We start from the raw sequence: 60,948 nt of genomic DNA, 5'->3' as shown, positions 1-60,948 counted from the left end.
AATATACTTATTGTGATGCCAGAGAACAAACAGTTGGAGATGTGCCATGTGCATGTTTATTGTTAAGAGGGCTGTTAAATGAATGAATGACACAATAACAGGCGTCCACGAGCTGAACGCACTCACACACACACAGGAACAGAGTGTCAGACAACACGCAGCCTCTCTCTGCCTCTGAGCGCTCTGCAGGACTGAAAATCGATAAGCCACGAGTGACAGGAAGACATGAAGAACCGCTGAGGGCTAGGAAGAAGGAAAGAGGGAATGAAAAGGACTGAGGGAAGGAAACAAGAGAACGAAGCAACTGAGGTACATTTTCTGCTACTTCTAACCCTGCTTCTGTGTACTAAATACTTTATTAAGACCTACTGGGATTTGTGCATATTAATGTTTTGCATTCAGTTCAGGGCACAAACTCTTGTTTGAATCTTTAATTTCTGATTTTATTTTATAGAATGTAAGAGGCTGCTGATTGGAAATTTTTTTAAAAATCAGTTAATAAAGAAGATAAAATGCTTTCTTTTCTTCTCTTCTTTAAGCTGGGCTAATCCTCTGTGGCAGCAATAAAATCATAAATACATTTTTTAAATTTCAATTAAATACAGTAAAAGTAAAAATAATAAAAGAAAGGGACCCCAAATTAAATTAAAAATAAGTTTAAAAAAATACATAAATAAAATATGATTAAAAAGCCTTGTAAAAAAAGTGAATACAACACAATAAAATGTCTGTAAAGTGAAATATGATAGAATAAATAAATCATTTTTTTAAAATTTATTTATCTTTTTTACATTTTCTAGCAATAGTTTCGAGCGTTTACATAAGAGGACTTGTAATAAAAAGGGAAATTATTTGGCTTCATCACCTCATTGAACAAAATTTCAGCAATTTTTAACCAACACAGTTTATTCCCTCCATGTGTCTTCATTTCTGGTGTCTTTATTTTTGCATCTTGTAAGTGGTCAGTGGTGTTTTCTCTCTGTTTCCCCTTTAATCCAGCAGGCAGAGCTCAAAATTGCAACATAGGATTTGCAATGCAAACTCTTTTTGTTCAGTGTGTGTCCTTTAAATTTCTTCTAAAATCAATTTTGGAAGTTTTAACCAGTCCTCAAAGCTTTCTTTTATACTAGTAGAAAATACCAGAAGTCTTTTGACAGGCTGAGTTTGGGTAAGTATAATAATGCACAATGAGTGACATTTACTCATAAAACATTTAATTTAATCCTAAGGGATGCTTTACCCTTTAATTCACATGGTGCTCCTAATTTTGCTTATATAACACATCTAATAATAAACTTAAGAAAAAACAAATTCACGTCTCTAAACTTATCCTAAAGTCCGAAGTTTGCTTTTATTTTGATAGCAACTGCCGGAAGTTTTCGCTTATTTTTAGGATGGGTTATTTTGGAAACAGTGTTGCCAGAACTTTCTATTGTGTTAATAATGTCCAATCAGTAACATTCATCCCTTCAGAAAACTATTTTTACACTGAGAGGTCTGAGGGTTAATTTTGCGATGCATAAATCAAGCCTTATTGACAGATTGCCGGATTTTATTTAGTAAAAACCGGAAACGCTGTGCTCCGTTCCGGTGGAACTTGACGGAGAAGGGGGCGTGTTGTTAGCTGTTAGCCGGCGTGCTAAACTTGACTTTCACTTTCTGAAGCTGGGATTCACTCAGCGGGATGAACCGGGTTTCCTGGAAAACGAAACTGGACGCTGTCACCGCTGTCGCTGACTCCGTTTAACTTGTAGATGTCGTTATTTAACTCCCTTCGGCGGCGATATTGACAACTTTTAGCGCAAAGTTTCGCACCGCTTGCCGTTCAAAACACGCAGGTAGCTTTAGCGGCTAACCCCCCCTGCTAGCATGGACGGCGGCGGAAGCATGCAGAGTAATGACGAGCGGGGCGTCGAGAAATTAATGGATGACTACTTGAAATCGATCGGTTTGCATCGGAAGAAGATAGCCAAAGACGGGTCCTGCTTGTTTCGGGCTGTCGCTGAGCAGGTAAAGCTGGAAAACTGCAGAAAATGCTAACGTTTAATAAGTTTTTAGCTAAGCACAGGTGAGACGACACAGGGCTTGGTCTGTTTACCGTGCTGCTGCGGTGCCTGAATGCTAGCCGAATAGAAGTTATCCTCACTGACTCTGGTTTCAACCTACACTCAGAGCTGCCTCTAAAAATTAATCAACTTTAAACCGAGAAACAATTTTAAATCGCAGCTTTTTTTAAGCGGATTTCCGGCGTGTTTACATAAAGTGTCTCTACGAGGCTTCTGACTCCAGAGTTCAGGTGTTTACAACTTCTTACTTACTGTTAATGGGGCATTTCCGCACCGTATCTGAGAATATCTACATTAATGTGTCTGATTGTGATAACTGCTGACCTTTGACCCCTCTGTGTAGGTGCTGCATTGCCAAAGTCTTCATACTCAAGTCAGGGCGAAGTGTGTGGAGTTCCTGGAGCAGAACAGAGACAACTATGAGGCGGTATGTACAGTGGCACCACAGTAAAACAACACCACGGGACTTGTAGTAAAAATAGCTCAGTTTTTAGTGCTGGGGTGGGTGGTGGTGGTGGTGGTGGTGGGGGGGTTGTTAAAGTGCAGCTTTGTGGCAATAATACCTGCTAGGGAGGGATTTCTTATTTTTTAATTTACAAAATTTCGATTAATAAAAAGAGGAAAAAAGAAAAACAGAGAAAATGAAACTGAAACCATTTTGCGTGGTTTCAGAACTCACCAAAGTAATAAAAACAAACAGAAAATATTCTTGATTTTTGTCTTTGTCCCCAAATCTGTCAGCAACATAATCATCAGGAGGCTTTGATGCTGATGTTTATTGAGACTGGGATGTCTACATGACGTGAAGTGTTGTGTTTGCATTGAAATCAGCTTCTGAAATTGACCCCTGGAAAATGCTACCCACAGTAAATAATCGAAACCCACAAAAAGTAAAACTCATGCTAGTGAAAACTAAACTGAAACAAGCAAGCACTCCCTGGAAACTAAACTGAAACTCAACTGATAAAACTACAGTAACAGCAGTTATGCATTTGAAAAGTCATCATAAACCAGGGGTGGGCAAACCTTTGGTTCTGGGGCCACATTGACTTTTTGAAATTTGACAGACCAGGTCCAGCACCAGATGCATACATATCAAACATAACAGTGTTAATACTTACATTAACTTTTAGTGGGAACATTGATGTTTTTGCCAGTGCATCAAAGTCTGGTGTTAGTTTTGTTGTAGCTCAGAATCCTCGACATCAGTCATAATTATGATATGATTTGATTTGGGTGATTCTGTACCAATCTGCGGTGGGCCGGATTAAAAAGACCAACAGGCCGGGTGTGGCACACAGGCCATAGTTTGCCCACCCCCGTCATAAACGACAGTATTGAGAGGGGGGTGTATCAGATAGTTTGGAGGCTGCATATATTTGTGTACATTAAGTACAATCAGTTCCCTTTTTTGCACATTTACCTGTACATACACTCACTGGCTACTTTATTAGGTACATTTGCTACTATTGAGGTGGACCCCCCCTTTTGCCTTCAAAACAGAGACTCAACAAGGTGCTGGAAGCACTCCTCAGAGATTTTGGTCCATATTGACATGATGGCATCACACAGTAGCTGCAGATTTCCTGTTCAACCACATCCCAAAGGTGTTCTTCTGGATTGAGATCCAGTGATGGGGGAGGCCATTTGTATACAGTGAACTCATTGTTGTGTTCAAGAAACTAGTTTGACATGATTTGAGCTGTGTGACGTGGTGTGTTACCCTGCTGGAAGCAGCCATCAAAAGATGGGTACACTGTGGTTATAAAGGGATGGACGCAGTCAGCATCAATACTCACATAGGCTGTGCTGTTTAAACAAGACTGTTACTAAGGGGCCCAAAGTGTGCCAAGGAAATACCCCCCACACCATTATACCACCACTAACATACTGAGCTGTTGAGCAGGCAGGATGGATCCATGCTTTCATGACCCTAACATTTGAATGCTGCAGCAGAAATTGAGACTGTCTAAAAATCACCAACCATGCCACGTTCAAACTCACTTTAATCACCTTTCTCTCCTGATCTGATGCTCAGTTTGAACTTCATCAGGTCATCTTGAGCATATCTACATGTCTAAATGCATTGAGGTGCTGCCATATGATTGGCATTAACAGATGTAGCTAATGAAATGGCCAGTGAGTGTACATTCAGATAGAAACGCATGTGCATGCATGCTTTTAAATTTATGCTAATTACACACACAGAATCCATACGAGGGTGATTTTAATGATGTATTTCAAATTTCCCGCCTCACAAAATTCATCTTTTCTTCAAGTCCACATTAAGCATGAAATATTTCTTAAATCACATTTTTCCACCTGTTATTATTGTTCCCATTTTAACTTAATTGGCTGTGAGGTAGTAAAGCTTGTGTAACTATAAGCAGCAACAGAATTATTAAAGTTTTTCTTTTACTTTCAGTTTGGTTTCAGAGGTTTGCTTGTTTCACCTGTTCGATGATTGTGTGACAGCTGATGTTTGTCCCGGCGCTGTTTGTGATGAACTGGTTTTAGTTTGTTTGGATGCTCTTTTTAGAGACGCAAGTTTAACTTTTTTTCTGAAAGTCGTAATTTTTCCTTTTTAAAGACCAAGACTGAGATGTTTTATTGTCACTGCAGCGCAGCCGAAGTAAATCATTAATCTGGAAATCTCCAATATGACTCATGAAATTATGAATGGAAGTTAAAAGAATTTAAAGTAGTTATTGAGCTGAAGCATGTTTTCTCACGCTTAGCTTTCGTGTTGAGCTTTAGTCGTCTGTAATTACATCAGTGTCATTTTGTGGCTTCGCTGCAGGTTGAGAAACGAGGCTCGTGTTGGCTCACATCAGCCGCAGCGTCTCTATTAAAAAAACAAACGACAACTTTCAGTCACGTTTTAATGCACACAAACAGCCTGCTGGTTATGTTCCAGACTGATCACTGCTTAGTTTAGCTGTTGTACTTTTTTGTTTGTGGTCAGCAGTCCAGAACAGAAAGATATTCAGTGATCATCAAATGTGACACAGAAACATTTGAACTCCTCGTATTTGAGAGCAGATTTTTGCCTGTTTTTGGACCCTCAAACCCCTGTGGAGTCAGGAATTGATTCTTAGAGTGCTGTCAGTCATCGCTCTGTGTTCACGCATCTGTATGAGCTGCAGAGGTCGTTCAGAGCGTTAGCAGATCAGGGGTGAGTGAGTCACTGTGTGGTGATTCTGCAGGTTTTGGCTCCGTGTGTTTGCTGAACCAGGAGGAGGAAATGAAATCAAAAGCTGCTGTTGGTATTTTTATGATGGCGATAAACTCGCTCTGCCACTCGGCTTTACTACATTTCCCAGAGTGCCTTGTGACAGCTGGCAGAGCGAGAGCTGCGAGCTGATGTCGGGCCGGGGCGTAGAGGTGGATAAACGGCATTAAAGCTCCACCTGTCGTGCTGCTGCCGTGACTTCCTGAAGGAGCAGAAATGCTTTAAGTCCCCTTTAAAGACTCAAACTTCTGTTTTTAAATGTGTTTTTCACTTGTTTACTCCTTTTTTATTCATTTGATTTTTATTCGTTTTATTTGTATTTTGTTTTGCAGCAGGGGCGGAGCATGTTAGTGGTTCTCAGTGTATAAATTTAAGATCTAAATGTGACAGAACAGCTAAAATGAGTTCTCTGACTGCAGTGTTTGGGTTTGTGTGTTTATTGCTGCTGCAGAGTTGGAGATTTTAACGCGGGAGTCTGTGATGACCGACTCACGTGTCAGTTAGAGGAAGTGCAGGTTTTGCTTTGGCTTTATTTTCAGCCTCAGAGTTTTCTGTTTGCAGCCGCCTCAAAGCTTTTTCATAATCAGCAGATTTGAGGGGAAAATAAAACTTGAGCAGTTGCCTGAACAGCTGATTGATGCTTCTTGTGTTGCAGTTTATTGAAGGTGACTTTGAAGATTACCTGTGCAAGCTTCAGGATCCACAGGTAAAAACCTCAAACTGTCCTTTTTCTGCTATGTTGGATCATTTTAATATGAAAACTGTTAGTTCTCTCTGTCTTTCAGCACTGGGTTGGAGAGGTGGAGATCAACGCCCTGGCTGCCATGTACAAGTGAGTGACATTAGAGGTTCGGTCCTGGCTTTGTGACGGCCTGTGTTTTGAATGGAGTGCTGCAGAAATGTGGCTAATAAAGCTTTACACTCACCGGTCATTTCATTAGGTACACCTGTTTACCTGCTTGTTATTGGGAATCTAATCAGCCAATCACATGGCAGGAACTCAGGGCATCTCTGACTATGTGAAACCTTGAAGCGGATGGGCTGCAGCAGCAGAAGAGCACACCGGGAGGCTTTCCTGTCAGCTACAGTTTACACAGACTCACCAAAACTGGATGATAGAAGATTGAAAAACGTTGCCTGGTCTGATGAGCATCCAAGTGGAACGGTCAAAATTGGGCATAAACAACATGAAAGCATGGATCCATCCTGCCTTGTGTCAGTGATTCAGGCTGCTAGTAGTGCTGTGATGGTGTGGGGGATATTTTCTTGGCATGTTTTTGGTCCCTTAGTACTAACTGAGCATAGTTTAAACAGCACAGCCTGCCTGAGTGTTGGAGGCTTTATGCCCACAGTGTATCCATCTCCTAATGGCTGCAGAATCATCTCAAACTGGTTTCTTGAACCTGACAGTGAGTTCACTGCACTCAGATGGCCTCCACTGTAACATGAGCTCAGTCCAGTAGAGCACCTTTGGGATGTGGTTTAGTGAGAGATTCTCATCATGGACGAATCTGCAGCAACTCTGTGATGTTGTTGTGTCAATAATGACCAAAATGTTTCCAGCAGCTTTTTGAGGCTGTGCCACGATGAAGTAAAGCAATTCTGAAGGTGCTAGGTGTACCTAATAAAGTGACCAGTTAGTGTACAATATGTGGACACTTGATTCAGTGTGGTAACAATAATCTCCACTTAGGCCTGTCACGATAACAAATTTTGCTGGCCGATTAATTGTCTCAGAAATTATTGCGATAAACGATAATATTGTTTGGAGACCGTTTTAAACTAGTAATGATAATGACATAATAATGCTAGTGCATCCTCTCTAAGATCAAAAAAACTCTAATTTCAAAGGAACACTTAACACTGGAACTGGAACACAAAATAAACAAAACCAAAGAAACAAAACTAAAATGGACTCTCAATCTCCGTTAACAAAAAAATGCACTTGAATAAAAACTAAACACAACAAAAAACCAAACTCGAAATAAAAACTACATTCAACCTAAACAGTATTTGTTATTATTAAGTCTGTAAACTAAATTGCCCTTCAAAAAATAATAATCATTAGTTTTAGAGAAGATGGGCAAAACTGCCAGTTTTATAAACAAAAAGTGCAAACTAACAAAATGCCGGCTTTTCAACAGTATTAAAGGGCAGCATCTCTTTAACGATTAAGCGAACTACGCTGTCTGTGAGTGCGCACCATTTCGCACTGTCCTTTTTGTACGCTGTCTGTCAATTAAATGCTCCAGTGATGGTGGACTGTCGGGAACTTGAAGATGGACACGGCCCACCGGTTGTAGTTTTTTTTTTTTTTTTCCCAGCTGGGAAAACTGCTTTGGATGATTGTGCTTTAGGTGCAGGTGCAAGTTTGTTGTATTGCTGCGCTTAGATGCTACCGTTTTGTGACAAATGCGACATACCAGCTCGCAAAGGTTCAGCGGTTCGCCTCGGTCATTTGGTTTAAATCTGAAGTGCTCCCACACTGCTGCTGTTGCGTTTGACTTTGAAACCAATTTCATTTTGGGTTTTCTCCCCATTGATCAAATAGCGTTTCTTTAGTTTGCTCACTCCTCACAGGGCTCTAATGCTGCAGACATACAGGACGATGCGCCCCAGCTGGCTACCTGACGCGATAGCTCACTCCCCCTGTTACGCTAAAAAAATGAGAAAGGGAGGGGTCAGTGGAGAGCACCAGAGTTAAGCCTTTTGTCATCCAGTGTCTTCAGTAGAAAGAGAGACACGAAGAAACAATAAAGCCGATAAATAAAAACTGTCAACCTCATTTTAAGTTATCGTGCGATTAATTGATTTATTGTTTATCGCAACAGGCCTATCTCCACTAATTAAGGCTACTTTGATGTTATTTTAAGTTTAAGTTCTTTTCTTTTTATTTTGTTTAAAGATGTGTGTTCACATTTTTACGACTTTGATCATGTTTGTACGCACGCTGCAAGGTGCCTCCAAACCTGTTTGTAGGGAGGATGCTGCTCGAGTTTTTACAGCTTTTCACTCTTTGTCCTCAAAGCTGCGCTCAGCAGCACCGACGAGCATGTTAAAGCTAAGCCTCACTTACAGTTGGAGGACTCTGTCACCTTATCCTTGAGCTTAGCATCTGATGATGATGATGATGATGATGACGATGAGTCACCAAAGTTTCGTCATCGCACCGTTTCCTCGTTTCACCCCCCCCCCCCCCCCCCCCCCCTCCTCTCTCTGTGTCCTTTGATCTGTTCCCACAGGAGGGATTTTCTGATCTTCCAGGAGCCCGGCAAAGCGGCCGTCAACATCACAGGCAACAACTTCAAGGACACGGTGAGACCAACACGTCCAGCCAAGGGTTTAGTTAGAGACACGATTTGCATTTCCTGTGCGAGGAAAACTTTCAAAAATACAACAAATGTCAGGCTGAAGCTTTGAGATGATGATGCTAATTCTTCAAACGATGCAGCTCTTCATTATGTCTTTATTAGTTACCGTCCGCTTTAGGGGAGGAAAAACCTGCAAATATCACATCGTTTCATCCTGAACTCTTTTTCTTTTTTTTGCTTTAATTCCCACCAGTTTATTTAATGAACCCTAAACATTTGTTTGCCTCTCTCAGGTGCTGTTGTGCTTCCTGAACGGGAATCACTACGACAGTGTTTATCCCATCGGCCACATTAAGAACACCGCGCTCTGCCAGTGTGAGTGTCTGTGACATTTGTTTATAAAGCATTAAGAAAGAGTTTATGTGATCCTGCAGGTGTTCTGATGTCTGTTCTGAGGGCTAATGATCGTTGCTGAGCAGAAATCTCTGTGAACAGGTGAGGAAACGAATCAAACGTGGGCACATGCAGAAGATGACGAGAGAAGAGACAAAACTATAAACACTGAATAGATTCAGCATGAATGGTGTGGCGCACCGAGGAAGCTGCAAGGTTTTCCCTTCAGCCCACACCTTCATAACATTTCCTGTATTCATTTATTAATTACAGTAAGAGAAAGAAGTGATGTGAGTCACTGAGCACGCTGCACAAACTGGTTTTGTCGTGACTCTTCTGAAGGTGGAGAACGATCACAGCAGTGCCAGTAAAGCTTTCACTGCACGTCCAGGTTCATGCTGCTGTGTGTCCAGCATCTTTGATTAGCTCCACCAAAAAAAAGAGCAGAAGTCATGCCTTTCGAATCCTGGAAGTTAATTTAAATCTTTTCCAGTTGTTGCAGCATCTTCTTCTCTGTGTAATCTGGGAATCTTTGAGGTTCTGACTGATCGTTGAAACGGTGGTGAATAGCCATCTACTCGTACACTCGTGATTCCAGGTTATAGAAACGTGAGGTGGCTTCAAAGCTCAGCTCCCACCAGCAGGTGTGACGTCACTGTTGGTGTGTGTCGCCGTTCACGACAGTAGGAAGCATGAACGGGCTACAAAGGAGGGGGGGGGGGGGGGGGGGGGGGGTCTGAAGCTTTGTGGTTCAGATGGGAGTCAAATGCAGGAGGCTTGATGTGGCGTGAAAGCCACGATCCACAGATGACTGTTAAATAGAGCCCATGAAGAATGACAGTTTAAAGAAGTTGAGTCCAACTGTTACACAAAGTGCCCAAACAGCACAGAAACTTTACTAAAGTTTGTCTTTAGTTCAAATATTGAATTTTTGTCCTGCTTTTTATCAGAAGTTTAACTTTAAACCAGCAACGCTCCACTCTGTAATTAGACCTTCTGTACAGAGACAGCACAGCTTAAAACTGCACTACAGAGAAAAGAATCAGTCTGAGACTGTGTGTGTGTGTGTGTGTGTGTGTGTGTGTGTGTGTGTGTGTGTGTGTGTGTGTGTGTCTCCTGCAGCCATCCTGTATGAGCTGCTCTACGAAGGCGTGTTTAAGGTTGACCGCAGCTGTTTGGGTTCCTGCCAGCGGGTCAGCCGACCTTCTGACCTCCTGAGCGACGACTGCATGCCCGTCTGTGCCAGCAGCGATGAGTCTGACCTGGAGACCGACGAGGCGCTGTGGTAGGAAACACGATTTACTCCAGGGGTGTCCAAACTTGCGGCCCATGGGCCGCTTCTGGCCCTGCCCACTTCCGTCCGCGAAGTGATGTCAAAAATAACATACAATTTGGCCCTTTATGTTACTTTTTTGACATTTCGATTAACCCTCTTGATTGGAGGGGAAGGCAGAATGTCAAAAAAGTAACTTATAGGGCCAAACTTTAAAGTTTGGACACCCCTGATTTACTCTTTTATAGTGAAGAGGTGTGCTGGATCATGTTTTTAATCAGTGAACTTAGATTTTATTTACTCTTCTAATGTGAGGCTGTTTGTTTATTTACTTTCTTCAGTTACTGTTATTTATTTATTTATTTTATATACAATAGAAATCACCTAAAATAGGATTTACGCTCTATTCGGACATCTTCTGCAGGTCCCAATTTTTCCCAACGTTAATGCCAATAAAGGTCATCTCCTAAACTGGATCATACAAGTCGGATTTTCACCTACCTTGGATGAAAAATCTGGTCCCATTGTAATACAATTCCAATTAGCGCTTTAACACTAAAATCATAGGTTGGATGAGTTTAGCGCTAAAGCCCCCCTCAGCTCCCGTCACACCTGCACACACTAACAACACCTGGAGATTGCTTGAGTGTCTGTACAGCCGCGTGAAATCTGGATTGGCTGCACTGGGCGAATCAGTTCACTTCACCGGAGACGATCACGGCATATGCAGGAGTCGAGTGCGAGCTACAAACTCACACTTACGAGCAAAAACATGAGATTAGAAAAATGTGGAAGCACATCGAGAGACGAAGCAGAAAGACGTTGGCATGAAATTTGATATTAGACCCAAACTGTCGGATATTTTGAAGAATCTGATTTTATCCAATTTGCACATAAGACGGATTTTATTTTACAAGTCAGATGAAATTCCAGGGGCCATTTGAATCTGACTGAGGTGATTTATACTGTATTAAAAATTTTCTTACCTGTTTGTTTGCAAATATTTACACACTTATTTCCTGTTTACATGTTTTTCCTCTTGTTCGAGGCCTTCTGACATCTACTTGGTTCCTCTTCTAAAACACCGTAAAACTTTAAAGCTGCTCTAACAACCTCGTGGTGTGTTTTATGGTTCAGGGTGGACAATGGAACCAGCTCGACTCCTGCGAAGCACAGTAACCAAAGCTACAGGGTAACACACACACACACACACAGATACGTCATAAAACACATTTTATAACTGCCACACTGGATCATAATGTCACTGAATTGTGTGTGTGCGTGTGTTTAACAGGGCCGTGGGCGTGCTCGTCTGCTACCTGAGAGGGTGAGACGATCTCTGAACCCAACGCTGCTCAGAAATGTGGAGTATGATGTCTGGCACAAGACCAAGAGAGGTGACACGCCCACAGAAACACACACAGATTTCTTTTATGAAAATGGGAAACATGTGCAAAGATACATGTAAATACAGCATAAAAGGCTCAAAGTCTGTACAGTTCTAACAAACTCAAAAGTCAGTATATGGTATGATGACCTTTGTTCTTCAGCACAGCCTGAAAGTCGTCCTCAGGAGTCGTTCTCCGGGCTTCTTGAAGGACATTCAAAGCTCTTCCCTGTGTTTGTGTGGTGATCAAAGCTGGATTGATCACTCCATCAGACCTGCCGCCATTGATTTTCAGTCCAGTTCTTGTGTAATTTGGCAAACCTCAGGCCTTCCTGTTTCCCTTCATTAAGAATGGCTACAGCCATCTTCCACTGAGACCATTTCTGATGAGTCTTCACTGAACAGTAGATGGATCAGCTGAAGGTCCAGATGCATCTTTTTTTTGAGGGTGGCCTGACTCCTTTGTTCTCCACCTGTCCAGTTTCCTGTTTACCCTGGTTCATCCTTTGAGTTTATGCTTGAATGATTCATAGGTCAGAGTTAAGTGGCTTAATAAACACAAACAAAGCTTCCCTGTGAAGATGGTCAGGTACAAGAACTGGACTGAAAACGAGTGGAAAAGTAGCCATTGTTCAGAAAGCCCGGAGAACTGCTGCTCAAGACCTCTTAGAAATTTTGGATCCTTGGGAACAAAGTGTAAAGAAATGAGGGATGACTGTGAAGATAAATGGATTAGACAATGGCTTCAAACTAAAGGCTGGTTTGCATCAGTTATAATGGGCAGTGTTGGTGTCACTGTTTCATACTTGCACAACAGTCTGACAAAAGCAACAGGAAAGCTTAGTTTGAATTCAGCTGTACTGAAATAGTTCTTTAGATACTGGGAGAGTATGAGATGGAGCATTAAAAGAGTCTGAGCTGTAACCGAACGCGCTTCATTAGGCTGAGAGCGCGCGCCGATCTGAGCGCCGATCTGAGCGCCGCCCTCGCTCGTCTCTGGTGAAGCCCTGAGAGTCGACTGGCCGGAAGAGTCTGTGTGCAGACTTTGGTTTTCCACCCGTGCTGAGGCTGATGATTAGAGCTGAGGGCCGGTGCTCCACTTATCTGGAGGCATCTGTCACTGAGAGGCAGCAGCAGCTGGATGGGATAACTTGCATGTTTAACTATGCAAAACGGTGGCGGTGTAGCAGGTGGTGCAGATGCTAAATGTGACGATTCAGTCGTGTTTTTGCATTTTTCAGGGGAGGCTGTAAACAGACGTCAGGCCTGAAGTAAATGATTTGAAGTGGAACTTTCAATAGTTTGAACACCTTTTGGACTGAATGAGTTTTTATAAATGAAAAGCTGAAGTTAGTGACTGTAAACAGGAAACTGAATGTTTTTTGTTTTTTTTGTTTCAGCCCAACAGAAGATGGATTACTGCATCGCTGCTGGGATGCAGTTCACTGTAGGAGACCGCTGCCAGGTCTGTGTGTGTGTGTGTGTGTGTGTGTGTGTGTTTGTGTGGTGTTAAATTAAGCCACCTCAAGTGCATTTTTCACATTGTGCGTCCCCTGCAGGTTCGTCTCGAGGGCAGCAATCGGCCCTGCAACGCCATCATCAAGGAGGTGCCGCCTGATAACCAGTCAGTGATTGTTTACATAGAACATCAGGGCAGGAAGTAGGTCGCACTGACAGCACGCGCCCACGCTCAGTATCATAGAGGTTGCACAGACGTGACAGATGGTTTTGTTTTGTGCGTGAAGACAGGTGGTCCCTTTGTGGAGTCTCCGCCCTCCCAGCGATGACAGCGGCTGGAGCAAGGTGGTCAGCCGCGACAAGAGGCTCAGCAATGGGCACGGAGAAGGTGCACACGCACACACGTCTTAAACAAGCGTGTAAAGCTTTATCGCACGAGCGCAGTCTGTGGAAACTCTCTTTCTCCCACAGAGTGGGAACTGAGGGGAAAAGGCCGAGGGAGGGGGAAGCCCATCGCATCGTCCTCTGGTTCTCAGGCAGCGGCGCCAGGCTCAGGGGGCCGCGTACTGAAGCAACACTCCTGGCCCCCGCAGGGCACCGCAGAGGAACAGGGCGGGGCCAAAACCAGCAGGTCACTGTGTGGGTGGGACAGGGTGGGACACCTTTGGACAAGTACAACAAGTGTTGGATCACATGACTTCTTAAAGGGACAGTTCACATAAAAAAAAAACAAACAGATGTACTTACTTTAAAACCAAACTACCACAATCCTGTGTAGCTGTTGCTGGTCTTAGTTATGATTATATTTTATATATTTCTTTTAATACTTCTAACTAGGGCTTCTTCTCCTTTTAATGGATTGTTGTCTTATTGCATTTCTGTTTCTTATGGAGTTACAGCTCTTTATATTTTCTGCCATCCTCTGTTGCCTTGTTTTTTGTTTTTTTTTTGTTTGTGTATAAATAAAGTTTCATCTTGCTTTTTTGTCGTGTCCACAGGAAGTCTGTGGACACGCCAGAGGTGGCGTTCGGCCTGACAGAAGAGCAGCGACTGGCCAAAGAGGAGGAGGAGAGGAACGTGGCGTTGGTGGAGATCCAGCTCCGAGACGAGCACAGCTTCCCTGCACTTGGCGTGAGTTCATCCAGGATGGGTCCAGATAAACCTGCGCACACTGCTGAGACTGGCTTCAAAATAATATATTTATTTATGTTTTTAATAGACTCAGTTTTACTCAGGTCCAAATGTTTGATCAGTTAATCCTTTCTAATGGCAGTCAGCTGATGTTTAAACATCTGGTGGTGACTAAAGCCAGCAGTCACTCAACAAGGTCAACAAAAGACGGCAACAATCAAACAAAGAAAGCCGCACTTTGTTTTTGGTTTGTTCTGTATCATGGAGTACGGCAGTCGCCAAATTATTCTGTAGTTTATGAAGGACCTCGTGTGTATTTTTTAGATATTTTTTCTGCCTTGCTCTTGCTCTCTACCTTTGGTGCCAGGCAGCGGTGTTACTCAGATTTGCAGGCTGTATTTTATTTATTTATTTTATTTTATTTTTTAAGAGCTGCACACTCAGTACGGATCAGACACCAGCGAGTAGAGCAGGCAGTAGAAAGTCCTCCACATCTCAACCTGCTTTGGTTATATGGGGTTAGGATCAAGTGACTCTGCTGCTCAGCTTCGTTTGCTTTCCCTCATTTTCCCGAGTGTTGTTTTTTTATTGGAGTATTGATGGACTCGGGAATAATCCATTCATGGATTACAGTGAAAAGCCCAAATGGAGTTGCTGTTTGAACGTGACTGAAGAAGAGCATTTCAGGGACTCGATTTTAGACTGAGATATTGTGCTCGGTGTATGAGACACAGCAGCAGTCCGTGTGATTAAACCGTTTAATTAGCTCCACTCTTGTTGTTAGGAGATACAAAAGCTGCTGAAACAAAGACGTGAAACAGAGCTGCTGTTTTATTTTGGCTCTGACTCTGATATAAAATGTTCCTCTTACAGTTTCTCAGTAAAGGATGACAGTTTAATGCTCGATGCTCAGAGCGGTTCTTTTTCTGGTTTTTGTTTGTGATGTTTGTTTTTCTCCCCTCAGTCTCAGCCGGGAATGCAGGGGGAGGGAGGGAAGAGGAAAGGAGAGAAGAAACGATCTCAGAGGAACAAGACGGTGAGTTCAGAAATGTTACAACACCAAAGCAGCACATACCTAATCACCAGAGCGAGAGGGCACCACACTGTGTATAACTTTGTTCACATAGGCTGTGAAGGATGATTTAGCCTGCTTTGATTAGTGGACAGATATCAGCTGACCGTTAATGGGCGGGGCTGCATGTCATTGCTAACTGATGTTTGTATATTTGTTTAAAAAAAGTCCTGGTGCTTTCATGCAGGCTCCACAGACGACTGATAGAAGCTAAAGTAATAAAACAAAATAAATAATCTGCAATGATATTCAATTTAAAATGGATTTAAAGGCAAAACATCCAAGGAATTAAATAAAAAACTGAAACGTGTACAAGTAGAATTAGAGTACATGCAGTTCAATTGAGAACAATTGGACAACAGATGAAATACTAAGAAAGTAAAAATAAATAAATAAATTAGGCAAAAAGCTCAAATCAGTGACTAAGAAAAATAGATTGCTAATTTAGAAAGCCAAAACAATAAATGGGGAAAAAAATACTAGTTTAAAAGAATAAGTAATGTTTATAAAATTCATCAAAAGCCAGGCTGAAGAGGTTTTTATTCTAAAGATTTCAACAGCTGCTCTCTCTCTGCTGAAAATCTCAGCTGAAAGCTAAAATCTGCCTCCCGAAACATTTTAATCTGCCTCCTGCACCTGTTTATACGCCGTCAGCATGTGAGACACATACAGTCCTGAGAACATGACTCTCTGCAGTCCTGTGAACACGACTCAGTAGCTTTTAGAACCACCTTTAGCAGCAAAAACCTCAGTAATCATGTTCTGTGTGACTTCATCAGTCTGTCACATCATTGTGGAGGAATTTTGGCCCACTGTTCTTTGCAGTGTTGCTTCAGTTCATTGCGGTTTGTGGGCATTCATTTATGCACAGCTCTCTTAGATCCCACCACAGCATTTCAGTCAGGTTAAGGTCTGGGCTTCAGGCAGCATCTTGATTCTTTTGCAACCTTTCTGTTGCAGACGTGCTGCTGAGCTTTGGATCACTGTCCTGTTGCATGGCCCGCTTTGGGCCAAGCTTTAGCTGTCAGACAGACGGCCTCACATTTGAGTCCAGAATACTTCGGTGTTCAGAGGAGTTCACGGTCAGCTCAGTGACTGCACGGTGCCCAGGCTGTGTGACTGCACAACAAGCCCATATGATCACCCCTCCAGTTTGTGTGAGGTGTTTGTGCTGATTTTGGTGCTGTGCATTTTGGCCAAATGCCTCCACTTCATTGTTGTCTATCCGAAGGAAAATATTCCAGATGTCTTGTGATTTGTTTAGATGGAACTTTGCAAACGTAAGCTGTGCTGCCATGTTTTCCTCATAGAGAGAAGAGGCTTTCTCATTGGCAGCCTTTCCAAACAAGTCAGTCTTTTTCTAATTGAGTCTAGTAAGGGTGTACTTAGTTTTTCACAGGACTGCTTTCACCGGAGAACATCAAGTGCTTTAAAAACAAAAATATTTTAAAAATCAATACAAAATCTGACTTTGAAACAAGACCACAGAGTTCTCTCCTCCTGCCTTCTTAGGAAGAGTTCTTCAGAACTGCAGTTTGCTTCATCCTGGGATTTTCTTTAGAGCAGATGAACAACAAAAAAACAGGAAAAGCTTTTTTTTTTTCAAGCGCAGGCCTGAGGTGTTAACTTTAAAGTAGGTTTAATAAGGAATGTCTGGATAGAATAATTTGACCTTCAGGACCTGAAGTTTGTGTTCTTCTGTCCTCTTACAGAAGAGTCCAGTTGAAGACATCAGAACGCCGTCGCCTTCTGCCGGGGACAAACCCAAATCCTCCACCCCGCCTCCTAAAGCCACCACTACACCCACAACGCCCGCTGCACCTGATACGACTACACACACCAACCCCGCCCTTCCTGCCGCTAAACTTCCTGCTGACTCCACCCCCACGTGGCTGAGCTCCATTAAAGCTTCGACACCAAGCAGCGCAAGCCCCACCGCCAATCTGCCGCTCTCCTGTGCAGCCCCAACTGCTAAAACAAACACACCTTCCTACAATTCAGCTGCTGTTGCGCCAAGTTCTCCTCCTGCTGCTGCTGCCTCGAGCACTAAACCTTCTCTAACGAGCGAAGTGCCACCTCCCTCCATCCCATCCTCCGCCTTCTCCTATGTCACCCCTGTTCTCCCTGCTGCTTCACCCCCCTCTGCTTCCTCCTCTTCATCTAAACTTCCCTCTGCTTCTCCTCTTCCTCCCAAACCAACCACCTCTCCCCCGCCTTCGTCCTCAGGTCCTTCTCCCACTTTCATCACTCCCATCGCTTGCCCACCCACAGCTGCATCAGGCATCCCTGCTGCCCGATCCTCCCCACCTGTCTCTTCTTTCCTCCACTCCCCCACTCCACCTTCCTCCCCTTCGCTAATTCGTCCTGCAGCTGAAGTCCAGAAGGCTCCACCTGCTCCAGCTCCAACCACAAGTAAGAAATCTGTGGACATTTTTAGCCCCATGTTTCAACTTTAAACTGCAGACTGTCTTTAGACCTGATTCAGACCAAAGAAACATTCATTGGAGCAAAAATTTGGATTCCTTGTAGGGGTAAATGTTCATAAACACCACTGAAAGCAGCAAAAATTAGTTTTTAAGCTTATTTTGGGGGAATTGTTGCTGAAGTGTAAATTGTTTTTTTACTGGTTTTTGGTCATTTTTTGGCTGATAAAACAGTGGAACAGGTAATCAGTGGATTTGTGTGTGTGGGTCTTCAAAACACCCAAGTGTGGTTTAAAGCTCAGCCTAAATAAATATATAAATACACTCATTTGATAGGTGATAGCAGACAGATGACCATAAACTGGACATGCATATTTTGGATTGCATGTGTGCCCTTCAAAATAAGAGCATCTTTCATTACTTTTCCAGCATTTCTAGGGTTGCCCAGGTATTTGGGGCTCTGATCTTATTTCCTGGTAATTAACTCCTTGATCTTCAGGTCATCTATCTTTCTTTCAGATTCTTTACCAAAAACTGGAGGCCCTCATGTGGCATGTCAGATCTCCCAGAGCCAAACGCCTCTGTGCGAGGTCCATCCTCAGGTCTCTTTGCCCCAAACCCAGACCTCTTTGCTCTCAACTGAGAAACAAGTGGAGATCTCTCTACCCCAAATCCAGACTCAAGGTCAAGCTTCCCTACCACAAATCCCAGGCATGGTGCCCCAGATGCTGAATGAACCACAGGAGCAGCCACAGTCCAGCACGGAGGCGCCTCCTCTGCCTCAAACCAACCTCCAGCCCCACATTCAGTCCTTTCAACCCCCTGCAGTAGCTGCCTACCCACAGAGCTCCCAGGCCTCCCTTCCTCATCCCCATGTGCAGCCTCCTCACCCCTCCCAAGTCCCACATCCCTCCCTTTCTCTCTCAGCCTCCACACTTGTTCCCGAGACTGAAACAGAGGCCACGTCACCTACACCTCAGCAACCCCACCCTGCACCTGAGTCTTCAGCTCCCCCTGCCTCAGAAAAGACATCCCCACCTCACCCTTCTCACGCTGCTCCTCCTCAACCTCCGTCTATTGCTGGAGCCGTCCCACTGCAGCAGATATCCCAGCTCTACCTGGACCCCCTTTACCCCGGATTCCCCATGGGAGAAAAAGGCGACATGGCTCTGATTCCAAACTATTCTTCCAACAAATCAGGGGATGACCTGCCCAAAGGTGAGCTGCACAAAAGAGTCCTTGAATTCTTAAAAAACAAATCAAGTGTAGACATAGGAAACAGCTGAGGCGCTCTGTTTGCAGGTAAAATGATATATTCAGTTCATTTTTCAAGCATATTGGTGAAACAAAGACCAACGCATGCTTTCATCGGGGTCTGAAGAATCCTCAGCCATCAGAGCCATGCAGAGCATCCTTTCTTTGTGTCACACTGTGAGACTCCATACTGCTGTACAGCCACGCGCAATATTCAAAGACCGCGATGGCTGTCAACAAAATCAAACTCTTTTGAAAAATAAAAAAGGGTGGTTACCGAGCAGACTGCAGCTGGCATGTCAAATGTCTTCCTGCAAATTTGAGCTGATTGTGCTGATCTTTGGATACTAGTCGAGCATGTCTCAGTGAGAATTGAATCCTAGTTTTGCCTGAAATTCCCATCCCTACCCCTGTCAGTTTCCATAAGACCTGGGGCTACAAGATTGAAGAAACCAAAGACACTTGAAAAATGCCATCAAATTTTCCAACCAGTCACCTGCAGGTCAATAACTGCTGATTTCCAGTGTTTGCGTGGATGTGTGTATGCAGCACTTCCCCTTAGAAAATCAGCTGTTTGGGATTATTTTGGATTCAAATCCCAAGAAGAGGGTTAGGGTTGAAATGAATTCTCGGTAATGAGTCCTTTCTAACAGTCAGTACTTTGATGTTAGTAAAGTAAAGACTGTGTATATATCAGAGTACCTGCGAGTGACTCCATCATGAACAACCTCTCTGACCAGAATTTTGTGTCCTTTTTTTTTTTCCTCCTCAGATGTTAACGTCTTGAGGTTTTTCTTCAACTTGGGTCTCAAGGTAAGATTCAAGACAAGACTTTTGTGCCCACAAACATGTAAACATGAAACGATCACTTTTCTGGTTTTAGAGAAAATCCCAAAATGTGTGAGACTCGACCCTCTGTGCCCCCATGACTATTCAAATGTTCCAGATTCACAAGAATTCAGAGGGAGAATCTGCTGAACACTCGAAACACCTCAATATTGCACAAAAAATGCTGTAAAGTGTCAATTATAAGTTACCAACATCACAAATACCTCTTTCAAAGTATATATGACCATTTAAGATTTGTACATTAATATTTTCATCATCTCTTTTTCCTCCTCTTCTTTCCACCCTCATTTCCATCTCATCCTCCTCACCTCAAGCCTCATGTCCTGAACTCAAGTCAGGGCTTTACATTTGAAGTCATGCATAAATGTGCTTATTATTCCCGATATTATTAGTTATCAGCAGATCGGACACGCTACCCTCCCATTCCCGGACAGCTGACAATGAGCCGGATAAACAACAGCTGTTGTTATGCCAGCTGATGTTAGGTTCGAGTGTCCTAAGTATCATACTTTCCTCTAACATTGTATGCGATATTTTTCACTTGCATTAAATCATTAGTGATTATTAAACTCGGGCTCTTTCCTATAGTTTGCCTCATTTCTCTCTCTGCTCTCTTTTCTGTCCCCTCAGCTGGTTGCGGCAGATGGCTGCCCCTCCCTGAGCCTGGCACTCCTCAAGGTTTTGTCTTGCCCAAAGGGAGTTCTTCCTTCCCACTGTCACCAAGTGCTTCCTATTAAGGGGGTCATGAAATTGTTGGTGTTTCTTTCTAATTTCTTTCTAATATTGTAGTGTTTTACCAATATAAAGTCCCTTGAGGCAACTCAAGGGACTATATAAATAAAACTGAATTGAATTGAATTGAATTGCCTGATGGACAGTTTCAGTAACAGCACATTATAGAGTGCAGGGGTTAAAAGCCAGAAATATCAACATAAGCAGATAAACACCTTCAGTGAGGATCCCTTGAATGTCATAGTTTAAAACAAAGGTGTGATGTATTCCAACTCATTGCTGTATTGATGCATATACACACACTTCATATGCATGTGCACCATACATTTGATGGATGTGTTCAGTGTGAAATTGAAGTTTGGGCGTCACCATTTTGGCTTTCTGGGGTCAAAAGTGACCATGTTTGGGGGTCATTTGGCGTTTTAAAATCATGTGACTGTGTTAAAGTAAACCCCCCCCCATCATCTAATATTGGGTGACTTTTCCTGTAGCAGGTTAATTCATCATATGATAATGATAAATGATAAACTGAATCCTGCCTCTGCTCTCTCCCCCCCCAGGCCTTCTCCAATAACCTATGCCCACCTTACTTATATCTCATCCCCCTGCGTCAGGCCCATGCCATGCAGCCCAAGCCGCCTTCCCGCTCCCCATCCCCCCACTACGTTCCCTCCAACCCCCCCACTAACCCACCTCTGCAGTACCCTTACACTTCAGCACCGGTGTCCTCTCAGTATGATCGCCAAGCCCCGCTCGATGAGACCCCCCGTCCTAATGAACCCTCGTTCAGCCAGCCCCGGTACTCCTTCAACCAGCCCACGGCCCCCAGGATGCCATGGCAACAGATGCCCCCATCACAAAACCCCAACTACTCAGTTGGTTATCTTTCTCCACCTCCACCATACCCGGGTCCCCCGCCTTCATCTCAGGTTTACCACCCGGGTCAAGGTGCAGGAGTTCCAATGTACCCCACAGCCATGGCTCCATACGCCACATCCTCTCTGCCATACCAGTCTGCATCCACCCCCCAGGAGCTCCAGGTGAGCCAGGGGGTGATGCAGCAGCAGCTTCAGCCCACCAACGGAGACACAATGCCTGGCCACGGAAACATCCGTGTCCCCGGTCCTCTGGAGAACCCTGCTGCTGCTAATGTTACCAATACTAACAACAACCGACCAGTGGTGGTTCAACCTAATTATGGTATGTTGGAATTCTGGGTAATGAAGTGCTTACATTTCAAGCTGTTGCTGCTTTTTTTTTAACCATCAGGTGGAGCCAATTTTCAAATTTCTCTGATTTTAAAAGTTCTTTCACCCCCCCCCACCCACCAACAGGCTTCAAGAAGGAGATGGGAGAGAGTTTGACACGAGCAGTGCTGCTGGTGGACCCGCCACTTAACGACACACCTATAGTACGTACCCCCCACACATCAAGGCTATAAAAACTTGTCTGAAGTCATGTTTTATTATTCGTTTATAAGAAACTAGTTTGACCCATTTGAATAACACACAGAGTCCACAAAATGACAAATACAAAGACAGACAACTTTTAAATATTTCAGTGTAAATGTGTCTGCATACCTGCACATTATGAAGTAAATTAATAAGAATAATTAGAGCAGCAGAACAGTGGCGCAGTGGTTAGCACTGCTGCCTCACAGTTAGCATACCATCTGGAAGGTCTGGGTTCGATTCCACCTTGGCCCAGGCCTCTCCCTCTCTCTGTGTGGAGTTTGCATGTTCTCCCTGTGCTTGCGTGGGTTTCCTCCGGGTACTCTGGTTTCCTCCCACATTCCAAAACATGCACTTACTGGGGTTAGGTTGATGGGCTACACTAAATTGCCCATAGGTGTGAGTGAGAGTGTGAGTGTGAAAGGTTGTTTGTCTCTCTGTGTTGGCCCTGTGACAGGCTGGCGACCTGTTCAGGCTGTACCCTGCCTCTCGCTGGGATAGGCTCCCCCCACGTCCCTGAACAGGATGAGCGGAAGCGAATGGATGGATGGATGGATAATAAGAATAATTAGACAATGTAATTGCTGGGCTACAAAAGCTGAAAGCATCAGATTTGTATAAATGCACATGCTTTTATTTTGGAAAATCTGACACTTTAGAGCACCCTGGTAAATTTCTGCAACAAGGGCTTTTAATTTGAAAGCTTTCCTTTAAATTCCTCACTGGTGGCTTTTATGGAAATCTGACAGGTAAAAGAAACTAGTTAAATTTCTCTGACTTGGAGAAAGTCCTGAGAGCCTGAAATGAATTTAAAATGTAAAAAGTGGCTTGGACAGAACTTGTTATATGTATTGTCATCAACGTTTATGTTAAATTCTACATATTTTTAAATTCAAAGGTCTTTAATGTAATTTGATACCCTGTACATACCTCGACGTAGTAACAGGACCTCTGTCTTGCAGGTCGCGCTAGTTCCTGACCTGCACATCAAGGACAGCCCTGTGGTAACCATGAAAGCCAGCAGCAGCAGCAGCAGCAGCCCTGGCTCTCCGTCAACTTTTCGGCCCCGAAAATCGGTTCACTCCACCATGTATGAGCAATCCCAGAGGGGCGGACACCTGAAGCCTATCACCATGGTAGACAATCAGTCTGTGGGCTGCAGCACGGAGGACGACTGGGAGGAGATGGAGGGGTTTAAAGCACCGGCGCAGAACCTGAGAGGACAGAGGAGGAACTACAGAGGGAGAGGAGGGAGAAGCTGGAGAGGACGAGGAGGCTACGATCCATCCAGGGAGGTATACAGGGGTAGACATGAACGAGATGTGCCGATGGGGTTTAACTATGTCCCGGCTAACTCCGCCCAAATGGGATGGTCTCGTGAGAGAAGATATTAGCTCTGAGCCAATGGAGGAGAGGACACAGGTGGTGATTTATTATTATTATTTTTCTTTTTTTTTTTGTTTTCCTCTCTTTTGCTTTTCTCTGGAGATCCTGCAGCCACGAAAATGCCATTGTGACCTGAGTCAGAAAATCTGGAACTCCATTCGTGTGTTTTGATGCCATTGAATCAACAAGCTTGTTGTGGAAACATAAACACTATGCTTTTTTTTTTTTTTTTTTTAACGCTCATTAGTGTTGCATGTTAGCATCTTTTTCATATCACTTAGACGAATGGAATCAGTGAATGCTGAGCTCAGTTTGTTTACGGTAAAGTTTGCCACTGTGTTGACGTGACGAATGTACGAGTTTCTTTACTAGTTGTATATGAGATTTTGGGAAATGTGTTTATTAGCTTTCTTGTTGAGAGCTGACGCTTTCATGTCTGTGCGGTAGCTGGCTGCGTAGCTTAGCATAAAGCACTTGGAAATTAGCTGTGACTGTCATAAACATCACTTCTGACAATAAAACCATTTTCTCTAACTTTTCTAAACAGCTATCTCTATTTAGCCTGACTTTCACATTACATCAAGCTAGTTAGCTTATTATAAAACAGTGGGAAATCAGCCATGACTGTTGTAACATGATACATTAAAAAATAATCTAATGACTAATAATAATCTAAAACCATACTCGCCTCTCATTTTTACACACAGCTTGTTAGCGTAGCAAAGCTCATTATGTACCTTAGATTATCAAAGCAAAAAGCAGTAGCAAACAATTGCATTGCTGTATAAATAAATTTTAGTAACTTTCTCTTAAAACCACTTGTATTTTCCCTCGACTTCTATTTTTACATCACGCTAGTTAGCTTAGCAAAAAACAGTGGAAAGTTAACCAGTGGAAAGTTAACCATAACTTTTATAAAGTTGTATTTTGCTGCATGGTACATTTAGATAAAATTGAGTATCTCTGGCATAACACCAAATTCTCCTCCCTCTTTTTTTTAAACAGCTGGTTTTAGCGCAGTCAAATAATTAGCGCTAAATAGCCTAGCTTCTGTTTTACATCAGGCTAGTTAGCGTACCACTTAGCAGCGGGAAATCGGTTGTTACAAAAAGACTGTTGTAAAATATCATTTTGCTACGTAATTCATTACAAAATGCTCTAAAAACACTGGCATACAATCTTAATTTCAGTTTTACACATAGCTCGTTAGCTTAGCGTAACAAAGCTCGCTACCTAGCTTAAAAAAGCAAAAAGCAGCGGGAAAAATTGGTGATGTGCAAAGTAGCATTTTGCTATATAAATAACTTTTAGTAACTCTTAATAAATTCATATTTTAAAATTTCTTTTCATTTCAGTTTTTACATCAAGCTAGTTAGCTTGGCATAAAGCAGTGGGAAAAGCAAGCTTTGGACGGGCAGAGCTTGGCTAGCTGTTTGCGTCCATGTTGTCATGCTACAGTAAGCACAGACATGAAAGACTCGGTCTACTCGACTCTTTTTAAATTATTGGGGGAGTCTTCCTTTGACGAGTAAAAGATAAATTTCTGATTTTTGATTTGTAAGTTATAAATGGTGGGAGCTCAGCAGGTCTGTGTGGCACAAAAACAAGCAAAAAGCTGATCTGAGTGAGCTGGGAATGAGTGTAAGAGCTGCTGCTGCTGCTCCTGTTGGCGCCCGTCAGGCTGGCGTGGCGACCTGAGCTGTGTGTGGATGTTTTTCCTTTCTGTCAGGTCTGTGGGTCTGCTGGTTTCTCGTCCTCGTTTGTCCCTTTACTTCATCTAACCTCAGATTCAGTGCCTTATGTTTGCTGAGAAACACTGCTGTACAGAACAAAAATGTGCTGTTTGGATTTGATTTTCTATGTGGTTGAATAAATAAACCTTTGGCTCAGATGCTGCTTCTGAAGCTGTTTGTTTTCTAGGTAAATACAGAGAATTTCATTCTCTGGGTAGATATTTAATGAGCATATCTTAGTAATTCAGTGCAATGTACAAGTCATTTTCTAAAATAAAAAAGTGTGTGTGGGGGGGTATTGTCCCCTTTCTTTTTTTTTTATACTTGTCACACATTTTAGATCATCAAGCAGATTTTAATATTAGGCAACAATGACCAGATTAAATGGGGGCTGCTTTGCTGCTTCAGAATGACTTGCTGCAACTGATGGAACCTCGAATTCTGCTGTTTACCTGAAGGAGAAAGTCCGGCCATCAGTTCGTGCCCTGGGGCTCAGTCTCACTTGCGTTACAATGATCTGAAACACACCAGCAAGTCCACTTCTGAATGGCTCAGAAAAATAGAAAATGAAAGCTTTGGAATGGCCGAGTCAAAGTCTGAACTTAAATCCGACTGGAAACCCCTCTAATGTGGTTGAATTACAATTCTGCAAGAAAGAGTGGACATCAAAAAACTCATTACCAGTTATCACAAACGCTTGATTGTAGTTTTTGTTGCCAAGGGTGGCACAACCAATTATTAGGATTAGTGGCAATTACTTTTTCCACATAGAACCAGGTAGGCTTAGATGGCTTTTTTTCACTTAATAAATTAAATTGTCACTTAAAAGCTGCATTTTGTATTTACTCAGATTATCTTTGTCCAATATTCTACTTTGTTTGATGATCTTAAACTTTTAAATGTGACAAATATGCAACAAAGAAATTATTAAGGGGGCAAATGTGTTTTCACAGCACTGTAGCTTGTAGGAAAAAACTTCATGCTGGTTGCAGGTATACAAACTGATACAAAGGTGTGGATATACAAGACATCATTCCTGCCCATAAACTCGTGGATCATGTGTCCTTGAGTCAAACACATCATTGAGGCATCTTCTGATCTCTTCAGCACTATCAGCAGCTGCTCTCTGGGTACTGTGGGTTTCACCAACTGTTGCTGCTGATTTTTAAGCTTTCAGGGAGTTTATGGTGCTATCAGGTTTGTTCTGTCAGTCAAATGTAGGAGCACCAGGTGAACCACCTGTCAAAACTGGGGAAAAATCCACCAAGAGCTTGCTTAGCCAGTCATAATGTTTCCCATCCCTATTAATTTTGTGTATTTTAGCAGCTAACTGAGGTTCTACGTTTCAGCAACATCAAATTCAGTCGCTTCAGTGATGTCCCAGGATGTGTCTCTTGGTGCCAAAAAAGCCCACCAAGCTGCAATTTTTCCACATTCAGGAATTGACTTTTACAAACTACTAACACAGATTTACACTAGTCATCCTGATCTTCTTCAGGTTGATCTAAAGACCTTGGTGGAAGTTGCTGTTGTATATAATATTTTGCACTATTTACATAAGGCTTTCACTTTGGGCCTGTGGTTATTCTTTAATAATGACTTATTGTGGACTATCTTTACCATTCACACTGCTGCTGTAACACAGTAATTTCCCTTCCCCTATCAATCTATCTGCCACAAGGCTAATGCAGAGGCCCGGGTTCAAATTCGCCCTTGCCTGTCAAACATGCCCTCCCCTCAGCTATTCTGTCTCCTCTTCATTGTCCTATCACAATAAAGGCTACCCCCCCCCCCCCCCCCCCCCCCACCACCACCACCAAAAAAAAAATATAAATACTGTTCAGTCTGCCTTACAAGAGTCCCACCCTGCAGACATCTACCTGCAGTATTAGGTCACAGTCACAGCACCACCCAGTGGAAGCAGGACATCACACTGATGTAGTAAACACCATCCAGTTTACATGAAACCTTCATGGTCGTTTCTACACGTGAAGAACAGTAACAACATAATTAGTGTTTGCTCTCTAACACGACCTCGTGAGCCCAGGAAGAGGAAAGTACCAAGCACACAGTCACCGAGGTTATGTATAAGCTGCCCTTTCTTCTTGACCAAAACAGGTGATGTGTTTAGGAAACATCTGTAAATTGCAGCCTGTGCTGGTCTCTCCAGTGGAGGAGGATCATGTGGAGTAGAGGCCACAGAAATTTCATTAAAGTGCTTTTAAACCACATTTCAACTCAAAGGCTTAATAACATTTGCCCGCTTGATTCAAAGTACTGGCACAGATAAACAGGCTTCATAAAGTCCTCCTTTTATCTCAGCTTTTATAAACAAAGACACACACAGGGGCTGTTCCTGGTTCAGGAAGCATCAGTTTATTATCTGATTGTAAATGTATGGGTGTTAAAACTTGCTGCTTAATGTTCTCGCCGCCTCCGTGAATTCAGCCGAGCGCGTTCAGGCTGACGCACACACGCACGCACACACACACACACACACGCACGCACACACACAACGCAATGCACGTTATTTTTAAACACTTCACAACACCGCTGGCTATTGAACGCAGCCTGGTACATGAAGGCTGATGTTTTTTTTTTTAATGGTTTTTCTTTATTTCTTTTTAATATTTGTCTGCTGTTTGGCAGCCCGGCTGTGAAAGGTCAAGGTTATACGCTCGAGCGGTCGCAGGTGCGGCGACGCGGCCGGGAAGTCGCAGTTGATCATGTGAGATGCCGTCTTAGTCATCCAGGAAGAAGTAGTTTCCGCTCTTCTTCTGTTCGGTGTCCTGCAGAGAGAGATGACACGAAGGCCAAAGGTCAGACGCTATGTTCAGGTTTTGATTCCTCACACACAAAATTCATGTAACCACAATGGTTTCCATTTTTTTTGTCCAGCCCTTCTAATATGGTCATGTGGTGCAGCAGCAGCAGCATTTAGAGTAATGCTGAGAGGGCAGTTTACTCATTATGTCCAATAACATTAATTTCTCCTTCTAACCCATCATCCTGTGTCTGATAAGCTGTACTTTAACCTCTCTGCAGCGCCCCCTGGTGAGTGGAGGACTGCAGCTCTGTTAACACACTGAAATGAACTGCTCATTACATCAGTGGAACTAGAGAGGTGCTGCGATATTCACAGAAGAGGTTCAGCAGGCCGCATGTCAATCAGCGGCATTCTTCACTCTCATTGGTCGTTGCTTCAATCGCTCGCCTAGAAGCTGAGAAACGTTTCTCGGTTTCCTCCCTACTTTGTGCCACTAGCTGTTACTTCTTTGTGTGGTCTCTGGTCAATCTGTCACTTCCGTCACTTAAATGCAGCTTTATCTTTATTGCATGAGGTCATCTTATAGCCTAGCAACCACCTACCAACAAACTGACCCATTTGTAGCATTCATGCACCTGCAGCACCTAATAACAGCATCATATTTTCATTTCTTGACAATAGCATATATTATATATCTGCAAAGCTTGAATTATGGCTGATCTATGATGAGATCATCATGGTGCCTTGCAACCACCTAACAATGGAGTGCTCACACAGACACAGATGGATGAGCATGTGCTGGTAAGCATTATTTTGAACTTCAAAGCTGCCAGAGTGGGAAAAACAAAACTAAACGTGGAGCTGGAAATGAGCCTGAAACTGATCATTATGACCAAACTCTTTCCCAGTGTTGTGTCCAGGAGCCGGTTTATTAAATCATCAGTTAATTACATTAGTCTGAAAAAAAGAAAATAAAAACCACTGGAGTCAGACGCTCCTCTGCTAAAACCTCTGGTTTTATTCCTTTTCCTTTCTAAAGTATGATATAAGACTCTAATATAGCAGCTCCATGTTGCAGTGGTTTATAGTTAATACAGTTTTGTTTTCCTAACGCTGAGTACCCGCTGCAGGATTCTCCTGAAAGACGGTGAATCTCTGATCTGTGAATCTCTGAGTCACGTATTATTAAAATGGTGGTAAAAACCAACATGATTGTACACTCGCATCTTTAACCCGACAGCAGCAGCAGGACCCGCGCGAGGTTACAAAAACCAAGAGGCGCACAACCGGCCGGGGTGACGCCAAAGCACCGCCTGTGCCGGCAGATATGACGTCACTTTTAACGTATTTTGTCCGCGAGCGGCGGCACGAACGGTGAGCATACACGGCTCTGATGAAGCTGAAAAAGAGAAGAAAATGTTTTTGTTTTTTTTTTAATTTAAAATAGGAATGAACGTCCTCGTCAGTTCGTTCGACCGCGCTGCTGTTGAGTTGTTCATCACATTTCATCTGATGTCGCATCAATTTTTGATTGTGAACGATCACAGCGTGTCACGTGACATCACTGCTCATCACCAGAGACACTCGGGGGTGTTTGTACTCTGACTCAAACACTGTAACTGAAGATGACCCGTTTAAGTAGCTCAACACAGACAGAATTAATGGATCAAACCCTCTCTGCTGGTTTTTGGGAAATAACTAAAAATAAACTTTTCTGGGCTTCAGATTAACGAGCATCAACTATTTAAACCTCGCTAGCTGATTCCAGGACGGTTGCACAGTTGAGTTGTGGGTAAAATGAAGGTAATTAGCTCATTAAACAACAACAAACTAAAAGCTGAGAATAATAAACAAACAGCATTTATGAGCATCTTCACAGCAGCATGACTGCTGTTTAAATAAAGGTTATAAACAGATGCAGAGGCCAGACTGTTACCTTGATGGAGTTGAGTTTGTTGATCCTCGGTCTGAAGTTGTTTGGATCTCTCCTGAACGTGATTTCCAGCAGCGACAGGAAGCGGTTCATCCCGGCCAGCAGACTCTGAGGCCTGGAGGAGAGAAACGAACAAACATCCCGTTAAGATGGCGGCGAGCGGCGAGCCGATGCGGCTCTGAAGCGTCGGCTCTTCTTACGTGTTGGCCGACGTCTTCTTGGAGGGAATTCCGTCAAACACGATGACTCTGTCGGCCAGGTAGGTCGCCATGATGAAGTCGTGCTCCACCACAAACGCCGTCTTCTTGGCGTGGAGGATATACCTGTGAACAAAGACGTGTCAGGACACAGCGCCACACACAGGAGGAGACACGCAACTGCAATGAACTATGACGCCATCATGCAAAGCACGTTATTCTGTAAATAATTTAAAATGATTGAAGCTGAACTGATCACTCATTAAATTGATTATTTGATTGTTTCGACTAACCAAATTTGAGAATTTGTTGCTTTTTCCCTCCTTTTAATTGAATGTTTTGGGAGTTTGCTCTGAATACTAACCAATCAACTAATAAAGCAAATAAAAACACTGTTTCCCTAATAACACTAAATGTCAGGTTGCCAGGTGTTTGAGTCAAATTTCCCACACTCAGCTTCATGTTTCTCTGTCATATCTAATCAAAAATATCAAATTTAAAGTACCTAAAAACAGCACATCTGATCACAGTAAAGTTTTTAGAGGTCAGTTGGGTTCAGAGACACAGCTTCACCTCTCAAAATCCAAACATGAAATGAAATTAAACATGAACCCAAAAACCAACAATCGCTCAAAATCCTAACATGTAACAGCCAGACGGAACAAACATTTGGACTAAATCATTTGAAAAATTATTCTGAAGCAGACAGATTTTCTGGTTTTCCTCTTCTGTCATATATAAACTGCTCAGACTGTTTAAAGGGCTCAAATAATGAAGTCAGAGGATGTCCAAATCACCCCTGTGAGCCAAAAGTCCCAGCTTCAGACTGCTCGGTTTGATCATATAAATCAGGAATATCACTAATATATGTATATGTTTTTATGAAGGGTGGCCAATCAGAAGAAAGCTGACTTAAAGGGGGAGGAGCTAAAACTGATTGCATGGTTCAGTATGAGATAAATTAGGAGTATTTTTATTTTTAAATCTCATTAAACAGGAAGAAGCAGGTAAGCTGGGACTCGAGTAGCCAGGGTAACCTGCTTAACCTGCTTCATGTACAGCATTTCTGAAAGTCGGGTGAGGCTTCTTAAAATCTACAACAGTGTATCAGGGCCAGTGAAGGAAAATAAATCAGGCACTGGATGAGCAAAAGATCAAATTCAGGGAAAACAGTTTTTTTGTTTAAAGATTAAAGTTGTAAATTTGAAGAAAAACAAACAAACAAACCCGCTTCTATTTTCAAGGTTAAGTTGGAAAGAAATCTTCAGTTTTATCCCCCCTGCTGAGCACCTTTTTAACCTTCAGGTGCCGTCCTTTAAAATCAGATTCAAGTGAAGCAGTTTGCACCGCACATATCAGGGAAACGGGAGGGAGGTGAGCAGGGCTGAAAGAAAGGAGCGCTGAGAAGCAGGAGGAAGAGCAAAGTGTCGTACCTCTTGATGACTCTGGCGGCCATCAATCGCTGCTCGGAGTCCAGGTAGGCGGAGGGTTCATCGATGAGATAAACGTCGGCCGGCTTCCCCAAACAGAGCGTGAGGGCGACTCTCTGCAGCTCACCTCCAGACAGGTTCTGCACCTGCAGGCGGAGCAGAGGGAGGCTGATCGTTAAAAGCTCAAAAAGGCTGCTTCGATATCATAATGACAACTCTTACTGTGAAATTCTGTGAAAATCTTCTAAGCTAGCTTTGAAATGTGTAAAAATGATGTCCTGAGGACCGGCTGCACTTTATTACATTTCATTTTAATTATGTTTAAGTTGAGGCTCCACCAATGGCAGCTCACGCTCTGTGTTGTAATCTGTATGTATTGGGACAGCAGGACAGACGTTTACTTTGGTTACAGAAACATGCAGGAGCAGGTCATGGATAATAGGTACCGATTTGTAAATAACTGGAGTTTATTATATGATTAATACTACAGTATATTTCTAACAGGCAGCTCATTCTGTGTCATGACAGTTTCTTTAATGCTGGAACACATTTTGGGGTCAGTTCGAAAGAAAGGCAGATGTGAAATGTAAAAGAGAGGTCAGAGGTCAAATGTGACCTGAGATTTTAAATCTTTATGTGGTTCCTTCTAGGGCTGCAACTATCGATTATTTTAGTAATTGAGTAATTTATCGATTATTCCATTGAGTGATTAGATAAAAAATACTTCTGTATTATTAACAGTTCATCTGCATATTTTAACTTCCGTACGGCAGTTTTTCGCTGTGAAACAAACAGCGGTGGATGGAGCAGCTACAAAGTTTTCTGTTCTTCATGTTGCTGATCAGGTGGTTGATGAAGGACCTCCAGCTGTTTCCAGTAAAGGTTTAGTGGTGGTTACAGGAACAAGCGCTGCTGCTTTGGACGCTAGAAAAACGTTTCCTTTTGCTCCACCTGAGCTCACCGTCTCTGTAACGGCTCCGCCCTACAAAGTTTTATCAGAATTCCTTCAAAACCTTTCGAGCTATCAACAGAACAGTCAGGATGATGACACACATGCACACAAATACTACTAAAATCATGACCTCCTTGGTGGAGGTAATGATTCCCAGTGTCTTCCCCACAGTGAGGAAGACTGTATGAATATAACATGGAAAAAAGATCGTGGATCGTGGTGTTTCTTACATCCTGGTCAATGATGCTCTCGATCTGCAGCGGCTTCATGACGTCTGTGATGAACTGCGGGTGTGTGTAGGCGTCTCTGATCTTCTCGTGCAGCAGAGCTCGGACGCTGCCCTGAAAACACAAACAAAGTGAACGTTAAACTCATCTTCAGATTAACGCAACCTGCAGCAGCTGTGCATCAGAACACTGAAAACCTCACAGGAGCAGAGTTAAGGACCGTCTATCACACGTGTGCTGTTTTTCCACTGCAGGAACTTAATGAGCTGAAACTTGCTGTTTAGGAGGATCTGCTTTGTTTTTGCATTTCATGAACTGGAAGAATCAGAAGTAGCAGAGCATGAAGCAGCACACAGAACTAAAATGTTTGCATCGTCTGATGAGGCACCAGTGAGAGCCTGGCAGATATCAAGACATGGATTTAGTCCCCTTTTTTTTTTTTTTTAAATAATATGAAAGATTGTAAAAGTTCGGGAGATTTATAGCAAAAAAAAATTTTCAGATTTCAAACTGTGGAGGCACGTTTCAGGGATTTCTCAAAAACAGAATTTGCTTACATCCCCCCTAGATCAATCAATCATCAGCCTAAAACACTGACACCTCCTGGTTCCTGAGATGTCTCCTGACTGTAAAAAAAACACCTAAATTGTCCTTTAACAAGGCCTCTGTCAGGCTGAGAACAAACTACATCTCTGCTTGTTGTTGTTTGAACTTAAAAACAGGGAGCAGACCTTGAACTTGGGGCTGATGGTCTGAGGCTTGTAGCTGACGTTCAGGATGGGAACCTCGCCTGAAAGACAGAGCTCAGGGTCAGCGTGCGCACCTCTTTAATCCGGTTTCATTTGTGAGAGAGTTTGTGTGAGGCTCACCTCCTCCATCAGGTCTGAGTCCACCGGCCAGCATCCTGATGAAGGTGGTCTTCCCTGTGCCTACAAACACACACAAAACCCATTAATACACACTTTCAGATCTGCACATGCCGACTGTGACTGTGCTAGTCCTCCACATAACTTCCAACATAAAGTAAGCAGTCGCACAGTTTGCGTGTCCTATCACAGGTCTTTATTTATAGTTTAAATTTGTCTCCTTCTTTAGTGTAATTTTTAACTGAGCTCATTTGTGCGGAGATTATATTTATAGTTTTCATGTTTTAGCAGCTGTAAGTTCACAATTTTTATCTTACATGAAACAAAATCGGTAGAAAACTCACAAACTAGGCCAAATCTAAACAAACACCAGTTGATAAAAGACAGATTTAAACCTTTTAATTATCTGGTTTGTAGATCTGATAATTATAAAATGAGTAAAACTGTAGTTATGAGGCATAAACTTCTCTGAGCAGTTTCTAAATTAAAGATCTGAAACCTTCTGTAAAACAAAAGGAGGAATTTCAGTTTTTTGTTTTCAGTGAGGCTGTATTTTTCTCATCTTTTTGATTGAGGGCTCAGCTCACCATTCTCTCCCAGCATCACCATGATCTCAGAGTCTGTGAATTCTCCTCCTTTGATGTCCAGCGTGAACTCGCCCATCGTCTTCGCCATGTCCGGGTACTGAAGCACAGCAACGAATCAAACATCAGAAGAGAAACGACTGCTGAAAAATCCTCGCTTTGCTTTTTAATGACGACATTTTAAACACGCAAGACTGAGAATGCTCAAGAAGAGAGAAAAGCAGTGGGTGGAGGAGGAGAACATTATAGCTCCATGAAAAAGCTTTTATTTTGTAAGGAAAAATAGGAATGACAGGAAATGAAAGAAAGGAACAAGAGAGGAAAGAAAAAAATGGAGAGGAGCAGCAGAAGTGATTTACAGATTAAAACAAACTGACCTGGTAGTGCCTGAGTCTCTTCACCTCCTCCTCGTTGGCCGTCTCGGCCACCTTAAAGACCAACGACGTCTCGCGAAACCTGAGATTCTCCGTGGGAACATAACCGTCCAGGAAGATGTTGATACCTGAGGGAAGGATGCAGGAAACGAAGCAGAAACGGATTCAAGCTCAAAAGATGCTCTCGGTCCATTCAGAGAAAACGTACCAGTGTCCACTGAAATCAAACAGAGTTTAGACAATGCTGTGAAATCGAGTCTTGAGGAGAACTCATCTCCTCCTCTGGGTTTTTAGCCTCAGGACATATCACCAAGTTTTTGGGAATTCCTGTTTCAGCTGTCAGTTACTGTTTACAGATGCATGAAGACTGAAAAAAGGCTAACAGGAAGATCACTGTCACACAGCCTGACAGCCACAGCCTCGGTGCTCTCCGTGCAAGCAAGCTTCTTTTAATAATGACAGGTCTAACCTGACCTCTGATTCAGGTGTTTGTTTATAGAGATGTGATGCAACACAAATGAAACTAAGCTTGAGTTTTACCCTCTCTGACGCTGAAGGGCATGGTAACGACCCCGTAGGCGCTGGGGACTCCGTACAGACAGCAGATGAAGTCTGACAGGTAGTCCAGCACGCTCAGGTCGTGCTCCACCACGATGATATACCTGCAACACAAGATCACCTTTAAGAGTTGGCACCGCGCCCCCCGTGAGCCCCACAAAAGCTTTAACGAGACAAACCTGTCGGGGGTGATGAGCGAGCGGATGGTGATGGCGGCCTTCAGCCTCTGTTTAACATCCAGGTAACTGGACGGCTCATCAAACATGAAACTGCAGCAGAGGAGCAGAAACGGTTGAGTTCGGTTCTGAGCTCAGAGACAAAAAAACAAAAAACAAAGAAGCAGCGTTGGCGTTTCCTCACATGTCGGCTTTCTGGATGCAGACGACGGCGCAGGCGAACCTCTGCAGCTCTCCTCCGGACAGATCCTCCACGTTCCTCTCCCGCAGGTGAGTCAGGTCTGCAGACAAACACGGACACAGGAGAGCAGATGTGGGTCAGTAATTCGGTTTTTCATGAGAAAGTCGGAAGCTTTTCTACAGGAAAGCCGAACCAGTGTTTTTTAAAGTTCACTAAAACTAAGTGGAAACTAAAATAAAGATTTTAAAAAATACTGTGCAATTATAAAATTAAAAGAAAGCAAAAATACACATTTAATGAGCTCAGTCTGGTGCAGTGTCACAGCATACTGAGACTCTGCTACACGCTTACAGAAAGATGGATGTGTATCTATTATTACATAATTATTATCGTCATATTACCTGTACTGAGCTCTTTAAGACTTTAAGAAGACTTTATTGTCATTATATGTAAACATATAATGAAATTTGGGCTCCAGAACACCCATCCAAGAACCTGAACCCTAACATAACCCGTTAATATGAAAACAAACAAAGCTAAAAATCACGCCTGGTGCTGGTCGGACTCTGCAGCTCGTTTTTTAAGCTTCTCCTCCTGCGTGATCGGAGGAACGTTGCTGCAATAAATAATAACCTGAAGTGTGTGTCAACTTGAACCCTATGGTTACGTTCACACTGCAGCCTGAAGTGACCCAAATCCGATTTTTTTTTTTGCCCTCATGCGACCTGTATCTGATCTTTTCATGACGGTCTGAACAACACAGAGCCGATCTTTTCAAAAGTGACCTGTGTCTGTACGGGCATTGATACTCACCAACATTCTGGATCCTGCTACGCGGAAGTGGGAAGAAAAACAAACTTACTTCTGTAAACACTGAGCATGCTCGCTACGTTATGATCGCGTCCTCTACTGCGTATGCAGGACACTTTTAGGTTCGTCTGCAGTTCACACACAGATCACATAGAAGTCGCATATATTTGGAAATGTACACGACCACGCAAAAAAAACAAACAAATCGGAATTGGGTCACTTCAGGCTGCAGTGTGAACACAGCCTATGTGAGGCAACAGTGACTGATTTGCGTGGCTAAGAAAGAAATTGACTCTCTTCAAAGACTCTGCTGACAAAAACTGAGATTTTCACCTTGCAGAAAACAAGAGTTTCTGTTCCTTTCCTCAGATCCAAATAAACTAAAGCAACAAATGTACAATAACCAAACACTAGAGACAACAGGAGACAAACAGCTCGAGCATTTTGTGAGGTAAAATTACCGTTCTTGCCTGTAGGGTCTAGTGAAGTGTAACAGCGTTTCTCTCTGGGAAGAGCTGCCTGATGGCAGACTGAGTGGTGAAACTGCTCTAAATGCAGCATCTGCTTAAGCCAATATTAATTCTTCTGTGTGTCTGCTCGTGGTTCACTGCTGCAGGTAACACACTGACTGTGGATCAGATCCTTCCAAAGAAACCTTTGTAACATCCAAGCAGTTTCTTCAGCTTGTAATAAAGAGTGTGTGTGTGTGTGTTTTTACCGAGCTGTTGGCAGACGAGGTCCTGTGTGTCTGTGTCATCTTTCCTGCTCAGGATGGCCCCTACTGACCCCTGCAGGCGGAGACAAACAATTACAACCAGCCCTCAGAGCAAACGCTGAAGGCCGTCACAGACGTCACAGTTAAGGGAAAGTCGTGAACCTTGACGGTCTTTGGGATCTGGTCGACGTACTGCGGCTTCACGATGGCCCGCAGGTCGTCCTCCAGGATTTTGGTGAAGTAGTTCTGCAGCTCAGACCCTCTGAAGTACGTCAGGATCTCCTGCCAGTCTGGAGGATTCTGAGATACAAAAATACAGATGATGGGGTCAGTGTGTGCAGTTATCCCTGAGAGTGCAAAGCTCAGGCTTCAGACAGCTTTTCTTACTCTTGGATCTGTACCAGGGGGACCTGTGTGTTCCTAAATCTGTTTGTGAGGAGCAGCCAATCAGAAGAAAGCTGGCTCAAAGGAGGAAGAGCTTGTTTCAGACAGTAAACATGCACAGAGGCCCAGTGTGGGATAATGAAGGATTGTTCTGAATGTGAATCATCCAAAACAGAGTCCAAAAAGACCCCCCCACCCTGCCTCTCCGGGAGGAATTGTCAGGAATGTTGTAGTTATTAACAATCAAGCGGAGGGTTCCTTTAAGCCAGGGGTCTCAAACTCGCGATCCACATCCGGTCACGCCCCCTACTTGGGGTCCGAGATTTGATGTCAGAGATATGACAATTTGGCCATTTAAGTTACTTTTTTGACATTTCACTAACTCCTCTTAATTGGAGGGGAAAGCAAAATGTCAAAAAAGTAACTTAAAAGGCCAAATTGTCATATTTTTGACATCAAATTGCGGACCGGAAGCAGGGGGCGTGGCTGGATGCGGCCCGCAGACCGCAAGTTTGAGACCCCTGCTTTAAGTGCTGGCTAAAGATTTCAGTCATTACCAGTTAGGAGAGACTTCCTGATTAAGTTACCGACCAGTCGGTGGAAGCAAACTTTTATCTTTCCCTCTTGGCCAGCAAGACAAAACTAGCAGCTCCACCCAAACATTATCTCCTGAGGACAGCAGGAACACGACGGCTGGCCTGTGTGTGTGTGTCTGTGTGTACTCACATCGTACTTCCCCAGGTTCGGTTTCTGTTTTCCGGCCAGGATTTTCAGAGCTGTGGACTTGCCGATACCGTTGGTCCCCACCAGCCCCAAAACCTCACCGGGCCGGGGGATAGGCAGCCTGCAACACACACACAGATCTGTAAACATATTGACTCACCATTACAAGCTTTAATGAAACCTAATCTTCAAATAATTTAATAGTTTAGTATCATTTTTCCTTTCAGGCGGTTCAGCGTTGGTTCCAGATGTTTTGCAACTGCAGATTTTTGGTCCTTGACTTCACCAATAAAAATCGCATCTCATATTTAACCCAAAAGTGCTTCTTCATGTAAACCGGCCACCTGGATTATGTTTGTATGGTTGGAGATTGAGAGAATGATGCACCAATTCCCACGCTCTTATTGTGAAAGTTCAGTTGCCGCTAACCATTAGACCTGGTCCTTCCTGTCTCCTGTTTTGCCGTGAGCAGGCTGTTGCTGATGCGGCGGTCCTTGATACCATTCAGGTGCCTCTCAGAGTCTCCTCCGGTGGTCTACAGACTCCAGCACCACCATCTGAGACTCCAGCTGCCTTTGACAGCCGTTCTGCGAGACGAAGGGTCTCTCTGACCTGCAGCAGGGCCGAGCTCACTGAAGCTGGAGAACACCAGCAGCAATGGAGTCTGAGTCTATCCACTGGGTTAAGAACTCAGCGGAGAAGCAGCTAATAATGATTTTATTCACAGTCCCAAAGCACACAAAGCATAATTTAGCAATTTCTTTAAGAAAGCATTTGTGCGACTACTGCCACAAGTACAAATCAAAAAGGTCTGGGATGGCCTCTAAACATAAGTTCTCCTCTTCAAGCTCAATTTCTTGTTGTCGTCAGAGCCGCTGCTATTTTTAGATCACTCTTTAAAAGGTACTATTCTAACCACACACATCAAGCACTCCACATTGGACCTCGAACATGCACAGAAAACAATTATCAGCTTCTTTCAGTCTGACACAAACTTCATGTAGAGGACCATCACTGCTGCTGAGGGCTGGCTCTCCAGCTATGACCAAGCAGACTTCAGCTGAAGAGTCCATAGTTTCTCAGTCTGAAAGCATCAGGTGAGGAGCAACACCTGGAGAACATTCACAGGGCTGTGCTGACACCATCACCTTCCACCTCTGTGATGGTCACTTAATCTCCTCCAAGGGATCAAAACAGCAATCCATCAGTTTGATTACATTTTCATGAAGCAGTAAAGTCACAGGGAGACAAACTCAGATGCCTCGGGACAAAAAAAAGCATTCTCTTGGTGTCTTGACTCACCTGACGTTCATGCTTAGAATCTGTGGACTTGTCATCAGAAAACTGAAACCCAACTCCATTAACCAGTAATAACTAAACTGACCAGAGTGCACAGCTGAGGTGGTCAGAACCCCGGGAACGATCTAAAAATAACAGCCTGGAAGCCATCTGGACATGCCTGAGAGGATGATCGATCCAGATGTAATTGAACACAACACCCTGTAGTTCTGTGGGAAACACAGCTTAGCTGTGAGGTAAAGGGGCTGAGAGTTTCAGCATCGTACCGGTGCAGTTTGAAGGAGTTGGCGCAGTATCTGTGAGTGGTTTCCTTCTCCAGGTTGCTGGGAAGGTTGACTATGGACAGTGCTCCAAACGGACATTTCTGCAAGGAGAAAACACCATGAAACAAACTTCACCGTTTACATTTTCTTGCGAAAAACACAGTCTAAAACGAAGTGCTTTGAGATGATTTCCTGCTAAATATCGACGAGGCCGTCCCCACAGGTATGATTACCTTGATGCAGATGCCGCAGCCTATACACAGAGACTCTGAGATCCACACTATTTTACTCTGTGGAGTCACCTCGATGCACAGTTTACCTGCAAACACACACAGTTCATGTTAAAATAGGCTTTTCTTTATTTTTAGTTTCTACTGTCTGTACTCTCCCCTCCACACTCACCCATACGGACGACTGGGCAGCTCTTCTTGCACTCCTGACGGCATTTCTTAGGTTTGCATTTGTCATGGTTGACGATGGCAATCCTGGTGTTCTTATCCGCCATGGTGGAGGGCTGAAATGCCGGATGTTAGCGCCTGTGGAGCTGGAGGCGGGAAACAGAGGGCCAGCCAAGTGATTAATTTTGAGAAAATGCAAAGAAATATTAGAAGAGAAGCAGGAAACATTTATAAACCGATTGTTGATCTGCAGCTGCCAAAACTGTCCAAAAACCTCTAAATGTAGCGTACAGCAGTCAGGGTCAAAGCTGCGTCCACATGCACACTGTAAAGTCTGCTGAAACAACACATTCAAAACAAAACCCTTTTTATCCAACAATAGACTGCTGCAGATGTACCACCTCAGCCAGCCTCTAGCTGCTTTTACTACCTGCTGTCTTTAATTCAGATCCCGGTTTGGCGTATGCTGGTATTTAGGCCCCCTGAAGTCCGGCCTATTTGCGCTTTGCAGTCTTTTATAAAGATACAGCGAGCCACGCCAGACTCCATTTAAAACTCTGATCTTTTCATTGTTGCCTCGCCTCTCAAAGCATATGCCTGACGATACCTGGTTTAGAAGCTTTAACCAATCAGTGCCTCCCATTCTGGTCAATTCGGCTTACATTTAACTCATAATATAAAGACATTTGATTCAGTCCAATAGCTGGATTTTGGGTATCTCCGAGCTTAAACCTAACATGACGGGCGGTGGCGAGGAGCCTCAAACTCGGGATTTCTCCTCCAATAACGTGCTGCCCTGCGATGTGTACATATGCCGAATTAATAAACTACTCATAAGGATTTCCAAAACATCTTTAAGTGTGGTCTCCTAAATCTCTGCTACGGTGAGTGACGGGAAACATTCTAATTTAGAGATTCGTGAATGGATTTTGGCGCATGATCCTGCCGATAAAAAAGAAAACGTAATCTTTTCAGGGCCCTCTCTGACAGTAAAAGAAGCGCACTGGGGAAACTACACCAACTGACTCCTAACAAGCTGCAACCACACATTCAGATGGGTTATTGGAGCGTTTTAAAGGGACGCTGATCGCGCGGAAGCGAAGTTTAGGACATTCATTGGAGAATGCTAACAATTAGCTTCACCGCATTAGCAGCGGAGGCCCCGCAGCCCGACATCTGCTCGTTTCTATAGCAATACAAACTTCAAAAGCAACCACATCCAAGGCGATGAGGACGCAAACTCACCCTTCTCCGGCTCCAGCTACCCGGCTAACAAGGAGACAGAAGAGCGGAGACGTTTAAAGGCGAAAATCTGGGCTGAAACTTCTGGGTTTTTTTCAGCAACGTGTTCTTCTCACGGGCTGGAAGCCGGCAGGAAAGATGGCGGGAGTCGCGCACATAGCATGCGACCGCTCGCTCAGCGCTGGTGACGTAGATAAAAAGGGACGCGGAGGCGCAAAAAAAAAGTGGGAGATTCGAAGTGTGTAAACAAAAACGTGTTTAAATTGTATTTCTGACCTGTAGCCACATATTTAATGCACTGACACGACATCCTGGAGACCTGCACTAACGCGTCTGTGAGTCGGCTTTGTTAATTGTGTCACACATTGAGTTTTAGTGGTTTTAAGAGCCTTTAACGTGGAGGAAAATGAGCTGCTGGCGGCTAGCTAGTGTCATAATAACCCCCCCAAATAAGTTATTTTTAAGCTAAAATAGATTCGCTAGCTATCACATTTATACGACGAATTTGACATAAAGGCCTTCATATTTCCAAACCACACTTACATTTGTTTCTGTAATACATATATATTTATTAAATGGAAATAGAAGCCAAAATGTTAAAACTATACATAAAGGTTTGTGTGCGGTTACATTTGATGCTACTAGTTGCGCCATTTATAGGCCGAATTTTACCTAATGGTTAAAATGCACTTACATTAGTGTCACTGATTAAATTATATGTGTTAAGTGCAAATAAATCTTAAAATGGCAAAAATATTAATGGATGTTGGCGTTCGGTTACTGATCTCCGGGCACTTTCTGAGCTAAACTTACTTGATTTTCAATAAGTGTGTTGAACTCGTGTTTTTGTCAAAAAGGATGGCGACCCCGAGCAAGACACCACCCGGAGCTGACCCAAAGCAGCTGGAGCGGACTGGGACGGTCCGGGAGATCGGTTCCCAGGCGGTGTGGTCCCTCTCCTCCTGTAAACCTGGTAACTCTCCAGCCCCGAAACTCCCCAAGCATGCAGTCTGCTGTGTGCATAGTGCAGCAGATAGCTGTAACAATCCTTCAGAAGTTTGTGATTGTCCCTTTGGAGGCCTTAATTTGAATTTCCACATTATCACAGCATCATAAACCTTTTTAACCTGTGGATCAAGTTCAGTGGTTTTACGTGTTGTTGTTTTTGTTTTGTTTTTTGACTGTGGGGAAGTCAAAAAACAAAACAAAAACATCTATAGAGCTTCCTCCTTGTTTTTGATATAAGACACAAGATAATTTCAGTGAAACCTCTTTTCAGTAAGGGGACACAGACTCTTTGCCATAACTACGTGTGGGCCCCTAAAAATCCAAGCTAGTATGAGCAGTGGTGAGTCTTGTCTGATGTGTTTGCCCACATTATGTCTAGGTTTTGGAGTGGATCAACTGAGGGATGACAACTTGGAGACCTACTGGCAGTCAGATGGGTCCCAGCCTCACCTGGTTAACATACAGTTCAGGTAACATGGAGTTTTCAAGCTTCTCTACAAGAGGAATTAAACCCGGAAAATGTACATCATCTTTTACTGGAAGAAGTTGATCATTTTATTGCTTACTGTAGTGCTGCTGCTGCTGCTGCTACTGTTATCCATCTTTAGTCTCTAAGCATGCTGTCATTCATTGTCATTTAATATGTGACTTTTGGAATAAAGGAGGAGGACGACTGTAAAGATGCTGTGCATTTACGCTGATTATAAATCAGACGAGAGCTACACCCCGAGTAAGATCTCAGTGCGAGTCGGCAACAACTTCCACAATCTCCAAGAAATCAGGGTAACTCTTTAAAAAGAACTCTGGTCGATAAATTTCATCCTGAGGTTTCAGCACCACTCAGACTCTCCTTCCTCCTCGTTTTCCTCTCTGCAGCAGCTGGAGATGGTGGAGCCCAGTGGCTGGATTCACATCTCACTCATGAATCCGGTGAGAAAATATATTTTGTAACCTTTAAATGCTGCATTTTACCAAAACAGGATTCTGTTACATTCTACCTTTTTGCCACCTCTTTATATTTCTGATCGTCTCCGGTGGAGAGGGTGTAATTGAATACAAAGATTGATCAGGGGACAGAATCCAGTCATTTCTCACTGTGGAACATTTGCAGGCTTACCATATGTAAAAACAGGCAGACAAAAACACTAACGCACAACCACAGCGACTGAACCGAGAGAGACATTTGTTCCCTCATTTTGTCTTAAAGGGAGCACTTCTTCCCTTAAAGGCCAAAGTCAGGGTCTAAAGTCTCTCTGTGCAGTAAATTACACCTCCTAGTGATTAGAAAGTGTACAGATATAGGAGGAGTTATGCTTCCAAAGTTGGATGTGTAAATTGGGAGTGATGTCGCATCTAAGTTGACTGTGATTCAGTAATAGTAGTAGTCGGAAAATCAAGGAATATTTTGCATCCTAAAAAGGCAGAGTCATTCAGCCATCATTAGCAATACCTGGAGTACAGCACAATGCAGTACAGTGCTCTGTGTACAGATTGTTTAGGCGGTCACATATACATAACATCAGTAGTTACTACAGATTCTGTTTTTTTACTTATTGTTCATAAGTAAAATGATCCTAAAACTCTGGATTTCTAACTTCCCACTTAGTAGTAGTAGTAGTAGTAGTAGTAGTAGTAGTAGTAGTACATGAAGAAGCACTTTTGGGGTAGCAGTACTATAGTGTGATCTGTTGGCACTTCTGCCCCAGAGTAGCTGAAGTCCTTACAGGTTTCCAAATGTTACCTTAAAGGCTAAAGTGCAGCAAACTCCACCTCTAATGTTTGGAAAGTGAATACACACTTGGGTGTTTTTATCTGAGAAGAGTTGGAAGTATGTTTTTTTTATTCTTGTGTTTAGAAATGGTTTATACTTTCCAAATTTAACTAAAGCGTTAACAGAATATGAAGAAAAACGTCTGTGTATTGTGTTGCAGAGATATCAACTGAAATTTGACTTTTTATGTAATACCGGTTTGTACCACAAGATGGTGCAATGAGTCAGTCTAATGTTTAAGTGTGTGTGTGTGTGTGTGTGTGTGTGTGTGTGTGTGTTTCAGCGCACAAATGAGCCCATCAGCACCTTCATGATCCAAATTGCCGTACTGGCCAACCACCAGAACGGTAGAGACACGCACATGAGGCAGATCAAAGTGTACACACCTGTGGAGGAGAGCTCCATCGGCAAGTTCCCACGATGCACCACGGTCGACTTCATGATGTACCGAACCATCAGGTGATCTGGACTGACCTGGGAACCCTGAAAGAGACTGATATGTGGAGCAGATAATTATCACTGAGAAGAAACACAGTGAAGTTGCCATTGTTGAATATTTGAAGGTGTTTAATGAGAGACATTGTCTCCAATCGGTGCCAGTTTGTGTTTTGATGTTTTAGCAGCGAGTTTCCTCACAGACACATTGTGTTGGTGTGAGTTTGGTTCCTAAATTTAAACCTTTTGCCTCTTACAGTAGGAAAAAAAAAACAGACTTTTGTGCCTACAGAGTGTTTCCTGTTGTGGATTTGTTATGAAATGTTGAAATAAATATTTTAAAAATCCAGAATGTGACTATGTTTATGTAGAAAACTAAAACAATTGTTGCTGTAGCTGTATCGGGTTTAGTTGCAGATATTTTCAGTTGAAACCAACAACTGAAACTACAGCAGTTGCAGAATTTGCCACGTGTAGTAGCAGATATTGCCGCAGTTTTAGTTTTAAGAAGACATGGCAGAACATGGCAGAAGTTGCCATGTTTAGCCTCACCTGTTTTTAAAGGTTCAGTCATTTTAGTTGCTGTAGTTTCAGTTGGTTTATTTGCAGATGTTGCTCTAGTTTCAGTCCTTCGTTTATTTGGAAGATCCGCAGATTCGAGACCCCTGCTGTAGAAGAAGTAGCAATTGTGAATTGTGAGCGGACACCCAACTGTGGCATGAGCTCCTCGGTTGTCCAGTTGGATGAAAATCAATCTCATTCTATCACAGTATCATTCAATATGGGGTAACATTTTCTAGTATGTATTTGAAGATTTTGCTGTAGTTGGAGTTTTTTTTTTTTTTTTTTTGCTGGAGCGTTTTAGTAGCAGACATTGCTGTAGTTTCAATTTTATTTGTAGAAGTTGCTATGTTTAGCCTCACCTGTTGCTAAAGGTTTAGTTGTTTTAGTTGCAGATGTTGCTCTAGTTTAAGTGCTTGGTTTATTTACAGATATTGCTGTAGTTTCAGTTGTTGAAACCAACAGCAGACGTTGCCATGTGTAGTAGCAGATATTGGTGCAGTTTCAGTCAGTTTTATTTGCCGAAGTTGCCATGTTTAACCTCACCTGTTGCCTCACTTGTTGCTAAAGGTTCAATCAATTCTTTTGTTGCAGACGCTGTAGTTTCAGCCATTGCTTTAGTTGCAGATATTGCTATAGCTTTTAGTTCTTTATCCTCACCCCCAACCTGTTGCAGCAGGTAGCTTTCCCTCCCTGAGCCTGGTTCTGCTGAAGGTTTCATCCTGTTAAAAGGGAGTTTTTCCTTCCTGCTGTTGCCATGTGTTTGCTTGTTTGGGTCATCGGGGTTGTCTGATTGCTGAGGTGTTCTCTGTTATTGTAGAGCTGTTGCCTTCCAATTATATAACACCTTGAGGCAACTGTTGTTGTGATTTAGTGCTATATAAATAAAATTGAACTGAACTGTTTCAGCCATTGGTTTAGTTGATGAAGTTTCCATATCTAATAGCATATGTTGCTGTAATTTTAGTTATGTGTTTAGTTGCAGAATTTAAGTCATTGGCTTTGTTGTAAATGTTGCTGTACTTTTCGTCATTAGTTGTACCAGTGACTGCAGTTTCATGGACTTAATACTGTTGGTGTTGTTAGTTGCAGGTGTAGCGTCAGTGGTTGCTTGCTTCGCTGTAGTTGCGGTAGTTTCACTAATCAGTTTAGGTACAGATACTGATTGTTGTTTGGGTGGGGCAGTTGCCATGTTTAGCTGTAGTTACTGTAGATGTGGTTTGATAGTTCCTGCAGTTTCAGTGACTGATTTAGATGCAGGGGTTGTGCTGTTTTGTGTTGCTAGTTGCAGTTGTTGCACATATTGCTATAGTTTCATTGGTTTGTTTAGTAGCAAAAGTGACATTTATTTGTCGGTGTTGCTGTTGCAGTGACTGATTCGTGGAAATCTTAAATTTCTTCTTTAAACATGCTTTTATCAGTGTTTACTGATGATTTTGCAGATTTCTAATTGATTACATGGAAACTGCTCAGAATTTTACACCTACAACAGACTTGACTTACGTTTTTTAAATATGCTAAACAGAGTGTCTGATTCAAACTGCTCCTCTTCCTGGAACAAGCCAAAGTCTGATAACTCCTCCCTCTTCTACCTGAAACACAGCAGCTCCAGTCTGTCCACATATTTTCTAAAAATAGGTTCACTTCTATATGAGAGAAACTCACACAGTCACTGACACTGAGAGGAGAAATGGCACAGAAAGGAGATCGACTGGACCAAGAAACCTTCTCTTGTTGGATCTGTTTGGATCTACTGAAGGATCCTGTGACTATTCCCTGTGGACACAGTTACTGCATGAACTGTATTAAAAGACACTTTAATGAAGAGAACAGGAAGGGAATCCACAGCTGCCCTCAATGCAGGAAGACTTTCACACCGAGGCCTGTCCTGGAGAAAAACACCATGTTTACAGAGTTGATGGAACTGCTGAAGAAGACTGGACTCCAAGCTGCTCCAGCTGATCACTGCTATGCTGGACCTGAAGATGTGGCCTGTGATGTCTGCACTGGGAGGAAACTGAAAGCCACCAAGTCCTGTCTGGTATGTTTAGTTTCTTACTGTGAGAAACACCTCCAACCTCACTATGATGCAGCTCCATTAAAGAAACACAAGCTGGTGGCCCCCTCCAAGAAGCTCCAGGAGAACATCTGCTCACGTCATCAAGGCCATGAAACAGTCCCAGCTGCATCAGAAAGGACTGAGAAGCAGAAGGAGCTCGAGGTGAGACGACTAAACATCCAGCAAAGAATCCAGGACCAAGAGAAAGATGTGAAGCTGCTTCAACAGGAGGTGGAGGCCATCAATGGCTCTGCTGATAAAGCAGTGGAGGACAGTGAGAAGATGTTCACTGAGCTGATCCGTCTGATCCAGAAAAGAAGCTCTGATGTGAAGCAGCAGGTCAGATCCCAGCAGGAAACTGAAGTGAGTCGAGTCAAAGAGCTTCAGGAGAAGCTGGAGCAGGAGATCAATGAGCTGAAGAGGAAAGACGCCGAGCTGGAGCAGCTCTCACACACAGAGGATCACAACCAGTTTCTACACAACTACCCCTCACTGTCAGCACTCAGTGAGTCTACACACTCATCCAGCATCAATATTGGTCCTCTGAGGTACTTTGAGGATGTGACAGCAGCTGTGTCAGAGACCAGAGATAAACTACAGGACATCCTGAGAGAGGAATGGACAAACATCTCACTGACAGTCACTGAAGAGGATGTTTTACTGTCACCATCAGAGCCAAAGACCAGAGCTGGATTCTTAAAATATTCTCAAGAAATCACACTGGATCCAAACACAGCACACAGAGAGCTGTTATTATCTGAGGGGAACAGAAAAGCAATATTAATGAAACAAAAACAGTTTTATTCTGATCATCCAGACAGATTCACTGATTATTATCAGGTCCTGAGTAGAGAGAGTTTGACTGGACGTTGTTACTGGGAGGTGGAGTGGAGAGGGAGAGCAGTTGATGTAGCAGTTGCATACAAGGATATCAGAAGAGCAGGAGAGTCAGATGAATGTGGATTTGGATTCAATGAAAAGTCTTGGTTGTTGAGTTGTAACACACAAAGTTATACCGTTTGGTTTAGAAAAATCAAAACTGTCCTCTCAGGTCCTCAGTCCTCCACAGTAGGAGTGTACCTGGATCACAGAGCAGGTATTCTGTCTTTCTACAGCGTCTCTGAAACCATGACTCTCCTCCACAGAGTCCAGACCACATTCACTCAGTCACTCTATGCTGGAGTTGGTCTTTTTATGGATCATGGAGACTCTGCAGAGTTGATTAAGCTGAAATAGTCAGAAGTCATTGAGGGACAGTTGGTTAAAATGTGTGTTTCAGTTTCTTTGGTCTCCATCATTGTTGTGCTGTTTCTTCTCTGCACAGAGATCACCTGTCAGTCACACTTTATGGCTGCTACTTTGACATCTTATTGTTTGTTGTCCACTTAATGATTAAAATTGTGTAAAGAAAGAAATCTATAATAATGTTTACATTAATCTGAAATGTTCAGATCAAAGAAACACTGTTTTACCGAGTTTGTCGAAAAGATTTTGAGGTCAGAGTGAAACCAGACAGTTTTCTGAAAGTAGATTCTGCTCGAGCTAAAACAATTTCTACTGAGTTTGTATGCAGAAAGTCATAATTCTAATAAAAAGGAACAAACATTCATGAACCTCAGTTTGCTTAAATGTCAAAAAGACGATAGTGTTGTTTTGTGAAAAATCTTAAAGATCAAATGTTACGCAGCGGATAAGAACAGATTTTGGTCCTTCCAGTGGAAAAGGTCACTGAGGGATACAGAGGGACAAAAACATGTTTGAAAAGCTTTTTTTTTTTTTTTAATTACCTGACAGGATTTTCTTGCTTTTTGAATTTTGTGGATTTTCATGTTTTGATTCAGAGGAGTCATTTGATTATTTATATGAAGTTTTTGTGAAAAACAAACATAGTGCAGTTTTGAATCATGTGATTCTTCTTGTGTGTACTCGTCTGTATTTAGGGGTGGATGTTAATAAGTTTTCATTGATGCCGGTGTGTCATCTGTTAACTCATTATTCATGTGGTTGTATATCATGTGTGGTTATAATCAGACTTTCTGTGTGTGTTGTAATGATCAGTCATACGGGTTTAATGAAGGCAGTTGAGACTGTGACTGAGTGCCATGAATATCTTAACAGTAATTTGGGGGAAATTCAAGAACTGGACCCCCGTTATGGAACAAGAAGTCATGACCTGATGATCCGATCAGCCAGGAGGAGGTTTTTGTGATAAGATCTGAAATAAAGAGCCTTTTATTGGCAGTTTTGTTTTTAAATACGTATGATTTTCAGTCAACTTGAGTTCATCTAGAACTGGTGCTCAGAAAAAACGGCACAGAAAACACGAGTACAGGTTCTAACGTCTGATTGGGTGAGCAGCTCAGAGCTCACCTGTGAAGTCTCTCAGTGAGCACACAGAGGAGGAAACAGGCAGCTGTGTGTGACTGCAGAGGCGTTCAACTATGAACCCAGAGAAACAAATAAAACACACACACACACACACACACTATAAACCTGTTCTGACTCATGCAGATGAGTCAGTATGTTGTTTGTGGTGTTTTCTGTGAGAGTCTAAATTTCTGTGTCCTTCCTGTTTAGCTGCTTTTGGATGCATCCTGAGTCTCTCTCTCTCTCTCCCTCTCTCTCCTGTGGTTAAGCAAACATATTTGATGTGTTGATCATTAGTGACGTGTTTAGCAGCAGCAACAACAACAAAAAAAAGTTTTTGGAGATCGTCCCTGATTTGTATATTTCCTGTTTGGCTGCAGGAGCTGAGAGAGAACCTGTCACTGTGTGCATGTATTAACTTTTACACCAGACGGATGTTGTTGAATTGATCTTTGGAATATTCAGGACTTTTATGGTTACAGACGTTGCCATGATAGATAGATAGATAGATACTTTATTGATCCTGCAAGGGAAATTATGTTTATTATAATTTCTTATAGCAGATGTTGCAGTGCTTGCTTTAGTTGTAATGGTTGTCATTCTTGCTGTTGTTGCTGTAGCTTCAGTCCCTGATTTAGTTGCACTAGCTCTTATGCCTTTAAACAGATGTTGTTGTAGTTGTAGTGGTTGCAGTGTCAACAGCAGCAGCAGATGTTGTCGTCTTTTCACTCATTGATTGGGTGGCAGATGTTGCCATGTCCAACAGCAGTTGTTACTGCAGTTTTTGTCCTTGATTTAGTCGCAGTAGTTTTGTGTCTTTTAGCAGATGTTAATGTTGTTGCAGACATTGAGATGTGTTGTAGCAGATGTTGGAGTATTTTGAGGTTTATTCAGTTGCAGTGGTTGACATTGTTTACTTCAGGTTCCTTTAGTTTTAGTCCTTGATTTAGTTGCAGTAGTTTTTGTGTCTTATAGCAGATGTTGTTTTAGCTGCAGCAATTGAGTTGCATAACTTTGCAGTTGATTTAGTTGCAAAAGTAACTTTTTTTAACAACAGATGTTACTGTGGTTTCCTTCCTTCCCTTATTTACAGACTTTTCCATGCTCTTCTGCTGATGTTCAGTTTTTTATTTACTTGTCATGTCTCATGCCTGTGTCATGATCCTGGGCCAGTGGCCCAGTGTTTTGAGTTCTGTTGGTGAAGTTCTGTTTTGTTCTTGTTCTATTTCTAGTTTTGGTTATAGTTTTTGTTGTAGGATTGTAGTTTGCCTTTGTTTAGTTTTTCATGTTAGTCCTGGTCTTCCCTGTGCTGTCTGTCTTGGTCCTTCTGTGTTTAGTTATCTTCCCATTGTTTTCTTGTACATGGTATTTAGGTTCCCTCCGTTGTATGTTGTGTCCTTGTGCCTTGTGTTGAGGTTTACTTCCCCTGGTCTTGTTAGTGTATTTCGTTCACTTGTGTTGTCACCTGTTTCCTTTTCCCTCGTTATCCCTTTGTGTATTTAAGGTCTCTGTGTTGTTTAGTTCCTTGTCGCGTCGTCAGTCTTACGTCAGTTGTTTGTTGGTTTTTTCTGCTGTGTGCTCCATGCCACGTCTATGTCAATGCCACGTTCAAGTCCATGTAAATGCTACGTTCGAGTCGTTTGATTAAAACCTCAAGTTCAAACCTCCTCGTCTGAGTCCTGCACTGGGGTCCTCTGCCTTGCCTGCACCAGCCAGAATCCTGACAGCCTGTGTGGTTTCACTCATTGATTTGGTAGCAGAAGTTGCCACGTATAATTACTGTGAATGCTGCAAAGCATTCACAGTATTGTTGTTGTATTCTTTATTATTATTTATTATTCTTCCGTACGTTTTTTGACCGCTTCGATCTCAAAAACCGTTTAAGCTACAGAAACCGTTCTGGTATCAAAACGTGCGGCTTCTTCAGGAGATCGCTGCTATTACTTTTCAGGTTCAAATCTTCTGCCATTAATTTAATATTAATATTTTTCTAATTTTTTTGGCCCCATTCAAATGAATGGGGAAAGCTTAAAAACCTTTTAAAACCCTTTCAGACTTTAAAAGCTAAGAACTTCAGCATACCTTAAGCTAGAGACACCATTTAAACTTTAAAATAAAGCCATGACTCTCAGCTATTCAGCTATTACTTTTTGTATTAATATCTTTTATGGTTTTTAAACAGTTACAGTTTAAGCACAAGAAGGTTTTTTGCTCTTTTTAGCGTTTATAATGGTTGTGTATGTGGTCGTCTAGAGTGCGCATTCCAAAGGTTAGAGTGGGAGACTTGAAATTCTTCAGCTGAAAAATATCTCTCTAAACTGCCGCTGTGTCCACACTCTTCACTCTACAGCCATGATTTTATGATCAAAACGTAGAGCTGCTTCTCTACTTTCAAACAATGTGTCTCTTAGCCCTGAGAAATGTAAACTTTTTAAACTGTGAGGCTTCAAGCAGAGGGAGCACCCTCCAACTCCTCCATCCGCCTCTATAGTAATTTTCGGGAGGTGATTTTCTCAAAACCAGAAAAGACCCTTTTTTTAAACTGCTCCCATGACCACATTTTTCAACCCAGGAAAATAAAAATTACACTGGTGTTTAGAGCAGGTCCTTGTGACGCTCACAGTTTAAAAATTATTTTGATAGCAGTTACGGTTTTTGATTTATAAGCATTTGTTCGGGAGGTGCGCCAAGACAAATTCAACAGGGCTTTGCCACAAAGTGCCTGCAGTTAAACAGTTACACAGCTGTTTTGAGTTGGCAGAACTAAATGTGTAGCAGCATTCTGATTGGCTCATAATACTTTAAACTGATTGGTGGATTATTCCTCTGCATGCAAGCTGTTCAAAGTTGAGCTGTTTTTTGGTCTTTCATAACTTCAGCACCGTTTATGCTACAGAAACCATTCTGGTATCAAAATGCTCAGCTTCTTCTGCAGATTTATGTTATTGCTTTATGACATTACGTTTAACAGCCGTTCAGCACTTTTAACAGCCTTTTCAGGTTTAAACAGTCGTTCAGCACTTTTAACAGCCTTCTCAGGTTTAAACAGTCGTTCAGCACTTTTAACAGCCTTCTCAGTTTTAAACAGTCGTTCAGCACTTTTAACAGCCTTTTCAGGTTTAAACAGTCGTTCAGCACTTTTAACAGCCTTGTCAGGTTTAAACAGTCGTTCAGCACTTTTAACAGCCTTTTCAGGTTTAAACAGTCGTTCAGCACTTTTAACAGCCTTGTCAGGTTTAAAACAGTCGTTCAGCACTTTTAACAGCCTTTTCAGGTTTAAACAGTCGTTCAGCACTTTTAACAGCCTTTTCAGGTTTAAACAGTCGTTCAGCACTTTAAGAGCTGTTCAGCAGTTTAACAGCTGATCAGCATTATTAACAGCTGTTCAGCAGTTTTACACCTGTTCAACATTTTTAACACCTGTTCAGCAGTTCAGCAATTCAGCAGTTCAGCAATTCAGCAATTCAGCAGTTCAGCAATTCAGCAGATCAGCAATTCAGCAGTTCAGCAATTCAGCAGTTCAGCAATTCAGCGGTTCAGCAATGCAGCAGTTCAGCAATTCAGGTATTCAGCAATTCAGCAGTTCAGCAATTCAGCAGTTCAGGTATTCAGCAGTTCAGCAATTCAGCAGTTCAGCAATTCAGCAGTTCAGCAGTTCAGGTATTCAACAGTTCAGCAGTTCAGGTATTCAGCAGTTCATTGAAGCTCATTCAGCAAATAAGGTTCCAGCTGTTTGAAGCCTTTCTTGGCATTTCAGCTCCAATCTTTCAGCATGCAGCATTCACAGTGCATTTTCTTCAGGAAATGCTTTTTCTAGTTGCAATTGTTACTGTAGTTTTAGTCCTTGATTTAGTTGTAGTAGTTATGTCTTATAGAGGTGTTGCGGTAATTTGAGGCTTGTTTAGTTGAATCAGTTGCCATGCTTTTCTGTAGGTATTGTTGCAGTTTCAGTGGTTTCTTTTTACCATGTCTTGTAGATGTTGTCATTTGAGATTTGTTTAGTTGCAGTGGTGTTCTTGTTTTGGTCATCGATACAGTTGCAGAATTTACCATGTCTTATTGCAGATGTTGCTGTAGTTTCAGTTGGTCATTAAGCCGAAGAAGTTGCTATGGAGAATTTGAGTTGTCTATTAGCAGATGCTGCAGTTTCCTGGGTTGCTATTGTTGTCATTTTTAGCAGAAGATCTTGCTGTAGTTTGTTGTCTGGTAGTTGGAATGAATGTTACCATGCTTCATTGCAGATGTTGCTGTAACTTCAGTTGTTTAGTTACAGAAGTCATATGCATTTGCTGTTGTTGCAGTGACTCATTTGTTGAACTCTTTCAAGTCTCTTCTTTAAACATACTCTTATCAGAGAACCCTGTCTGATTGTATTTAGAGGATTTTACTGATTTTTCATTTTTTAAAAAAATGAAAAATGAAGCTGCTTCTGTTTTGGAGCTGCTCAGACAGCTTGGTTAGATGCTCGCTAAGTAGACTTGTTGGGTCTTAGCAGCCTCTGTGCACAACCTATTGAAGTGGCCGACCTCATGTCTGCATTTATGCTTGTATAGCTGGATTATGTGTGTTACTTACCTTGTGGTCACGTACTGGTGTTTTATATGCGGTGCTGGCTGGGATTTTTTTGGTCCTCGCTTTTTGTGGTCAGTTTTTTGGCTGCTGTGGTATCTGATCTTTGTGTTAAACTGTGTGTTAAACTGCATCTATGTATAGGTTTTATAGGTCTCTTTCCTTTAGGCCTTATTGATTGTGTAAAAAGAAGTAACCTGAGCTTTAAGGTTTGGCCTCAAGCCAGAAAGAATGCATAGAATGTCCTTGTAGGCTCTCTGGCCTTCCATATAAGGCATTGTCCATATGTCTACTATAGGTTAGTGGGATGAAGCTGTTTTCATAGCCATATATGGAAAGTTAGGAGCATGGGAGTTCTGACCACCTCTATATAATCTGTGTGCTTTCTTTGTTTAGTGGAGCTAGGGCAATTGGCAGTACCCTGTCCCCGATGGCTTTACAAAGCATTGGTTTTGACATTGTCTTTTTTGTAAATAAACTTTGTTATACATTAAGACTGTCGGCGAAGGATTTCTTCAAACACAACATTATGGCATCAAGATCAAGAAACAACATTTTTGGTCACACAACAACAATTTTGGCGTCATCGAACTGCGCACTGCTTGTGGGCTAACAGCACGCGGTCAGCTTCTGGGGGGACTCCATTGTCAGGAGCCTCCTTGTGAAGTGAGTGTGTTTTTGTTTCAAAAGCACCTGTGTTGGAGGATTTTTGTTTTTGTGTGTGTTGTAGTTATCCTTCGTTTTAAATTTTTAAGTATTTGTGAGGTTGAGGGGGAAAAAAAAAGAGAGGGAGAGAAACAGTGTTATGGAACGAGAGACAAGATGTTAAAAAGAGTGAGTTAATCAAGAGTAATTAACGGGGTCCTGTGTTTTGACTTCATTCTTTTGATATGGCAAATAAAAGCAACTGTAGATTAATTGAGCGCCTCCTGCACCTTTTATTAAATGAACAGAAGTTTAATGTTTAAACTAGTACAATTTGGTGACCCAATGTGATGAAAGGCAGGATTAAAGTACATTTGGGACACAGTGGACAGCTACAGAGGCCTCTATTAAAAAAAAAAAAAAAAAAAAGCGGGTGAGCAGATCCCATTTATCTAAAATATCTGCTGATTGAAGAATACTAAATTAAGTTGGAAAGTGTGTCTGTGATGTATAATTTTGACATCAGAGGAGCGAAGTCAAATAAAGTTAAAGAATAAAGTAAGTTAAGAATAAAAGTAAAATAAGAATTACAAGAAAAAGGGACACGGGTGTCGGCGATGCAAGCCCGAGTGTAGGAGTGATCACCTCACTGAGAAGGACACCCTCGGGGTTTAATAGGTTTAGAGGTCCTTGCGGTCTGTTTAGGATATAAAAGCAACCATGTAACGGTTTGGAGGGACCGATGTCTCAGAACATGCCGCAAAAAGCTGCCAACCCTTAAAAAGTCCGGGATGCACGGTTTTGAGGCCCCTCAATTAATTTTGAATCATAAAAGCAAGCAGTTTGGGTTTTGAAGTCCTTTGATTTAAGATTAACTGTAAAAGCTGCCCCCCCAAAAAATAGGGAAATAGGGTTTAGAGTTCCCTCATTTTATTCTTAAGATTAAAAGCAAGTATTTGGGTTTACAAGTCCTTTTCTTCTTCAGAGTAAATTGTAAAAGCTAGCCCCTGTAAAGAAGAAATAAGAGTAAAAGAGAAAAGTGTAAAAGAGAAGAAATAAGATGTAAAAGAGAAAAGTGAAATAAGTAATGAAAAGGCATAAGAATAAAGATAAGGAAAGAAATAGCTGCTTGATTGGGTTAAGCCTTCTATAATGGAGCTGCTTTAGGCAGGCCTAAATCCTGATTAAACAATAGAAATGTTTTCTTAGGTCAGTTTTTTTTTTTTTTGGGAGGAAAGCTGGAAGTGTAAAAAGTTCTATAAGAATGGTTTTCATTAACACTGCTGATGAGTTGTGTATGATATAACCTTCTTTTTGACTTTGCACTTCGTTAAAAGGTAGCATAAATTCGTATCCTAAAACCAGATGTGAAGAAGCGGCATTAGTAGTAGGGAAGAAAAAGTCGACTAGTCTGTGTGTTTATGTTTCGTCTCGAGCAAGATGTGTGTGTGTGTGTGTGTGTGTGTGTGTGTGTGTGTGTGTGTGTGTGTGTGTGTGTGTGTGTGTGTGTGTGTGTGTGTGTGTGTGTGTGGAATTGGTTTCTTGCTTTATGAGACGCAAATCCCACCTGACTTTCCTTGCTCTTGTGTGTGTAAGTTTTAATGTGTTTATGAGGAGAGACGTTGTTTGACCTTTATGTCTGTGCGTGCCGGCCTGTGAGAGTGATTAAGGGTGTGGCATCCCTGTGCCTTTTCCTGTGTGAGAGAGCTGAGGAGATTTTGTCTTTCACTGTTAGGGTGCTTGAGTCTCTGTTTAAGTGAGGAGTGTGTGCAGTGCAGAGTTGTGTATCTAATGGTAGACACCCCATTTGTGTGTGTATGTGTAACTGCAGTGCACGTATGCATAGATGTGTGTGTGTGTGTTGCCCCTCCTTTCCTCTGAAGAGCAGAGTGGTGTGTGATTAACAAATTAAGTTTTATTGGCTTTAAAGAGAAGTAAAAGTTTGTGTGAAATTGAATAGTTTGAGTAGAGGATTTGACAATTGGTGTTAACATTTGAAAAAGTGATAATCTGGCTGAAATCTGTGTGTGTGTATAGTGGTGTTTTGTATATGAGAATAATCATTTGATGCTGTGAATATTGCTTTTTGGAGTATGTTACATATATTGCTGTAAACAGAGTATGTGGTTGTGCAGGATTTAAGTAGGAGGAGAGACAGAGCTGTGAGGCCTCTGCCTGCTCAGAGTTGTAAATCCTCCACATGTGGTTGTGGAACTTTTGGCCAAGCGTCCATTTTGGTTTTTGGGTGTGTGTGGATTCACCATTTTGTGAAGGCGAGGTGTGTGTGAATTTGAGCCTGTCCTTTGTGTGTTTATGAGGAGGAGTTCCCCCTCCCTCCTTCCTTCTTTTAATTTTTTCCTGCGTCTTGAGAATTTCTGTGTGTGTGTGTGGGTGTGGCATCTTGCCTTGAGGTTGCTGCTGATTGGTAATTAAACATAGAGGTTATAGATGTTATATTATGGGTAATGATAAATTACACTACACATGAGTTGCCTGTTAATTGTTAGAAATTCAGACACTTCTTTGAGGGATTTATAGTTAACAGTTTAAGGTTAATATGTCTTAATGATCTTGTTTTGGTGCTCTTACAATTTGTGAATTTTTCTGTAAGAGGTCTTTGATGACAGAACTCCATGATTCCTTTTTGGAGGGATTTTGTTAGTTTTATGGTTCCTTGAAAAAGAAAAAGGAATGAATAAAGTGGGTTCTAAAGAAATGGGGTTTTAAAGAGAGATTACATTTCCAAGATGCTTGGCCGTGTAATAAACTTGCTCTGTTGATGTTATACTGCAAAGCTATGTGGAGGATGGATATTATTATATGCATGTGTGTGATTTTATATGTTAATACCTGAACTAATCCTTGCCTTTTTTCTTTGTCCTGCATGAGAGACAAGGCAACATAGACAGAGCCAGAGGAGACATCTGGCCGGAGCCTGAGGGCCAGTGGATCAATCTCCTTTAAAGGCCAGTGTTCTTCTTATTCACAAACTCTTCCTGATATGTTCTTTAAACATTTATGAGTACATATTTACTTTGCTTTTAAAGACATATATCTAATTTGGCATTTTATATAGAACATCTGCTTGATTTCAGTTCTCTGACACATTTGGCAAGAAATTGGACACATTTATGGGGTTTACGCTTTGTTGCTGTTAGTAATTGTGTGTCTTATGGTGCATATTGAGCTCATTTCTGGTTTGGACGAATTTGAGTTATATCGTTATAGTGGGTCAATAGTTTTTGCGTCAGCACGTTTGTATTTCTTCTGGTGTTGGTAATTTAGTGTTTACTGATTGTTGCCAAGTGACTAATAAATAAGTGGTTTAAGATTCAGGAAATGATCAATTACTGCTAATGATAAACAAATAAACAGATAAATAAAATTGTCTGATTGCAATACCATTGATTAATTGGAAATAAAATAAGTTCTTTGAAAATTAATTAATTCATTGGGGAAAAAAAGGGAAATTTGAGAATTCATTAAAATGTCTGACAATGATATCTCAGTTTTGAAAGCGATTACCCCAGAAGAGGTAGTTCAACGGAGTAATCCATTAATTAAATTACTCATCGCAAAGACATCAGAAAAATGGAATAAACGATGACCACATATTGATCAACCTTGGCCTAAAGATGGAACGTTAAATCCAGATGTAATTCAAACTATACGGGTGCTTGTGTCTGCATACAAAGCGGAACAAAAGAAGGGGAAGAAAGGAGAACGACAAAAAGTGAAGAGAGAAGTGGAACTGAGCATCTTACAGCTGTTTGACATCAAAGGACAGAAGTTGATATAAGCTGCAAAAGAAGAAAGAGAAAAAAGCTTGAAAGAAATTGAGGAAAATACAAAATCAACGCAGAAACTGATGGCTGAAATTAATCTGCCATTCTCACACCTAACTCCAGTACAAAACCTACCTCCATATGAACAGAAAGTGGAGTTTGAAGACGTCTACCCACAATTACCAGTACTCAATCAAGATGGCAATTACTGCATTAAGGATTACAACGACAGAGTAATTGAAGTGGGACAAGCTGAGACCACTACAAAACTGGTTCCAAGTTCTAAAAGTAAAAAGAAGACATCAACCTTGAAGATTAGGAACAGAAGGATGGAAAAACAACAGGATCAAGAGACTCTCAGAAAGCTCAACCAGATAAAACTGCAAGAGAGTAGGAGAAAAGAGAAGAAGCAAGCTGTGGTCATGCAGAGCCAGCCTCTGTCAGATCAACCAGAATCACAGCTACAGCCAAAGCAGGCTGAACCTCAACTGTTGCAGCCATCATTGGTGATTCCAGTGACCTCTTACCCTCAACCAGTGTTCAACCCAGTGCAGTCCTGGAGAATCAGAGGACAAAGAACATTTGGAAGAGGAAGAGGAAGAAGTTTTAATTTAAATTTGCAACAGTTTTCAGAGGGGTGTTACAACTGTGGACAATTTGGCCATTTTGCTCGTAATTGCAACAGATCCAGAGGAGTTAGAGGCCAACCAAGCGGATCCAGAGGCCCAGCAAACCCTTTCATGGGAAAGGAACAAGGATTTTAGGGATGCCCAGAGAATCTGAGCGAGTGATGTCAGCTGGTAGCATCAAGACCAGAGAAAGATTCAACAGTAAAGGTGGAAGTGAACAATCACCCATTGGAGATAGTGGTGGATAGTGGAGCAGATTTCACCTGTGTGCGACCTGAAGATGCTACACATCTGTGTGTGAGGACAATATGCGTGGAAGCAAGCTACGACCTGAAGAACTCTTGGAAGCAGAGAATTGCTGGCTGTTTGTCAGCATGGATTGAAGCAACTTCATTGTAATCTTTCTTGGATGCAAGATGGCATTTTGGCCTTTGAAACAATCAGAGGCTGCAAGAAGCCCCAGCGTTGGCGCTTCCAGACTAGTCTAAGAACTTTTTGAGTGTTTGCTTCTGCGGGTGGTAAATATGCGTGTGGAGTTCCTTGTCAGACAATTGGAAGAGGGACAAATTCCCAACATGTTTCTTATTATTCTAGTGCTTATTCAAAAGTGGAGCAGGGACTACCACTATGCTATAGAGCTTTAGTGGGAATCTCTCTAATGCATGATAAAGCATCATTGGTCATGAGGGGTTACCCAGTGAAAAATTTCTGAGACTATTATCTAATAATAGTCTCAGAAATTGCTGAGCTATGATAAATATACATTGAATATGTCCAGAATTAAAGACTATTGTAGGCTCTTGGAGCAAGAAGATGTCTCTTTAGTGAGGTTGCACACAGCTAATTTAGCCAAAAACTTGCCAAAACCAAAAGATGGTGAATGATAAATTGAGTGCTGACTATGCATTAGTAAAAGGGCAATTTTTTGCTAAATTTCAGTCCAGAGAAGTGAAAAGCAGATGGGGATTTTAAGATTGGATATCATCAGATAATGGAAAAGAGTTTGTGGATAAGACTGTAAAAGTGATCTTGAAAAACTGGGGAAAAAAAACTGGGAATTAAATAGTGCCTTGGTGATGTTTATCATCTACAGAGCCAAGGAATTTATGAAAAATGAATGGAGTTTTGAAAAATTGTGTTAAGATTTGTCAGCATGCAGACAACTGACTTGGATGTTGATAATGATGTGGTGATAGAAGGAGTGGTGGAGTAATACTCACTTTGATGTGTAACCTTATTAGATCTTTTATGTTTAGTTTTATTATAATCTTCACATCTGTTTTTATTGGTAGTTGTTAGTTAATTAACCCTTACTAACCATTGTTAATTTCTCTTTGTTTGTTTGTTTATGTCTTATATAGTGATGTGATGCTTCCAAGGGGGGAAATGAGAGAAAAATAAGATAAATTGGAAATGCAAAAATGGGAAAAAGGAAATTTCACATTTATCTAAAAAAAAAAAAAAAAAAAAAAAAAAAAATTAATTAATTAACATTTGATGTTTTCAATGTTATTTGTGGTTTTTTACAGAAGATACTGTTCAGTGTTTCTTGTCTTTCAGAAAAGGTGTTCAGGAACATGCTGAGATGAGGGGTTCATATAAATGGACAATAAAAAGGACTGAAATGCTTTGAATCAACACAGTATGGACACCACATGATGGAGCCAACGTTGCTGGAGAACTACAGTTGATATTCTTATGTTTGGCTGAATTTACATGATAATAAAATATTGCTTCATTGTATGCTCATTACAGTAACACAATAGCAGAACTTGTGACAGCTTTTCATGTATGCATAACATTTTTGGTTAAATCAATTTCAGAAAGATGTCTGTCATTTGGTAAGTACATTGGAACCTCAGATGTTTTATTCTTTTGCTTGATTCTAG

General features: G+C 42.2%; 4 protein-coding genes across 5 annotated transcripts; 3 read left to right on the top strand and 1 right to left on the bottom strand.

Moving 5' to 3' along the window:
- The first annotated feature begins 1,601 nt into the window (after positions 1–1,601).
- otud4 (OTU deubiquitinase 4) lies at positions 1,602–23,952 on the top strand. Of its 2 annotated transcripts, none has more exons than XM_030753923.1 (21): positions 1,602–2,010; positions 2,410–2,493; positions 5,954–6,004; positions 6,084–6,130; positions 8,541–8,613; positions 8,903–8,984; positions 10,125–10,284; positions 11,413–11,467; positions 11,570–11,672; positions 13,063–13,127; positions 13,222–13,322; positions 13,408–13,508; positions 13,592–13,751; positions 14,119–14,251; positions 15,216–15,287; positions 17,036–17,735; positions 18,266–18,964; positions 19,773–19,813; positions 21,142–21,781; positions 21,916–21,992; positions 22,995–23,952. In XM_030753923.1, exons 1-21 carry the CDS (start codon positions 1,870–1,872, stop codon positions 23,424–23,426), a joined length of 4,017 nt encoding a protein of 1,338 aa, XP_030609783.1. In that variant the 5' UTR covers positions 1,602–1,869; the 3' UTR covers positions 23,427–23,952. The 2 variants fall into 2 exon arrangements, with proteins under 2 accessions (XP_030609783.1, XP_030609782.1); XM_030753922.1 differs by having other exon boundaries at positions 10,125–10,287.
- Positions 23,953–27,737: 3,785 nt separating this feature from the next.
- abce1 (ATP-binding cassette, sub-family E (OABP), member 1) lies at positions 27,738–41,392 on the bottom strand. The gene is made up of 19 exons (XM_030753760.1): positions 41,234–41,392; positions 39,993–40,134; positions 39,824–39,909; positions 39,594–39,691; positions 38,032–38,149; positions 37,084–37,221; positions 36,925–36,994; positions 35,400–35,496; positions 35,219–35,308; positions 35,022–35,143; positions 34,485–34,609; positions 34,111–34,207; positions 33,527–33,586; positions 33,389–33,447; positions 32,661–32,771; positions 31,482–31,624; positions 30,052–30,174; positions 29,855–29,966; positions 27,738–27,940 (listed from the first exon to the last, which is right to left on the bottom strand). Exons 2-19 carry the CDS (start codon positions 40,093–40,095, stop codon positions 27,893–27,895), a joined length of 1,800 nt encoding a protein of 599 aa, XP_030609620.1. The 5' UTR covers positions 40,096–40,134; positions 41,234–41,392; the 3' UTR covers positions 27,738–27,892.
- A 16-nt stretch (positions 41,393–41,408) lies between these two features.
- anapc10 (anaphase promoting complex subunit 10) lies at positions 41,409–44,706 on the top strand. The gene is made up of 6 exons (XM_030753761.1): positions 41,409–41,565; positions 42,088–42,203; positions 42,618–42,708; positions 42,901–43,021; positions 43,115–43,168; positions 44,293–44,706. Exons 2-6 carry the CDS (start codon positions 42,089–42,091, stop codon positions 44,470–44,472), a joined length of 561 nt encoding a protein of 186 aa, XP_030609621.1. The 5' UTR covers positions 41,409–41,565; position 42,088; the 3' UTR covers positions 44,473–44,706.
- Positions 44,707–46,695: 1,989 nt separating this feature from the next.
- Positions 46,696–48,629, top strand: LOC115797526 (tripartite motif-containing protein 16-like protein). The gene is made up of 2 exons (XM_030754119.1): positions 46,696–46,992; positions 47,140–48,629. Exons 1-2 carry the CDS (start codon positions 46,696–46,698, stop codon positions 48,298–48,300), a joined length of 1,458 nt encoding a protein of 485 aa, XP_030609979.1. The 3' UTR covers positions 48,301–48,629.
- Positions 48,630–60,948: the final 12,319 nt, after the last annotated feature.

The sequence above is a fragment of the Archocentrus centrarchus genome, chromosome 18 (genome assembly GCF_007364275.1).
Source record: "Archocentrus centrarchus isolate MPI-CPG fArcCen1 chromosome 18, fArcCen1, whole genome shotgun sequence".
NCBI lineage: Eukaryota > Metazoa > Chordata > Actinopteri > Cichliformes > Cichlidae > Archocentrus > Archocentrus centrarchus.
Note: the sequence above shows the minus strand (reverse complement) of the source record. Positions and strands in the feature narration are given on the sequence as shown.

Coding starts and splice junctions, on each gene's coding strand:
- LOC115797526 (XM_030754119.1), top strand. CDS start 46,696: ATGGCACAGAAAGGAGATCGACTGGACCAAGAAACCTTCTCTTGTTGG. Junction 46,993..47,139: donor GCTATGCTGGACCTGAAGAT/GTGGCCTGTGAT, acceptor CCCTCCAAGAAG/CTCCAGGAGAACATCTGCTC.
- abce1 (XM_030753760.1), bottom strand. CDS start 40,095: ATGGCGGATAAGAACACCAGGATTGCCATCGTCAACCATGACAAATGC. Junction 35,497..36,924: donor CCTCGTCTGCCAACAGCTCG/GTAAAAACACAC, acceptor GTTTGTCTGCAG/ACCTGACTCACCTGCGGGAG. Junction 34,610..35,021: donor GCCCTTCAGCGTCAGAGAGG/GTAAAACTCAAG, acceptor TCCTTCCCTCAG/GTATCAACATCTTCCTGGAC.
- anapc10 (XM_030753761.1), top strand. CDS start 42,089: ATGGCGACCCCGAGCAAGACACCACCCGGAGCTGACCCAAAGCAGCTG. Junction 42,709..42,900: donor CTGGTTAACATACAGTTCAG/GTAACATGGAGT, acceptor TTTGGAATAAAG/GAGGAGGACGACTGTAAAGA. Junction 43,169..44,292: donor ACATCTCACTCATGAATCCG/GTGAGAAAATAT, acceptor TGTGTGTTTCAG/CGCACAAATGAGCCCATCAG.
- otud4 (XM_030753922.1), top strand. CDS start 1,870: ATGGACGGCGGCGGAAGCATGCAGAGTAATGACGAGCGGGGCGTCGAG. Junction 8,985..10,124: donor GAACACCGCGCTCTGCCAGT/GTGAGTGTCTGT, acceptor TGTCTCCTGCAG/CCATCCTGTATGAGCTGCTC. Junction 14,252..15,215: donor ACAGCTTCCCTGCACTTGGC/GTGAGTTCATCC, acceptor TTCTCCCCTCAG/TCTCAGCCGGGAATGCAGGG.